Source organism: Chiloscyllium punctatum, chromosome 16, assembly GCF_047496795.1.
Source record: "Chiloscyllium punctatum isolate Juve2018m chromosome 16, sChiPun1.3, whole genome shotgun sequence".
Lineage (NCBI taxonomy): Eukaryota > Metazoa > Chordata > Chondrichthyes > Orectolobiformes > Hemiscylliidae > Chiloscyllium > Chiloscyllium punctatum.
Window position 1 is genome coordinate 32,035,729 of NC_092754.1, and position 72,089 is coordinate 32,107,817.

The 72,089-nt window shown below is 40.3% G+C and overlaps 1 protein-coding gene across 2 annotated transcripts; it reads right to left on the minus strand.

Moving 5' to 3' along the window:
- Positions 1-4,911: 4,911 nt before the first annotated feature.
- Positions 4,912-31,689, minus strand: wnt4 (wingless-type MMTV integration site family, member 4). Of its 2 annotated transcripts, none has more exons than XM_072586683.1 (5): positions 31,103-31,689; positions 28,058-28,293; positions 14,569-14,700; positions 11,464-11,606; positions 4,912-6,469 (listed from the first exon to the last, which is right to left on the minus strand). In XM_072586683.1, exons 1-5 carry the CDS (start codon positions 31,177-31,179, stop codon positions 6,002-6,004), a joined length of 1,056 nt encoding a protein of 351 aa, XP_072442784.1. In that variant the 5' UTR covers positions 31,180-31,689; the 3' UTR covers positions 4,912-6,001. The 2 variants fall into 2 exon arrangements, with proteins under 2 accessions (XP_072442784.1, XP_072442785.1); XM_072586684.1 differs by lacking the exon at positions 31,103-31,689 and adding an exon at positions 29,448-29,516.
- Between the last annotated feature and the right edge of the window lie 40,400 nt (positions 31,690-72,089).

The window sequence follows — 72,089 nt, forward strand, 5'->3', positions numbered from 1 at the left end:
CGGACTGAGATGAGAGCAGGAAATGAAATTGAAATGGAAAGCAACTGGAATGTCAGGATTATTCTTATGGACAGTGTAGAAGTAAGTACTCAATCTTTGGTTTCACCAATCTAGGGGAGACCATATTGTGAATAGAAAATAGAATCAACCTGATTGAAAGAAATATTATAAGTTTCAACTTTACCTGGAACGCATGTTTGGACCTTGAGCAGTGAGGAGTGAGGAAGTAAAGGGGAAAGGGTAAAGGTTTCATCTCCAGCTCTGGCAGAAGGAAGTGTTATTGGGATGAGTTATTGGGGGTGACAGAGGAGTGGGCCTCGGTACCACAATGGAATTGTTCCTCTGAAAGTGCTGACAGGGGAGTGGAAGAGATGTTCTGGTTGTGTCATAATGTTGAATGAAATGGAGGATGATCATAGAATCCCTACAGTGAGAGAGCGGGTCATTTGACCCATCAAGATCACAACAACCTTTCAAAGAGCATTCCACCTTGATACACCCCCATCCCTGTAACCCTACATTTTCTATGGCTAATCCACCTACCCTGCACACTTTAGCATGGCCAATCCACCTGACCTGCACATCCTTGAACTGTGAGAGAAAACCAGAGCACCCAGAGGAAACCTACACACTCCAGACAGACAGTCCCCCGAGGCTGGAATTGAACCTGGGTCCCTGGTGCTGTGCAACAGCAATGCTAACCATTGAGCCACCATGCCATCCCTTTGCATATGAATGTTGATGAAGTGTTTGGTGAGAACAAGGAGGTCCTGATAGGGAAGGATAGCAGTGAGGGCAGAAGTACAAGAAACAGTGTGGGAGAATCCTTAATTGAGGGAAAAAGAAGACATGTTAGAAGCACAGTTCTGGGAAGTAGCATTATTAGAAAACGCCTGACAGAGATAGAGAAACAAAGAAAGTGGAATGGTGTCCTTAAAGAAATGAGGTTGTGAAGAAGTGTAGTTGGATTAGTTGACGAGTGAGTGAGTTTGCACTGACTATTAAGTCGGCAGTCTATTCATGGAAATGGAGAAGTCAAGGAATAGAAAATAAGAGTCAGAGATGGACTAGGTGAAGGCTTCAGAAGGGTGGAAATTGCAACCAACATTGTTAAATGGTTCCAGTTCTGGACAAGAGCAGGAAGCAGCACTTATACAGTTGTTTATGTCCAAGAAAAAAGCTGGAGCTTTTGTTGTGACTTCAAATGTCCTTCATCCTGAAATCTTCCCCTGACCTTCCCTTCAGTTCCATTTACCCCTCACCAGCTTTTTTTCAGAGTATAAAGCCCATGACTTTTCCACTTCTATCTTCAGTTTTGATGAGGAGCCATATTGGTCTCAAAAAACTAACTCTGTGTCTTTATGAATGCTGCCAGAGTGGCTGAGTGTATTCAACACTTTCTGTTTTTATTACCACACAGGATGTTTGGGTTCTGATCTTCCATTGCCAACTGTACAGCTACTTCAAACCCAAAGTGATCCACTTACCTCATTCTGCAAAGTGAGCAGTCAATGATGGGCAAAATGGAATAAATTCACTGGTGTTCTTAATGATTTTGCTAACTCAGTTTGGTTGCGGGTTAAGTCATTAAATGTCCTTCCTTCAGGTGAAGAAAAAATATCCTTTTGAATGTCACAACGTAACTCAGAATGAATTGAGAACTTTTTTTTTACAGACTGGAACAACCGTATACCGGGGTCACTCCGATCCAGTTTACTGCAGGATTCATTATCTCCTTGATTGGTGGAAAGCGAAAGCCTGATTGGGAAGTAGGACTACCTCAGTATCCTCCTCAATGCAGAAACCCTTTCATTAAACTGAAGGGTTCCTGCTTTAGTACAGCAATTTTAAAAGGATGTTTTGCTAAAGCTACAAAGTGCACAGAGAAACAAACCAAAGAATCTATGGGACGCTGGAGATCTGAAACAAAAGCTGAACTGAGTTCTGATGAAGAGTCAGTGGACTTGAAATGTTAACTCTGCTATCTTCTTACAGATGCTGCTGGTCCTGTTGAGTTTTGCCAGCAATTTCTGTTTTTGTTTCAAATACAGGAACAGACTTTTATTCTGAAGAGAAGTCACAGTGGACTCTAAATGTTAACTCCGTTTCTCCTTCCACAGATGTCGCCAGTCCAGCTGAGTTTCTCTGGCATTCTCTGTGTTTGTTTTAGTATGGGATGGATCCATCTCCATTTCATAATATTGCTCACTTTCACTTTCTGACTAGCAACATTGCACCACATGACTCAATCTGCACTTATACTAATTTTATTAGAATGATACAAGGAAGTAACATACCTGAAAATGAAAATATTTGTTTGTTAAACATAAATGCATTTAGTGCTTTGTGTCTGTTCAGCACTGGGACCTCATAATACCAGGAGGTGGTAATACCTTATATTCACTGTGTATAATATAGGTGCATCTGAATAAGGCTGATTTCATTTGGGAGTGCAAACATCATGTTTATTAATTCTGTATTAAGAATATCGTAGACTGAAAATCACATAGAATCTGTCTAAACAAATATATTAGGATTTGTACATTATTTAGATTACACTGGCATTCCTATACAAATCTATTTTACAACTTTTTCCAGTGTTTGATTATTCTATTCTTATTAGAATAGAACTGTTACTACTGCTGTCTCCCCTCAGTTTGCTCTCCAGCCTCCTCATGGGGCTGCTCTTTCTTAAGCTTCCTCTCTTAGTCAGGAAAATGGAAGGATTTTAGTTCTGTTCCAACACTAATGGCATTGCTGCATAGTTAGTCAGCAGAAGGCAGTATTGGTGTTGGATGAGGGAACTGTGTTGTCTTCCTCCTCCATCTTGCTGAAGAGGGTCATTTCTTTCCTCTCCATCCCACCCCACCTCCACTCACAAGCACTACCTCCTCACAACTCTACCGTCAAATCAGTGAACTTGGACAACAGCCACAGCTCAGAGTGAGAATAGCTTCTTTCTCAATCGCCTTACGATCTCTGGTGGAGGTGTTGACTTGTGCTGCAATAGTCACATGGGAGCTAGCTGCCCTCGGAATCCTGACCTCAGTCAGCATTTTCTGTGTTCGAACGACAACAGTAAAGTTTGTGGGTGATTCAATAAGGGTTGACTGTGATCTTGTGTACTCACTGCTACCACACACACATGGTCAACTACATGAAGCAGGAGCTGGAGGGACCTCAAGTTGATTTTGACTCTTCCCTTTTCTATTGAGGCCAATTTTAATGCCCAGCCGAAATCAACTGCCATTTCTTAAGATGGGGTATTTTTTCTTCTGAATTTTGCAACTTGTCACAGCTTAAAATGCACTGTTCGTGAACTTTGAACAGAGGAAAGTGTAAGTTCAAAAGTGAAGAGTCCTAAATCATGCTATGAAAAGTGACAACAAAGTCTTTCTAAAACTGAGATGGCACCTTTGTGGCATCACATCTCATGAGGCCACTATAACCCTTAGCAGCCTGCCACAGCTATAGCATGAGCTCAAAGTCCACAATGTGACTGCAGCTGTCTCATGCAAAACTTCCACATATACTTATGTGACATGAAGCAAGGAACCTGCCAGAGTTGAACCTGCTAAAGACTTAATCATAAGAAAGGGAAGATGGAAGAGAAAACTGATACGTGGGGTGTGGTGAAGGTTGTAAATAATATTTTGAAGAACAGGGAAAAGACCATTAGACTCCACAAAGGACAAGTGAACCATAATCCTTCTAAGACCTATTTGCAACAGCCTTCCCTCATCATTTAATCTACAACTTCATTAGCCTTGTAGTTTTTTTTTTCTTGGCCTTCCTTCTTACCAACAAATTCCTGATTTTAAACTTAAATTCCCCTGTTGTCAGGTTGATATAGAGTTATAGAGTCATATAGCACAGAAACGGGCCCGGCCTCTACCACTATATAGACAAGAATCTGCAGGATAGTTGAGCACTGTGTGAGCCTTGAAACTTTAAAATGAAGGCTCCTTGAAATTTGTTCCTTCTCAGGGAGAACTATAGTCCAGCTTCTTTGGAAATGGCAGGACCTAACCGACTTACAATTATTTGCCATAGCAGTACTCATAACCTAATGCCAATCATTACAGGTGCTGCCATTAAATCTGAATCCACTACTACTGGTATTAAACCACAGTTATTGAAAAGAGTCCCTTCTTTTATTACAATGCTCAGTGTTTTGCATTTGCCTGGATGATCCCACTCTTGTTCACCATTGTTAAATGAAAATGCCTGTTCATTTAAAATACACACACAGAACTACAAATAACTCTAAGGAACATTTCTTATTTTGTTACAAAAAGCATTGGAAATATGAGACAAGCTAATATATGATTAATATTAAAGAGCAGCCTATACTTTATGAAATAACATACTGGAATCTTGAAGTAAAGAAAACCACAGTTCAAGATAGCAGCATTGAAGTCAGCATATCAAAGTTTTTAACTCGCCTGGTCACCTGCTAAGAAACCTGCAAGGTTAGGGACATTTGAATTATCGAGTGTCAGCATCAGCTCTTTCAGGGAATAGCTATGAGATGAGGAGTGAAGCTTCCCACCTGGTCAGACAATCAGGTTTAGTAACAACCTCTGCACCAAGACTTCTTCCTCTTTCTAAATCAACCACCCCGTGGTCCTTCTGTGGAATATTGCCAATTTGATGCAAGCTTGTGCTAAATGGGGGAGTTTAGCGCTGTGGGCCCACACTCACTAGCAACTCGGTTAAGTGCCCAAACACGATGACAGTCAGCAGTTAACTTAGTGAATTTAGACCCAGCTCAAGGTCTAATTCCTTGAGGCACTCAGTCCCTTTTGGTTTAAGTTTCAAATTGGTCTAAAGTGGTGCACATGTATATACAGAAAAAAAGAAGAAAAAAGAGGTAACTCCAGCACAAGAACAACTGCAAAAGATCAAAAGTTAGGATTCTAGATCTTTAAAATCTGTAGCACAAATCTCTGTCCCAATAACATGGTCAACAATACATGAACACTAGGATCATTGAACAGGCTAAACTGTACTGTGCATTACATCGTACTAGAAGCATTGTTTGAGATAGAATCTTCTAGGATTCATTTCATCTTGACATAGTCTCTTTGTAACTGAAATATTCAGAATACTGTTATAATACATTCTGTTAGTCTGTCCAGCGTGCATTTCAGCCCATTAAGGCTGTTTTCTCTGTATTTGGTCTGCTTCTGTTTCACCGACTCTATACATTATGTTACAATTGGTACCATCTAATTTAATTATTGATGGTATAGTGCTGTCTTCTCTGTTACAAAGTAAAATCACACACACGTGCACACACAACTGTGGGGGGGAACCACAATGTGCCAGTCACTGCAAGCTGTCAGGAGCTGTGTGAAGGCTTGTAATGACAGGTTTGGAATGTACACAGTTTGGAAGCATTTGATGTACTGAGTCATCCAGAGACCACTGGAGTTCTGCGAGAGGCATCGCTACGTAATGGGAGACAATCGCAAGGCTAGTGAATGGATGGACAGGCTATGGCATAGCTGGATCACCTGGACTGCATGATCATTGGCAGGGTCTGCTGGCAGCTGGAGGTAACTTTAACATGATCAGAGAACAGCAGGAATTAATGGAGAATTGGAGACATATTGAAGTGAGTTCAAAACCAGATATGTTTGTGAGATAGCAGTGTACAACTGAAGAGGTATCAATTCCAGAATAGGTCTGTGCAACAATACCAGTGTCAAACCAGACCATCTTCTGCCTCCTTGATCCACCCTCTCGTTTCCTTGTTAAGCAGCATCAGTAACAGAGAGGTAAGTTCATCCGGAGCAGTAACAGTCCATGGAGAAGTACCTCCAGATCTTTGTTAGTCAGCAATAAATTAAAAAAATAATAAAACAAGGATCCTTTGGGACATCTTAAATAGTGTTTTCTCTCTATCTGTCTTCTTGGAATTGCTGGAGTGTTCTAGTTCCCCCGTCGTGATGGGGCATGACTTAGGTTTGCCTTGGCTGACCAGCGATGCTTCTCATCACCGGCACGTGTGCATCTCCACCACTTTACGACACTGCTTGCACTTGACGAAGCAGCACCAGTGGAACTTACAACTGCACCTCTCCACAATCTCTACCTCCTCCGTGTTGAAGCTGCGACCACAACACATGAGCTCGCAACCATCAATGGCCTTGGACGTCTTATTGCACTGCCTCCCAGAGGTTCCCAGGACCCCGTTCCTAATGTCATGGTCACAGAAATCCGGGCTCGAGTCCAGGTACACGAGGTCCTCATCTGTGTGGGGCTTGAACTGCGAGTTCTTGGGCACCAAGACTTTTGTGGAACCGACTTTCCTTTGTTCAACTTCCGTGGCACCGTCGAATTTTTCCTTCAGCACGTTGCCGACTTTCCTGAATGGAGGCATGGCCTTCCAGCAGGTTTTTACTTCACACGATCCCGAAACCCCGTGACACTTGCATTCCACTCTCATGTTGTTCAGAATGGCCTGGAAAAAGAATGCACAATCAGACGCGGTGGAAAAAAACCAACGCTGAACTGTTTCCATACTTCATGTGATGCAGCACACAATGCTGTTCATGGGTCACAGTTATGTTGGAGGAGGTCCGGGTCACATTTTGAACTGTGTTTGTTTTATTAGAGCAACTGACTCTGGAAACAGCTGCATCCTCCAAGGGGTGGTGTCGCTTTGATGGGGAATTTACAATGCTGCTGAGTTCCTGGAACATCCTGCTATCGTGGAACATTTACACGATAGCAGATGCCTTGTTTGCTGCCCCTCATGGTGTGTTTTGAAGCTCAGATTTTGTCATATTGAAATTAAACCAACAATGGGTAGCCCAGCGTCTCAGTGTTTAGCACTGCTGCCTCACAGCGCCAGGAACCTGAGTTCAATTCTAACTTCGGGTGACTGTCTGTGTAGAGTTTGCACATTCTCCCCGTGTCTATGTGGGTTTCCTCCAGGTGCTCCAGTTTCCTTCCACAGTCCAAAGATGTGCAGGTTAGGTGAATTGGCCATGCTATATTTCCCATAGTGTTCAGGGATGTGTAGGTTAGGTGCATTAGTCAGGGGGAAATGTAAAGTAATAGGGTAGAGGAATGTGTCTGAGTGGGATACTCTTCGGAGGGTCAGTGTGGACTTGTTGGGCCAAATGGCCTGTTTCCACACTGTTGGGATTCTATGAACAGCGTGGTAAAAGTGGTGCAAAATGCTGCACAGTGTGCCTAGTTACATAGCCACAGGGAGACAGGGAGGATAGGATTTAGGATTAAATCACTGGCTCTTTGAACATGCCCCGCTATTTAATAAGATCATAGCTGCTGTGGTTGTGTTCTCATCATATCTGCATCACATCATCCTTGACTCCTTTGTTTGAACCATTTAATATTTAAATGATGAAGAAACTCAGGCACTGGAAGCAGCTTTAGCACTGACTTGAGGAGTGAGGAAATTTGGTGGAGATTGCTGGTGAAGAAATTGCTGAGTCAGCACAGGTGATAGTGATCATGGTAGAACATAGTGAAATTACCTTGGGTAAATTGGTGTGTGCAGATCTGATTAGATTAGATTACTTACAGTGTGGAAACAGGCCCTTCGGCCCAACAATTCTACACCGACCCGCCGAAGCGCAACCCACACAGACCCATTCCCCTACATTTACCCCTTCACCTAACACTATAGGCAATTTAGCATGGCCAATTCACCTAACCTGCACACTTTTGGACTGTGGGAGGAAACCCATGCAGACACAGGGAGAATGTGCAAACTTCACACAGAGAGTTGCCTAAGGCAGGAATTGAACCCGGGACTCTGGCGCTGTGAGGCAGCAGTGCTAACCACTGTGCCACCTGAGGAAAGCAAAATGGGACAGGGAGAAATGATATAATTGAGAAGGAAAGGGAGAATACTGGAAGAATATTGAGGAAAGGAGAAAAATCTTGCCTCTTATGGTAAGATTTAAAAGGGACCTAAGGGGCAACTTCTTCATGCAGAAGGTGGTGTGCGTTTGGAATGAGCTGCCAGAGGAAGTGGTGGAGGCTGGTACAGGTACAACATTTAAAAGGCATCTGCATAAGTACACGAATTGGAAAGGTTTTGAAGGATATGGTCCAAATGCTGGCAAATGGGACTAGATTAATTCAGGATATCTGGACAGCATGGATGAGTTGGACCAATGGGTCTGTTTCTGTACTGTACAACTCTCTGACTCTATGAAATGTAATGTGTCAGTAGAATTAAGCTGGTGCAATTAGCACATGTGGTGGATATGTTGGAGGATGAGTTGGAAAAACTGGGAAAGAGGTGTAGTGGGAACTTTGAGTATAAAAGTAGCTTTGGAAGACGATGGGGAGTATTCTAGAGAGGAATAAGTATAATCTGTCTAGGATTTACTACCACTGCTTCTACCATTTCCATACAACTTCCAGATGACTGAAACATTACTAATCAAGTGATGTCAATGTGAGACATTCTTAATTGTCATTGATAACTTGACTGGCTTGAGCCATGAGACCTAGAATAAAAGATGGTTTAACAACCTGCTAAAACACCCCTTCCCACACAACACAGTCCAATAAGACAATTGGTTGATACAATGTTAAAGGAGCTGATTTTTTTCATTGTAATCGATTGAAACTTAGTGCTTCATTTGGGGCAAATATAATTGGTAGGGGACACTCGATAGTACAGTGGTAGTGTCCTTGCCTCTGAGCCAGGACGCCTAAGTTCAAGACTCACCTGAACAGGAAGATGCAGGAAAAAACAAATATTATTTGATTTATGCCACTTTTGTAGGTAATGTGGTTCTATAAAGAACGAAATGCCTTCCTTGGAAGGTTGTCGACAAACTGGGGCTTTGAAATTGATCTGAAGTGGTGGCACAAAGCAGGAAGTAATGGATTTGCCTTCAGTTTTGTGCAATGCCTAATTTGATTTCCAGAGTCGTAAGTAGACTTAAATATCATATATTATATTTGACAGACAACTGATCCAAATGGACCCTTTTTGGGCCATGATGTGGTGGTGCTGGTGTTGGACTGGGGTGTACAAAGTTAAAAATCACACAACACCAGGTTATAGTCCAACAGGTTTATTTGGAAGCAATAGCTTTCGGAGCGCTGCTGCTTCGTCAGATGGTTGTGGAATATAAGATTGTAGGATATAGAGTTTATAGCAAAAGTTTAGAGTGTGATGTAACTGAAATTATATATTGAGAAAGACCTGGATTGTTTGTTAAGTCTCTCATCTTTAAAATGGGCATGTTGGTTTTAGTTCTTTCATATGTAAATTCCAGAATTTTGGGCCAGTATTAGAATCAGACTACAATTGAATTAAATTCTACATTTCATTATTCAATGACACATGATGCTAAAAAAAAGGATTTCTTTCCAATCATGGTGTAGGGTAGTGACAAGAAAAAAACATGAAGTTTAGTGATGTCAGAACATAATCATGTCCAGTTAATAACTTAAAAAACAGGGTGTTGTTGGAGTCAAATGTGCAGCAAGTCAATAATGTTCACAAAACAGATGTTTGAAAACTAATCAATAATACAGATGAACAAATTTGCTAATGGGTAACCTGCTTACTCTATTTCCACAGTATTTTGAAATAATGGCAACTGGTCACCAAATTAATCCAGAAATGTTGTTTATGAGCAGATAATGTTAGCTTTTGATGATTCAATTGCTTCTTGCATTAATAATTGCTTTATTAAAGTTATTGGCTAAACCAATTAATAAAGCAACAAAGTAGAAATGTAACACTTAAAGTGAGCAGACAACTTGAATTCTGTGAAATGGAAATAAGAAAAGCAGACTCAATAACATTGCATCTTTCATATATATATATATGTGGATTGGATGTAAAAATCAATTTTTATTTAAAATTCAGATGTACAATCTATCCCAATTAATTATTTCAGAATTGTAACTATACATCTGTGATCATTGGAATTCTTCCACTACTCTTGCTTGACAGATGGGAACTACAGGAAACATACTGTAAAGGATTATTCCTCCAATCATGTCTAAAATGAATGCTCAGCACTAAAACTGAGTGTCCATTAGATCAATGAGAAATGTCTCAATTTCAATCCTCAAGCTGCAGTATTAGCCGGGGTAGTGGTCCAGCTGCTACAGTTGGACTGTGTGGCCTTGGCTGAGAAGGGGAAAAATCAGGCCTGGTCCTTACTATGGATTTTAATTCAGCAATGCCTACTGCGAGGATACATGCATGGGTTTTAAGCTTCACTGTGATACCCTCTGCACACACAGCTTGAAACGCACTGTGGAACAATGTGGACAAACTATGATTGCTTGGTGCCTCTGCAGCTATATTCCATATAAGTTCAAAACAGAAAATGAAGAGCGTTGTTAAGAAAAGTACATACTGAGAAAATGAAATTATAATTAACAGGATATGACCTAGTTGCAAAATGAAGGAGAGAAGATGGCAAAACTGCAGGGAATGATTGCAATCAAGAAAATGGAGGGGAATTCCAGGATAATGGATTCCTATGACGCTGTCTTGATCTGGAGGAAAGCTGAATTATAAGGAATGATTGGAGAAATGTGGCCTTTTTGAGAAATGATGTAATTGCCAGTTGAATTCATGGAAATAAAGCAGATTGTAAATAAGCAACATGGAGAAAGTAGATGCAGATACTATCTCAAGTTACAAAGTTTGGTACAGAGACAGAGGCATACATAAACAATTTAGAACTGATTCTAGGAAGTTCTTCATGCTCAATGTTTTATATGGAGTGGACTGCTAAGCAGAGTAATAGAAGCAAAACCCTGAAACTTGAAATTTTCAATGTTTGGGTGAACTTTAGGATGGATGATCTAATATGGGTCAAATGGCCTTCCACGTTTATAATGGCTTTGTGATTCAACAATACATTTGTCACCAAATGTTAGCAAATTAGTTGCTCCATTAGTTACCAACCTGTCAGTGCTAGTCAGCTTTGCAGACCTGCATTTGATGTAACCTATTGTCCCAAGAATCATAATGTTGAACATGGGAAATTATCAGTAAAGAGCTGGAGCATCAGTACAATAACGGGATGGCACGGTGGCTCACTGTTTAGTGCTGTAGCCGCACAGTGCTAGGGACTGAGGTTCAAATTCAGCACGAGGTGAATGTCTGTTTGGAGTTTGCACATTTTACCTGCATCTCAGCGGATTTCCTTCAGGTGCTTTGGTTTCCTCCCACAATCCAACGATGTGTACAATGGGTGGATTGGCCATGCTAAATTGTACAAGTTAGGTGGGATTAACCATGAGAAATGCAGGGCGATAGGGTGGGATGCTCTTTTGAGGGTCAGTGTTGATTTGATAGGCCAAATGGTCTTCTTCCACACTGCAGGGATTCTATTCTTTAACTGGAGAAGCTTTTTTAACATCTGCTTTGATGTTGTAGAATTTACGAGTGGAAAAACTTAGAATGGAGTTAGAGTTTTAGGATTACAAACCATGTACCTTCCTTCCTGCCTCATTGTTATGCAGATTCATTAGCGGCCTGCTCGAAGAAGCTCCTTTACTTCGTTCCCTTACATCCACAAAAGACTGGGAAAAGGCAACGCCATATGCAATATTATCCGAACAGCCTGACCACTGGAAACCTAAACCCAACAGTAATGAAGAAATATTAATAATTGGAACAAAAAGCCTTTTTAATCCAGAAGTGAACAATCCAGTTATTTCCAAAGTCAAGTCAAGTCTAGGTCAAGCCAGGAACTAAACCCAATTTAAAATCTTGGAATTACAGTATACTGTTTCACATAAATAGTAACCCGATAGGTAATTAATGGTTACATATTACTTACTTTAAAAACAAAATCAATACTTTCCACATTTCCACTCCTAAAAGTATTAATCTTTTTTGGTGTAAAGGTGAACATGCAAAAAGAAATATGAGAAAACACCTGCAAGTTCATCAAGTTCACCCGATCCAATAGACTTTATTCTACATTCATATGTTTTAGTTGGGTGGAGGAAGATTAAAATTGATTGCGCAATTCCTTTGAGTTAACAACATTGTAAAAGATGGCCCATTTAAGAGAGAGATTTGACAGAGTAGCAGGCAGTTATTAAAGCACACATTTAAGGACAGGTTTTCCCCAAGTAATTGGGGGTGGATTACATAGGGGGAAGAACAAATCTGAGTTTTAATTGAGTGAAGAGATATAGATAAACAGTTTTTGGAAGACAATCTGACTTCTGCTTCAGCATATGGAAGGCTAGCAATTCAACATGAGTGTTCCAATATTTAATGATGGATCTTCAATACAGAAAACCACTCCAAGTAGCATTAAGTTTGGATTCTCAAAAGATATTCACTAATTCCAAGCTGCCACAATTATGTCAACTGTTTGTGAAAATGGAAAATGAGGGACACATTCAGTAGTCAGGCAGCATCTGTGGAAAAAGAACAAGAACTAAGAATTAAGGTTGATGGGCTTCCATCAGAACCTGAAAATAATTGCTTCATTCTGATGAAAGGTCATTGACCTATAGCATCAATTCTATGTCTCTATCCACAGATGCAACCAGATATTTGACTATTTTCAGCATTATCCATTTTATATTTTCAGCACTTACAGTATTATGCTTTTGTGTTAACTGTTTCATAGTTACTGAGGTGCACACAGTAAACTGAAAGGGAGGTTTTCTGCCGGTTATGGAGATCACACCTACACTGCATAATGGGATTTGCAGTTTGATTTTCACACCTCCTCTGAGTTTTACTTTCCAGTTTTGAATGTGATGGGCCATCAGATCACTGATCAAATTCAGTGTTCACACACCAACTCCAGCACTTCACCAAGGCAGGTATCACTGCTCTGCAGTTTTGATTTAATTTAATTCTCTTTACTCTAAGTGATGTAGAAAAAATGGTTTTGCTCACTCAGATAATGAGGTAAATGTATACAGACATAAAGTTTATTTCAGCCAGAGGTTTTGTCATGTGGCCTTTTTTTGATGTTCCTCATTTTGGAAGACAGATCTTGATTTAGGTCATGACTGACATAAAGGTTAAACACGCTGCATCCAAGGAGCAGGAGAATCGACGTTTCAGGCATGAGCCCTTCTTCAGGAATCCTGAAGAAGGGCTCATGCCCGAAACGTCGATTCTCCTGCTCCATGGATGCTGCCTGACCTGCTGCGCTTTTCCAGCAACACATTTTCAGCTTGGATCTCTAGCATCTGCAGTCCTCACTTTCTCCATAAAGGTTAAACATTAAAATAACAAACAACAGCAGTAACATTGGCTTTTAGAATATCTCTTAAACATAGTTCACTCTTCAAATACTAGCTAATAATAAACAGTTTATTATTATGCCAAGTTATTATGGAATGCCTTGTTTCTTTTTCTCACTGACTGGGCAAGGTACCTGACCTGACTGTCTCTGTTTGAATTCATTTGGGCAGATTTGAACAAGTGATTGTTTAAAACCATTTTGAAAACCTTGACCACGATCATGTAGATTTAATTTAAATTCAAAACAATTGCCAATTCTCACATTTCCACAAATTTCAAAAATATACATAATTGAACTAAATCACTTACACCTTCAGAGAGGCAGAGAAATCTCGACTTAAGAGTTTGACAATTATTTCCAAGATTTTGTGAGGGAATCTGTTTTTGTTAAACTTTCTTGCGGTTGGAAAGTAGTTCCAGCATGCCAGGAATTAAGAAGAGACAGTTGGGGATTGCCCCTGCCCTTAAAGGTGTCATAAATGTAACAAAATACTCAGACTACTCTGTGGCAAAACACTCCCAGGTAACAGCACTAGATGCAGAGCACTCGACCCCAATAGTGAGTCCCAAACCGAAACCGAGAATGAACCATTTGTAATTTTTGTTCATTTTGAGAACAGCTGTTCTGAACCTGAAATGTTAACTCTGTTATCTCTCCACAGATACTGCCAGAACTAGGTTCACTATGTAGATTCCAGAGTTGACAGGGTCAGCTTATGTGGAGAGATTGAGTAAGACTGGGACTATACTCATTGGAATTTAGGAGATTGAGGGGGGAATCTTGTCGAAGTATATAAAGTTATGAAAGGAACAGATAAGATAGAAGCAGGGAGGTTGTTTCCACTGGTGGGTGAAACTAGAACCGGGGGGCATAGCCTCAAAATAAGGGGGGGAGCAGATTTAGGACTGAGTTGAGGAGGAACTTCTTCACCCAAAGGGTTGTAAATCTGAGGAATTCCCTGCCCATTCGAGGTTACCTTGTTGAATGTTCTAAAGGAAGATAGGTTTTTAGCAGTAAAGGAGTTAAGGGTTATGGTGAGCGGGAGGGTTAATGGAGCTGAGCCCATGAAAAGTTTTGAAAGGCCCGAGCAGGTTCAGTAGGCCAGTTGGCCTACTCCTGCTCCTATTTCTTATGTTCTTATTAACCCTGCTGAGTTTCCCCAGCAATTTCTGCTTTGGTTTCAGATTTCCAACATCCACAGTTCCTTGCTTTGTTATGACTTCCAGCCTGTTGCTCTGTGCTAATTTTGAACATGTATTTCAGAGGAGAACGGGTAATTGCTAATTCTCTTCCCTTGCTGGAGCAACATTTTTAGACTCACCGTCAGGGCTCACTCCATGGACTGTACGGTCGCAGCCACACTTCTCCAGCTCACCACTGCTGCAGGCACGAGTAACAGCAAAGGCCACTCCAGCCGATGAGATTGCATAGACAAAAGCTGCTTCTCGTGTTCCTGCATGTAAAGAAATAAGGAAGTTTACTCAATCACATCAAGGTCAAACTGACATGTAACAACACCTTCACGGAAGGGGATAAGCAGACCTGAGTTATGCTGCCAGTTTCTACGTTGCTTGCCGAGCACTAACCAAGTTCTATGCTTGTACATGTCAACGGGTTAGATTTTAATGTTAAGAGCAAGCTGGTGAGTGTATGGAAAGTGATGTATTAAGAAGACCACCTGGAAGCTATGTTGTAGCAGTTAAATGTTGACAATCTTTTCTGATTTTACTTTCATTCCAATTACTTTTCCTGTATTGTGGCAAAGTAGGAACAGTTACATTTTGGCACAAATGTTAGCACTGTAATTTGGGATACAGAGTGGTGATCGGTTTGTCAACTGCATGAAAGACAGATTCATAAGACCAGCACCATGAACTAGAGTAGAACCACTGAACTTTTAAAGAGTCGTTTCCTCACTCGGATAATTTAAACCTCATTGGCAGATGCACACATGCTAAAATTATTTTGACCAGACAGAAGCTTTTGGTCCAGGCCCCTCCTACTTGCTCTGTGACCATTACCTGGAGTGCAACTAACCCTTAAAATAAAGCCAACTACTCTCTCTGACTGAGCATTAACTGATGGGCCAACAAAGATTAGTGGTGTTTTAGATCATGTTACTTTAATGGCTGGTGAGTAGGAATGTGAAGCTGATTAAGCCATGAGATGATAGCCAAGAACGAAGCACTTCCCTGGTGGTATGGAGAACAGTAATCTTATTAAAACAGAACTGAGGTTTCCTATTACCAACTTTAAGACGGTGTTTCTGCTTTGAGCATTCAAATAGATTTATTTTAATCCCATATTTCCTCCCCTTCTCGGTGAAACGTTTGTTGGGCTAAAGCTCAAACAGCATCTTTTGCCCTGAATGATGAGCACTCTTCATATGTGAAGCTAGAAAGTGATTGAAGAGTAAGGGTATTGTATCATGTGGGTGTTAGAGCTAAGAGCAGCCTGCCCATGTCCAGTATCCACAAATACATTGTTCGCCAAAGCCCACTAAAAAGTGACAAGCTTGCAAAATCCTGTTTGATTTTCCTCTACCTTACTCAAGGTTGCTGAAGACTGTAGCAGTGATACCACCATCAGCGTTAAGAGTAGTGTAAGTAATGTGGACCTGTATCAATAGGTTAGAGTTTTCAATCTTGAAGCTTTATGTAGGTTCCTTATCCTTTCATAATGTGGTGCCCCATTAAAAGTATTTCATACTAATATTGTGTTCTCTGAATTGTGACTTTCTGACAGGAATTAGCACCAATTGGCAGTACCAATTGGATTGCTCCATTTTAATTAAGTATCTGCTAACGCACAATGCTATTATTTGTTGCAAGAGGGAATTTGTCCGTTATTAAAACTAATCCCCAGCCTCACTCAGTCAATACTGGAGTGAATTTTACCATATTAAAAATGCATTTACAAATAAAACTATTTCCTGTTAATAAACCTTGTACTGGACAGCTGACACATATATATACCAATGCTATTAATAATTGTACTATATATTATAGGAATATGATGCAACTTTCCCTTACAATGATGGAGTGTAGCACTCTAGAATGTGCAATTCATCCCCTCGTTACCAATAGTTTTCTCCAGTTTCCTCCTCTTGTTTCCCTTCCTGCCCTGAAGTTGCAGACTGTGGGAATACTACTTTGTTGGGTTCTGACAGTCTTTTATTACCTTGTTTGAGTGTAGCCACTTAGTATTTAGCTGGTCATTTAATAGTGAGGAACATATTCATGGAGCACCTTTCTGCTAACTTAATGTACACCTTTCAATCTGAATCATTGGTTAGTGATCAAGAAGCAGCCCCTCTGATGAGTTTTTTCCCTGCTCTAGCCCTAGGACAGTGAGGCCAATTGCAGGGTCGCAACTGTTGCACTATGTCATTCCTTTGAGAGAAATCTCTCACAATGTCTGTACAAAGGGCGGAGAAACAGCATTCACTCGCACTGCACATGGTCCTTTGGGTGTGCAATCCTGTTGCAGCTGTTCCCTGCTGCACTAACTTGAGCTGCATTTCCTCCATTACAACGGCACCGACAGTAGACCCAACTCTAGCAGAAAATCAATCACATAAAGAGGATGTCTCTGCTACTTCGCAAAGCTCTAAGTCCCACCAAAACAAGCAGCGCTGATGGGCATCTCTGGAGGTAACATTTCCCCAGTGACAATCATAGACTTTGCTTTGAGAGACAGAAGCAATGATGTTGACTTCTCACTCACCCTACCCTTCCTGTAAAGGTAGTTTGTCCTCTCTAACCTGTGTACACTTTCCCTGAATCCTGGACAAACTACAGCAGCCAGAAAGGAAGATAATAACAACTATTTTTTCCGTTTTTCTATCTAACTGTGTTAAATCTGTGCCTGTTTCTGTTTTAGGTGATACTTATGCGGGAATTTCTCGAAGAACCCAGCCATACCAAAGACCTGCATCAGTTCTTCTCTTAGATTTAAAAAAAAAGTTGTGAAATGCTAACAACCCATTTTCATATAAAACTTTACCGAATTGTAATTAAGCTTTTCTTAAACACTTATTTCATTGAGAATATTAATCCTAGTGTCATGGAGATGTACAACACAGAAACAGACTTTTTGGTCCAAATTGTTTATGCTGACAAATATATCCGAAACTAATCTAGTCCCATTTGCCAGCAATTGGTCCCTATCCCTCTAAATCCTTCCTATACATATACCTATCTAGATGCCTTTTAAATGTTGTAATTGTACCAGCTTCCACCACTTCCTCTGCATGCACCTCCTTTTGAGTGAAAACATTGCCCCTTCAGTCACTTTCAATTCTTTCCCCTCACCCGAAATGCATGCCCTCAAGTTCTTGACTCCCCCACTCCAGTGAAAAGGCCTTGTCAATTTACCCTATCTATGCCCCTCATGATTTAATAAAGCCATTAATGTTTGGTGATGAGCTCCTTCCCCATTTGAGGCATTCAGTGTAAACATTAAAAGTTTCAGGCCAGTTGGCTGTATAACAAAATTGCCTCTACGCTATCCTCAATGTTGCTCCATCTCAATGTCAAAGAATCAAACAGTGCGATAATTTGTCATGTCCAACACTCACCCTAATGCTACCTTGAGTAAAATTATAACACTAGATCATTATAATATTAGCAGTGTCAGTATCACAAGGCTTACAACCACAAGGAACTGAAAGTCAAACTGCACAAACTGTTGTTATGTGCAACCGTGACAGATAGACAAAAGCATCAATTTGTCTTCACTACGTATAAATAAATGAAAACCAATTAACCTAAGCCCCAAGGGTAATACTTAAAATATCTTCCTGACAGTAGGTATAAATTTCAAGTGCAAATGTATAAAATGCATTACCATACAAATAAGTTGTTTTATTTTTTAAAATGACAATATGTTTTTCTATTTTATTATAGTTCACAAATTATAATAGTGAATTACAAAGTGTAAAAGAGACCCACTTCTCCAAGTAATTAACAGATCAGCATTTTGAAATTTGAGACAGGGAGCCAGGAATCTGCTTTTTAAGTATGGGGATAACTGCACAACTTGTGTCTATGATTTGTTGTTTAATTACGTTTGATGATAAATCCATCATGAGGTGAAGAATAGACTAAGTATTTCATGTTGAATGTCCAATCTGAGTCAAATTAGTTGAACCAAGACAAGACAACTGCACAGGGGCTACAAATGGCCTCAGCATCCCAGGCAATGGTGGGCTCTCATTCATGGTTACTATTAATGAGCAAAAACCACTGGACTTTGTGGGGGCTGGGACAAGGTGGGGCTCAGCAATGGTGCCTCCTCCACTGTTCAACAATTGATATTTGCTGATACCATAGAACCCCACCCTAAGAAAAGAATCCCACCCTGCAACCGCTGCCTAAGATGAGGAGAAAGAAGAACTGAAGCAAGTAAGGAGAGCAGTCTTACATAAATCACTAGAGTAATAGCATGAACATGTATTTAGTTAAGCTTCTCATCTTGGCAATCGAACAGTGGGAACTGCATGAAAGGAACAACCATACAATAGATATCCAGCATGAATCAATCTAGCTTGTGCCATACAGCCTGCAATCCATTGTGGATGGCTACCTGAAAGCCAAGTCGCAAACTTTTAATTTTGTTTCTCTTTAAGTTAGTACAAAGGCACTTTCCTGACTTTTTCATTATGATTGCACATTTGGAATTTTATTTAGAATCCCTACAGTGTGGAAACAGGCCCTTCAGCCCAACAAGACCACATCGACCCTCCAAAGGGTAACCCACCCAGATCCATTCCCCTCCCCTATTATTCTATATTTACCCCTGACTAATGCACCTAGCCTATACATCCCTGAATATTATGGGAAATTCAGCATGGCCAACACACCTTAATCTACACATCTTTGGATCGTGGGAGGAAACTCACGCAGACACAGGGAGAATGTACAAACTCCACACAGACAGTCGCCCAAGGCTGGAATCAAACCCGGGTGCCTGGTGCTAAGAGGCAGCAGTACTAACCAGTGAGCCATTGTCCTGGCCTGATCCCTGATCAGAAAGGAAAACTAATAAAAATTGGACTGCGATCCTATACTGAAGTGTTTAAAATTGACACCTATCTGCAGTTTAAATACACTGATGGTCCCAATGCTGAGCAGGGCTACCTACAAGCTTTCCCAATTGCTCATGTGATCTATCTGCTCCTGGGGACAAAGAATGAAATCATCTCCTCAACTGTTGGTCCCTGCCTCATTTTTATTCTTCTGAACCACACTGGGATGACTTCATTTTAAGAAAATTACCAAAAAGTAAAATGTTGATGGAATGTCCTACAATGATAAAATGGGGCTCAGTTACATTCTTAAAAGGCAAGTTCACCATTATTTGATGGAAGAAAAATAAAAGGGGAAGGAACAGGAGTTTGGGAATAACTACATCAATCTTTCAGGCTCTAGCATAGTCATGAATGGGGAGTATGTGCACTTCAGTGATCTGATTTTACAAGAGCTAAAATAGAATTGACTCAAGTTGTTTGTGAAACTGGCCAAATTTTTCAATGGACTGTGAGACTCATGTGAGATGACAAGTTTTTTGTTGATTTTGTAATGGATGGATACAGTGTCACACAAGATAACTTAGAGAAAAAAGTGGGAGAAAGTAGTATTTTTGTACCATTCAAAATATAAATACAACCATAAGTAATTTTGATTCAGTATTCAGACTGGTGAGAGTCCAGGGCAAGCACTTTTTAAATTGATATTTAGAATCGTCCAGTATCGGTGTCATCATTGTGATGAGAGACCAAAAACAGTAATGGAAAAAAAAGTTTATCAAAAGAAATGTGCTACCTCTGAACGAATGGTAGTAATGAACTCAAAAGGTTCAGAACTTATTTTGATGTAGCATAAAAGGGTCTGCCTGTTGTCAAAATGACCCATTGCTGAGCTGAACCCCTTCCCTGAAACTGGTGCTCAAATAGTGGAAAAGTGTTGCAACTGAAAGTTTAGAAATGAGTGTGTGAAATTATTGGGTGCTATGTCCATTTGATCTGTGAAAAACAGATTTCATTTATCTCAATTTGATGGGTGGTCTCACCTCTCGGAGCACAATCGACAGTAGTGGTGGATGTGCAGATTTAATTACAGAGTTGAACATGTTAAAAAGGTTTTCCTGGATTGCATGTTTCAATAAATAGATGAACCACGAGTATTGATGTTTTGGAATGTGCTCCCTGAAAGGATGATGAAAGCAGAAAGAATTGTATCTTTCACAAGGCAATTCAATATAAACTTGAAGAGAAACTGTTTACAGGACAATCGCGAATCAGCAGAAGTGGTAACTTATTCAAAAAGCTGGGGACAGTGGGCTGAATGGCCTCATTCTCTGGTGTCTGAGTTATTCATATATGACCTGATCCCTACTTAATGAGCACAAAATCCACCTGATGTGTTATTCACCCAGGCAGGCTGGGAAGATTAATTCCACCCTCAGGCGACTGTCTGCGTGGAGTTTGCACATTCTTCCCTGGTCTGCATTGGTTTCCTCAGGTTGCTCCAGTTTCCTCCCACAGTCCAAAGATGTTATGTGGATTGGCCATGCTAAATTTCGCATAGCGTTGGGGGATGTGCAGGCTAAGTGGATTGGCCATGGGAAATGCAGGGTTACAAGGATAGGGTAAGGGGGTGTGGTCCGGGTGGGGTGCTCTTCAGAGGGTCGGTGTGGACTTGATGGGCTAAGTGGCCTATTTCCACACTGTAGAGATTCAATGATTCCATAAACCTAGTCAGTGTTTGGTTAAGGAACAAGGGTTAAAATTAATTCAATGCTCTCCAGAAGATGTGAAAAATCTGCTCCTAGTGAGCAATGCTCTGAAAACTAGTGCTTCCAAATAAACCTGTCGGATTATAACCTGGTGGTGTGCGATTTTTAACTTTGTGCTCCTCGTGGGGCATCTGCTCAGGGTATCAAGGAAGAAGGTTATAGATCAGCTGTGATTTAAGTGAGATGAATACAGTAGTGGGCTCAAAGGCCTCCTGTTCCTAGGTTCTTCATCAACCCCGCTGGAAAATACTGGCTCAACAGTGATACATTTGGATATTAGATATTTTTTAATCAACTTGTTCATAGATGTTATAACGCACTTCCGGAAAAGGTGGGATTTGAACCTGGACCTCCTGTTGCAGAGGTCGGGACACTACCACAGAACCACAGCAATCCACATTGGGCTCCTACGCTTCTGACCAAAACAGTTGACACCAGTTAATGCTGATGAAGAGTGAGGTCTACTGGAGAGAACAAGACATCTTACGCCATATTGCGTGATTAGCATTCAGCAGAGAACAATGGGAAAAATAAATTATATATTTTTATATACCGGGAAAATTAAATGTACAGAAAACAAGTTTCCCAAATGTATTGGCATCAGGCATAAAATATTAATGGCCATCCACGTTACATGGGGAAACGTCTAATTAGCTCAATATTAGTTTTTCGGTGAGATGAGTGCAAGAGGCGGAAGTATCTCCTCTCCTAAAGAGCGAGCGCCTGTTATCTGTCCGAGCGTTAAACTATTTATTCATCGGGAAAATGACGCTGAGAGAGAGAGAAGCTCGCAGGGATGGGCTTTTCCTTGCTGTCTGCCTGAGCTCATCTTGCAGGGTTACGCAGTGACAGTGGAGGTCGCTCTACTCCATGGAATCCCCTCTTGCACGCACACACACACAAGAAAACACATTCCACTCTTCCCAACATCTGCTTCGAGCTCACCAGCTAGCTTGCACAGTAAACAAAAAAGCTCCATCAACACCGGCTGTGAGGTCCCACACTGTCATTCCCAATTCAGCCGATCAAGATTGACAAGGAACAAAAATTAAAAAGCAATGGGGACCGTTTAGCACAGGTTACCTGAGATTAAAATGCTAAAAGAGGAGGACATTCCTTTAAATAATACCTAATCAATTACGATTTGGGTAATTTCTGGACTTGTTTTGGTGCCAGGCGTGATTGGATTGCATTCAATGACCCCACGTAGAAAAAAAACCTCTTAGAGGGTTTGCACTCTGTAAAAAAGCTATAAAAAGGATTCTTGTTACAGTTCCACCAGCAATGTCCACTGCTTGGCACCTCAGAATCATTCCCTAGGTGAGCTAGTGCCTTGTGAAGTTCGTCTTGTATCACAGGATTTTAAAAAGAGGGTGGTGAAAATATTCAGTAGGCACCTGTGAAGAGAGAAACATGTTTCTGGTCGATAACCTTTCGTGAGAACTTTGGAAAAATCTGGATTTGAGCCTGATTAATTGGACATCTCTGTCCAACCCCAGTACATGTTCACATTCATTTATGCCAAGGACAGATGGAATACTTCAACACTGAATTCAACACTGAACTTAAAGGTTTCCATTTGTATCAATGCAAAGTGGTTTGGGAGTGTAATGTCATCGCACGTGAATTTGAGTTCCCAAAGTAAAAATCTACCGCACAGAAGCTGTCCTTTGAACCTCTCTGCGCCTTGGTCTGTATGTCTCAGTCCTGCACTGATCACTGTTTTCAATATCATAATGGCGAATGAATCGTGAACTATTCCACAGCATCTTTATGTAATTGGGCTGGCTGCCAGTTTAGCTGTTACAGCAGACAGTACTGGCAGATCAGCACATGCACACTTACGTATACGAGAACAATTCCACCCAGCAGGGCCTGAAGCTAATGAAATGTTCCGAGTTCGTAAAGACTGATTGTCCTAAGATAAACTGCACTCATATTAAAAATGTAAAGAAGATGCAGAGAATACCTGGGACTTATTTTAAACTCTGAATGGGCTTAGAGGAGCTATAGTTATAGTATATGTTGAAGGAAGTCCAGGTGGTGAGACACTATCTCCTCAAGTGCATGTCAAAATTCAGATTACTCTGAAGTTGGGATTTCAAACCACAGTTAACCAGTGCTATACATGTCAATGCAGAAACTGAGACCTAAATTGCCTACTACTTAATATCCATAAAGAAACAAATACAAAATCATCACTGCAAATCGTTGCCAATGAAATTTCAACTTACATAATTAAAGTTTTATGTGGTATCAATGTGTGGGTGGGTGGCTTTGGTAGTATTATCCCTGGAGCTAATTCTGCACATTTCTGCTCAGACAAAAGTGAGGACTGCAGATGCTGAAAACCAGGGTTTAGATGAAGGCTTTTGCCCGAAATGTTGATTCTCCTGCTCCTCAGATGCTGCCTGACCTGCTGTGCTTTTCCAGCACCACTCTGATCTAAACTCACATTTCTGCTCAGGCTGAGTCCTTTGCTAACCCTGAACTTCATATAAGATAATATATTGCAGTCCCAGGGCTCAGTGTCCTCTTGCTGCATTGTGTCCTCATGCTCTGAGGGTTGCTAACCACAGCTTAAGTCAAGATATCACAGTAGGGCAAGGTGCAAAGGCAGGCCCCAAGAATTACCTCAGGCAGAACAGGGCTTTCGTTACTGGTCCAATTTGCTTTAGCCATCTCACCAACTGAATTAACCAGCAGTTCTCAGGTCATTGTTTAATTTCCTAAATATGTTACATTCATGACATTCACAATCTAACACCTATATAAGTTGATAATTTACTTGCCCATTTCATATATATCAATGAATATTTCTATTTCTGCAGGGATAGTTAGCTTCCTTAAAATTCAAGATTCTACTGAAAATTTGATTGTAATGTTACTCCAACGTAGTTATCCTTTCCTGAGCATTTCTTTGGATTTCTATAATTTTCTCCAGATCCCAGTTCTTTCAATGGCTTCTGTCATTGGTTTATGGTATATTTTACTTGAGATGCTTTGAGGTCTCTTACTGATTCTTACTTCGACAGATCAATAAATGTGAGTCACCAGCACCTTTTGAACAGCAAATTATGCTGGTTTTGGAAGTGACAGCCACATCCTCACAATGAATAAATTAATATTAATGTAATCTGAATGCAATTTTTCTTTAATTTATGACTGATTTTGAGTTTTGGCCTTGTCCTTGAAATGTCCATAATACTCTGGTAAATCTTTGAAATATTTCTTCGTATAACAGGATCCAGGAGCATGGTGGTCATGCCTCTAAACTAGTAGCCCAAAGTTCTGGACCAATAATTGAGAGATATGAATTTAATTTCCCATGGTTGCTGGCAAACTTACATTCATCTATTAATTAAGCCCGGTGTAGAAACTTAGTATCAGTGATGATGGTCATGAAACTACATAGCTGTAGGTAATCGGTTTATTAATGTCCTTTTGGAAGGGAACTCTGCCATCCTTACCCTGATCGACCCGTGAAACTATAGGACAGATTTCATTCCAAGTGACCATGAAATAATTGATCTCTTAAAGTTCTGCTGAGAAGAAAACCTGTGTTGTGACCCAGACTGGCCGATATATGTCTCCATATCCACTGCAATGTGATAGCTACTTACGAGCCCTCAAGTCAAGCAGTTGTCTTAAAATTGCTACACTGGAGTTCGGTAGCTCAAGAAGGTGGGTAAAAACAATGACTGCAGATGCTGGAAACCAGAGTTTAGATTAGAGTGGTGCTGGAAAAGCACAGCAGTTCAGGCAGCATCTGAGGAGCAGTAAAGTTGATGTTTCGGGCAAAAGCCCTTCATCAGGAATACAGGCAGAGTGCCTGAAGGGTGTATCTCTCCACCCTTAAGGCACTCTGCCTGTATTCCTGACGAAGGGCTTTTGCCTGAAACTTCGATTTTACTGCTCCTCGGATGCTGCCTGAACTGCTGTGCTTTTCCAGCACCACTCTAATCTCAGCTCAAGAAGGTGGCACACGATATGTCTTGATGGATGATAAATGCTGTTTTTTTTTATCCGAGACACTCATACCTTGTGAAAAAACTAAATGAACAACTAAATAAATAGAACTCTGAATGTAATCTTTCTTTAATTTGGACCTGATATCTTGATCTCCTGCCTCTGGTTCCAGTATCATTACCTCATTTTATTAATATTTGATCGACAATATGCAGTCCTGTCATCACATGACTATTTGCAACTTTTCTGACAATGCTGCTAAGTTCTCTGTGCACCTCTGTACTGTGATTGTTGTCACTGTCTGTAACTGTACTGTGTGTGACAACAACTTGCACTTATTTAGTCATTTAGTCCCTCTACTGTAGCAAAACTTCCCAAAATGCTTTGCAGGTGTATAACAGACAAACTTTGACACTGTCAAAGAAGGAGCTATAAGGACAGGTGAGTCATGTTTGTGAGGTAACTCAAAGGGGGCAGAGAAAGGAACTTCAGTTCTTGGGGTCTAAATGGTGGATTGTATATCTGGGATTGTTAAGGATGCAAGAATCTGGAATTGAAGGAATATGGAGTTGTTTGAGAGTTACAGGGCTGCAGAGGATTACAGAAATAGGGATGCTGAGGCCAGGAGTGGGAATGGGAACATTAAAATTGAGATATTGATGGACTCTGTAGCTGCTGTGGATCATCAAGCACAGGGAATGATGGATGAACAGGACTTGGTGTGTGCTCAAATATGGGCATGAGATTATTTGATGAGCTTATGGAAGATGGAAGACATCAAATGTTTAGGTGAAGGTTCTGCAGCACGCAGAGGTAGAGACAAGCAATATTACAGAGGGTGAAGTAGCTGTCTTTATGAGGGAGGATGTCTTTTTGTTTCCAAGAATACAGAATACAGTCATTGCCCTTTGAATGATTGCCCCGGGATTCTGCTCCTACTCGGTATCTGATTGTTTCGAGATTACCATAGCTGTTCAGATATCATCATCACTGATACATTTGTGGCACCACTGGGATTACTGTCTGCTCTGTGTGCATGTTATGTGTAGTCCTATTGGTACATCTCAATTACATTAATCTTGCACATTTTATTTGTCAATGTGTGAATTGATAAAAATAAATACTGAGGAATGTGGATTAAAAACAGAAGATGCTGGAAACATGACAGATGGATGGGATTTTAAATATAAAGATGGGGGAGTGTGGAAGTGCCATGTTTACTTGAAGCAGGGGTGGATAAACCAGTTAGGAGCAGATTATACCTGTTATACAGCATCTGAATATTCATTTCATAAGACTTAATTGGAATGAAAACCATGTGGGCTGGATAATAAATGCCAGTCTGCTTTGGTTTGTTTACACACCCATAGAAGTTGAATATTCAGCCCAGAATTTTGATCTTATTTCTTGCATGACTGATACGTGATTTTCATCTTCTCATCAGCTCCCCTCAATTTGTTGAAAGCTTAGGCCACAAAGACTTTTGATATTCTCTCATCGGTCATCATTGACGTGTATGCTCTTGCCCTTAATGAATGTTCACAGTCTCCAGTGAGGGCTGCTGGAAGTGTTGTGGGAAGTGAACTCTGATCAGTTGTTCTTCCTTGAAATAATGACTGCTGGCCATGAACTGGGATCAAAGCTTAACTCTTCTTCATCTGTAAAGCTCAACTATTCACTGGGTAAACTCATTGAGCCATTAGAGAAGTTCTCTAATTGGTGTTATTCTAGATTATAATCAGTGCCCATATATTGTCATTAGATTGCACACTGGTCAACTCAATCATTTCAGAACCCATCAAACCGAGTGGAAACAAATATGTTTGTGTGTTCTTCAGCCTGAGGGACAGCCTAAGAAGAAGATTGTAATTTCAAAGCAATATTAGTGTATCATGCCACTCTGGATTCTAGTCCTTATCTGACCTTGCTACTCTAGATTCACATTATATCTCCTGATTGCAATTGCTGATCTGCACTTTTAAGTTGTGGATTGAAAACAAAAAGCTTCACTTTGGGTTTTACTATTGGTTATCTCGGTCCTTCAGTGATATATTTCTACTTTATCACAGGACATTGTTTAGTGTTGCATTTCAGGTAAAGGGCAGAGGATCACAGCACAAAACATGCCCCGATGTTGACAAGCATACATGAGAAGACAAGTTGTTTGGAGGAGCAATGATTTGAAGCCTGGGTTTAAAGCCAGAAAGGACAGAGGAGGGGAAATAAGATGTACTATTGTTTAAAAACTCTGGGAAAGAGTGCGTTAGCACAGTGGATAGTGTAATTAATCATGACTTCAACACAGACAGCAGGACACTATATTTGCAGCTCAGTAGCAAGAAGAGAAGAAAGCACTGGGAATGTTGATAAATACAAAAAAAAGGAAAGAGGCCTATCACCGCAGTTAGGTCCTTATTGGTTTTTGAGAAATTAATTCTTTGTTTCCAGGCAGAATATATTAATCCTTCCATTATTCAACCTGAATTTGTTGTCACAACTTTGTATGTGCGACTGTCAGCACAATCTTTGTATCAGTCTATTTACTTTATGAATAATATTTGCTGCTGTTCTCAATTTATTTTGCATTCTTGTGTGCTGCACTATAATTGTTGATCTGTGTATATGAAATCCCAAGACTGCAATGACAGATGTATGTTAGGTGTAAGAGTTCTTCTGCACGCAAACCCTTTTCTTTCTTATCTATGCCTTGTGTATCTTCAGCTCACTTGGTAACAATCCTTCAATCCTCCAGCCACATTCCTGGATTTATGACAATGTAATTTTTAAAAAAAGATCATTAAAGACAGCAAGCCTTTTCCTCTCTGTCTAACCCCTGCTTCCCCCACTTCTTGATACAATTATCTGTCTCTCCTTCCAGATATGCAATTGTTTCTTGAATCCCAAGCTGTGTGAAGCGTGATGTAGCCTCCTCTGACACTGTTGCAATGATGAACTGCCCCTTCTTGCCCAGGGGTTGTTACCTCTGAGCTGTCTACCTCGCACGAAATAACCCGGGATTTTTTTTTCTCTCTCTCTCTGTGTACCTTGTGTGACCACTTTGCCGAAAACAGGCAGCGTGTCCACAGTGGAGCAGTTCCAGCGTCGGTTTCTGAACTGATGCTGACACTCTTCAATCGCTAGCTCCGCTCCCCTCCGCACCGAGTCCATCACCTCCACGTTCCGCTTGCAGATCTGGATCTGTCGGTTTATCAACCCCTTCAGCCTCTCGCAGGTCTCCTCATCCTGAATGCTGGCGATCGACGACAGCTTCGCCAGATACCTGTTGGAACACCCAGAAGGCAAACGGGCAAATTAGCAGAATCCGTCAGTTGTGCTGCTGCCAATGGGGAAAGGTGGGTGCTGTAGGCAGTTCAAAATAAACTGGATACCTCGCCACAAAAAAGTGCAACAAAGCGGATCACAGCCACTTTGCAAAACAGGGTGGGTGTGTACCGGGATAGGAAACAAGAATTCGACCGCAGTGTAAAATGTATTGTAACGCAACCCAGATATCAGAAAGCCATTTGCTGTGACCGTGTCTTAAAAATAAATAGCTCAGCTGTGTGTTTTGTCTGACTTCACTCCATGTTTAATGTTTTGTTCTCGAATGTTTGTAATCACACAAGGAGATGGAGATTCGATTATTTTTTTAAAAAAAATAAGCACGTGAGACGAAAGTTGTTTGCAAACCCCAACTTTCCAAATTCGCTCCTTACTCCAGTAAAATTGGAGTTAAATAATCAGAGCGAGCTGGAGATAAAAGTCATGACAATTGCTCCAGGAAGAAGCCCGGGGGGAGGAAGGCATATTAAACAGATTCGGCAACTAGTTAGACTGAAAGATCTGGCTTTTAAAAAAAACATCATCCTTTAATTATATTTGTAATATTTTATTAATTAATCGGTAATATTTGATGCAAATATTTGTTAAGAGGAGCGTTTGAACTCAGTATTGAGCAGTTTACAGCATTCCCTTCAGTGTATTTAAAACGGATGCATTCAAAATTGTACGTGTGTTTGGGGGAGGAGTGTAGGAACAATTATGCTTTTTACGTTGGGGGCAAAATATTTTCTGAAAAAAAAAGTTATGAGAACTTGGATTTTGTGAATCCTGTTGGTCACATCTTGTATATTTCGCACAACTCCAAAAGATGAAATGTTATTTGTTTCCGAACGGGTTCCTCCCTCGCATTTATGTATATTAATAAATAAGCCTCAACATTTTAGCTGCTCTTGTTAAGTACTTACACTTCAAACCAAATTCTTAAAATATTCTTCACAAGACAGATCTTCAGCCCGAAAATTTGAATCCATTAAACAAAAAACAGTTGTAAGCAAATCATATACTTCCTGTGCATTTGTAGTTTATGGAGAATTATCTCTCTAAATTCCACTTTAGAAAAAAAATGACCTGTGATGAATTAGGGACACCCACCACTTGCCCTGCGGTTAATGAGTTCTCTCTCCATATACCGGCGTGAAGCCTGCTCGATCAGACAACATACTTCTGGTCATAGTAACAATGCAGATTCCTGTAAACTACAGCACTCAGTGTTTCACAGGTTCCTCAAATTCTAAAAAAAAAGTTATTGGAAATTAACGCATTTCCTTACCCGAGCAACAAATATTCACGTACTTTTCAGAATTAAAGGGTTAAGGGGGTTCGGATTTTCCGTTCTGTATTTGGTGTACCTTAATTTAACCTTACAACCCTCCCCCCTCTCTCTCACACACACACCCCTCGAATAATTTGATCAATTGTAAACTGTCCTGCCTACTCTCAGTTAGGTTAGGGTGTTTCCACTAAGTACAATCAGATTGGCGAGGTATCTGATGTTTAGGCGGTTCACAGCCCTGTGACAGTGTACGAGACTTGTTGTGCAAAGTTGACCTTCAGCTCCCCTAAGCAGCTCCCCCTTCTCCGATTTGCCCAGCGTCGTTTGGAAAACAAATACTTTCTTTAATCAGACATGGGAAATTGAGGAGTCCACTTCTCTCACACTCCAATCTCTGTTTCACTAGTTCTCACATTTTCTCGCTCATGGTTTTGGAACTGAAGATATACATTTTTCAGCAACAGATAATGATGGAATAATTGTCGTAATTCTGTCCGATAGCATGAAATGCTAACTGTATAGAACAAGTCTTCCACTTCAGTGTATATATATATATATATAAATTCTCCATATGCTAACAATTTCAATGCACGGTAATTTTGCGTGCATTTTTTTTAACTTTGCAAACAATTCAGAATCCTTGCCTTACCTCTGTTATACTGTACGTGGTCTGCTTATAAACCTTTTTTTTTATTGACGAGCAGTCAATAATTGGACAATGACTGACATTCCAGACTGAACATCATCACAATACAGGGAGAGGCTACAGACCAGATACCGTCAAGCTTTTAACCATCAATTTAATCAACATATTTTGACTCGTCTCTTTCTTACAAAATAAAACCACCAGAATAAAGCAGCCCACAGTTTAAACAACACGCCTGTCATGTGCCGGTACCTTTGCTCACATTATGAATGAAAAATGAGGATTAATTGAAAGCACGTATCTACTGTAGTCTGGAGCAGGTCTGCACAAGTCGACACTTCTCTTAGCCTCACCCTCTTGGACCACCCCACCTAACTAATCAAAAATAATAAATTGAGATAAATAAATAAAGTTGCTACCCTTCGCCCACGGTGATGCAAGTTTTTAAGAAAAAAAACACGTGATAAGTTACATTTATACTTAACAATAAAATTACATAACAAAAGGTCAGTTAAAATTGTCAAATGTATTTAATGATAATAGAAGATGACACTGTTTAGTTGGGAAATCTTTCAACGCTGAATGACAGGATAGGACGAGAGTCCGGGGTCAGAAAATGCTGATCCGATTGCATCTGAAAGTCTTTTAAAAAAAAACATAGAAAAAAATGTGACCTCTTTGGGGGAAGAGGAATTAAACTTGAACGCACCCCTCACCTCATGCATTCAGCCTGTGGCACCAGCTCACCCTCAGAGGAGAGAATGAGAACGTTCCCTCTTCTTTGCAATAATGTTACAACTATAATAAGTCATAATTATCGACACTTACAGCCAGTTACTAGCGGTCGCCGAAAACAGAGCCAATATCAGGACGAGAAGCGAACGCAGGAAGGAGACCGGAGTCATCACGAAGGCAACTTCAGCAACCTAGAATCCCCTTAATTGCAGATGATGTTTTCTTTCGAGAGAAATTAGCGTTTCAGAATTTTTCCCTCACAAAAAAAATCACATAAAGTGCAACAAGTCTTTTTTTTCTTTAGTTTTCCAAGCGATCTGTTACAGGTTAAAACAGTCTTCGTCCAGAGGAAGTTCCACTCAATTAGAAAATAAGTTATAGATGGTGGATGTTGCCAATATATATTGATGTAAATATATACGGGCAGTCTTTAAGTGCTGTTAGAATGTGGTTATAAGTGATTTCTGGTGAAATTGTACAAGTCTTTCGCGGATGTGATGTGAGTTTAGCGGAGGTTCGGCGGAGCGTTAGCCGGGTCCAGGCGAGGTCTCCTTGGGGCTGCACAAGCTCTGCGAGTCCCCGGTGCGGTGTCGGAGGCTTGTCTTGGTGGGATGTTGCGCCGAGGCTGGGTGAGCAGGAGAATGCGAGGAGCCGAGGCGAGCCCCTGCTCGGATCCCCGACCAGGCAGAGATTCCCCCCCCCCCCCCCCCCCACTCCAACCACCCTCCGGAGGGGGTGGGGGAAGGTAGCTCAGGGTTGGACCGGCCGCCGTGTCAATCAAGCCCAAAACGCAGTTTCCATTCGCCGTTGTGTGTGGTGTACAGAGAGGCGCTGATGAGTCACTGATATACTGACAGGAGCACCATCTCAAAGTTGAGCACACTCGAGTTGGACAGGAAAGCTCCAAAAACAACCGGCAGAGGGAGAGAAGCAAAAGGGAGCGTCAGCCACCAAATGTCTCACCCCAATTGCCAGCAAGTCCTTCCCTTTTTCATTCTGATCAAAACGACGTGCCCTCCTTGTGTATTTAGTTTTGTTTTTTTCGCCCTGCCAGTCTCTCTACCAGCATCTCTCCGGTACATCAACCAATCAAGCCACGCACTTCACGGGCAGGGTTAGAAAGTTCAGTGTTGGGCAGGCTGTTGTACAAGCGCATCCGAAGCCAAGTCCCTAAGCTGTTCTCACACCACGCTCGCCCTTGGCAGAATGGGCCATATAGCAGCGAGAAGGCCAGTCTCCCAATTCTTGGGGACACTCAGGTCATTTGTCACAGTTAGTCCTGGAGATGCACAGCACGGAAACAGACCTTTCGGCCCAACTCGTCCATGCCGACCGGATACCCTAACTCAATTTGGTCCCATTTGCCAGCATTTGGCCCATATCCCTCTAAACCTTTCCTATTCATATACCCATCCAGATGCCTTTTTAATGTTGTAATTGTACCAACCTCCACCACTTTCTCTGGCAGCTCATTCCATACATGTATCATCCTCTGTGTGAAGAAGTTGCCCCTTAGGTCCCTTTTAAATGTATCCCCTCTCACCTTACACCTATGCCCTCTAGTTCTGGACTCCCCTACACCAGGGAAAAAATCTTGTCTATTCACCCTATTCCATGCCCCTGATAATTTATCAACTCCTGTAAAGTCACCCCTCAGCCTCCAACGTTCCAGAGAAAATAGCCTCAGCCTATTCAGCCTTTTCCTGTAGCTCAAACTCTCCAACCCTGGCAACATTCTTGTAAATCCTTTCTGAACCCCTTCAAGTTTCACAACATCCTTTCCTATAGGAGGGAGACCTGAATAGAACGCAGGATTCCAATATTGGCATAACCAGTACCTGAAACAAGCAAAAAAAAAAAACCCCACAACTTTTCAAACCGAAAGTATATCCCCAGTTCGGATTTACAGGGACAGCAGATTGTAAATGTTAGCTTCATTTATGGAAGTTGTTCTTTTTAATCCTTTAAAGACAAGCAGACGGAATGGTCACGGTGCAACCCATACCTGGACAAAATCATGCTCTTTCCGATCAGGTCTGTGATTTAATTACAAATGGTGGAGGAATCTTCTCCCAAGTTTAGTGTTGATAATAATGCTGAGAATAGGCTGAGGAAGGAATCATAGATCACTGTGATCCATCAGGATGCCTTACAGTGGATAAGTGATCCTTTGCACAGAGACTTAGGCACACACACTCTGAAAAAGGCTCACTGGTCTGGAAGAGTTAACCCGTTTCTCTCTCCACCGATGCTGCCAGACCTGTTGAGTTTCTCTCGCACTTTCTGTATGTTTTTGGTCCAGACTGGACTGCCCACTAGGGTCAATAAAAAAAAAATGCTCTCATCTCTGACATAAAAGGATCGATCAAAACAGAATACAAAGGCAGCAGATCCCCGAAGCTTTGAAAAGACAGTTCATGGGGGCAGGTGGACTGAGAGAAAGGAAGAGCTTTTCCCATTTGCAAGACAACTCGCTTTTCATTGTTTGTAAACATTGTGGGTGACAAATAAATTACATAGCGATGCCATGTCATCACAATCAGTGTGCCAGATCCATTTGCGCTTGGTTTTTGACATTTAAACTATTAAAGGAACTCCACTAGAGGACCGTCGTTTCACCTCTGACATTGTGTTCCAATCCAACCCAGACACGGAGCTGGCCAAATCTCCATTCATTAACAATGTTTAAGAACTTCGCATGAAAGAAATGTAATGCTTTCGCACGTCTTGAGGATGTGTAAGGTGCTATACTAATTAAGTTCTTTTTAATGTTTACGTGTACGGCACCCATCCTTCAACACACATTTTCATTAAGTTAATGATATAAGGATAGTTGCCATGGTAATATCACACTGATTCAATAGAGGATGCTCTCCTGAAATTGCATTTAAGGTGCATTAGATTCCTGCAATGGAGATAGTTTTACTGTAAATCTAACACACCCTTAAATCTGACCTAAATAGGCTCATGGAAGTTAATGATGGCCAATTTGGGCAAATATTCCATTCTCTTACTTGAAATGAACTGCTGAAGATTTTTGACAAAATCATACCGCTATACCTAGACCTGGAAGCTTTACCTCTGCAATGATTGTTTCACAGAGCAGTCTATGGCTGGAACTGAGCTCTGTCTGTAAAACATCTGAAAGTGAATGATTGAACTCTGTTAAGAGACAGTTCCTGTTTGGCCTTAAATGTAGGTGTGCCTCCTTTTTTTATGAACATTTGATGGGTTCAAGTTGAAAACACTCTGTTGGATGTAGTATTACTGTCGTGTTAATTGGTACTTTGGAAATATTGAACTGACGCTATCAGGCTATATTGGACTGGATTCAAGCACTGATACCTGAGAATAAATAGAAGGCATGTGACCTCAAGGAGCAGATTATTCAATGGAATAGTGTTTGGACCTTTTGAAAACTGGAGCTATTTAATATATGAATCAAAAACAACAAAATGGGCCCATAGTCAAATCAAGCCCAAATTGATAAGCCAGTTAAAAGTTGTTGCTTTTGTCCGTTGGCCTTTAAGAAGCAATGCGAAAAGAGCTTGTGTAAGGATTATTTCATATCCCAGTCTCTCCATTGATCTAATGTCTTAAGGTAGGTCTTAATCAAGTCTCACACATAATCTTCTTGAACTACTTACTAGGGAGGAATAGCTGAAGAGATTTGTTGTTGCCTTCCTTATGTTTCTTTTCCACCTTTGGACATTCTCTTGCTTATTAACCAAGACATTTTAATATTGGGGCTGGGACAGCTGCATCTCTCAGATACAAGTACCCACGTTGTATGTCAACCAGGTATTCAGAACTGCTGCTTGCAGTTTCTGGGGTGTGGTTTAAACCAACCCCATTTTGACTCAGAACAGTACCACTGAGTCAAAGACTCGATCCCATATTGTGGTCCACATTTGACAACTTTTTTGGGAAACTCACTGAGAGACGTAACAGGATGGCTAGTTTGGGAAAAGCAACATTTCACACAACAGTGCTACAACACACACTTCTGTTGTTCAGATTGAGAATGGTGGGAATTTTACTCTGCAACTAACTGTGCTACAACAGAAAATACTGTAACACATCCAGGGAGCTTCACAAAAGTATTACCAACTTGACATCAAATCACAGTTATAACATCACGTAATGTCTAAAGTAAAAGCATAACATGCTGGAAATACTCAGTAGGTCAGGTAGCAACTGTAGAAAGAGAAACAAAGTTAATATTTAAGGTAGATGACCTTTTGGCAGAACTGGAAAAAGATAGGGATGTAACAGCTTTTAATCAAGTATGGAGAAAGGGGAAGTTGGGGAAGTGGAGGATAGAATAAAAGAGACAGTCTGTGAAAAGATGGAAAGCAATTAATTGATGAACTGGATGATAATGCGAGGTGTCAGAAGGTAATAATGAGACAGTTAAAGAAATATTTTGCTCCAACCTATCATGCATTACTTGAACTTGCAGTGCCTGAAGTTAGAATACGTTCTATTTTCTGCAGTAACATTTTTCAACAATGAAAAAGGATCATCACAACTAACTTTACAGTGAGATGAATCTTGAGTTGTCAGGATCAGATGAATTCTGGGCAAAGAGCATTGTAAGTTGTGGGAGCAATGGGAAGTAATGTGGGAGAATTTATGACAATGAAAAAGGTGATGCAACTTCAAAAATAGTAAAAATACTCAAGATAAAGAAAGGTCACAAGAATGGATTGTATGGGAGATGAAACTCTTAAGCTGCTTTAATATGGAAAAGCCAATGGGGTGAGATGTAGTGGGGGTTAATATATCCTGCTGTTACATGTTTAGCTACTTTAACAACAACTTAAGCCTGTTTATTTTCAATAGGTTTAGAACTGCATTAAAATAGCGCAGACAGGAATTCCATACAAATGCATTAATCATTATGCTAAAAATAAACAGCATGCAGAAAATTAAACTTACTGTCATATTTTTGATATTGGTCTAATGACATTGCTGACATTGAGCCATATTCGGGAAGCAGTTTGCAATGAGGACATGGTTATTTAAAATTGAATTTTCTTGCTATTCTTTGTCATATGTAGCAGAACTGATTGCAATGCTTTGTAAATAGCATTTTTGATAATTTTATCTCTGTCTTAATCACTGGTTTAAATGTTGAAAGGTTATTTCAAGGGATTAGAGATATTCCTTTATACATTAATTAATCTGCTGTGCATTTGCAGAATTTTCTCTTTAACTTTTACAACATTTGAAGTTCTACTTTGTGAACAGAATTTGTCATTTGTTGTTTGCTAACCCTTATGGTGTTACTCTTCCCCTCAACAAGCTAGCAAAGAAAACAAAACAGGCAAAGGAAAGGTGGGAAATATCAATGCCATAATGTTGTCAAGGAATTAAGCACAGGCATTGCCTCATCTGTTATTATGGAATGACTTTGTAAAATATTCCTCTGCTTGCTTGCATGATGTCAACATACCATGTAGTGTGCTAGTTTTTACACACTGTTATAATGGAGACATTAATCTACCAAAAATAAATTATTCTTTTCATTAAAACAGAGGGGTGATGATGCAATGTGGCATGGTTTGCAAGCTAATACACAGCCTTTTCTTTCTTATTTTAGCTGCCTTGGAAATCAATAGAGATAGATGTTATAGAGCAATAAGCCTGACTTTTAAAAAAAAATCTGAGTACTTGTACAAATGATAATGTTACATATCTCATGGCTACCTTTACCTTGTTTTGTTTTGGGCTCAAGGTTGGAGTATAGACAAGTTATGACCTTTTGGGTTTAGTAAGACATGACACATTTCCTAGGAGAAACTGGTTGGCTCTTTACGAGAAACCACTTTCCAAGTTTCATTTGTCTTAATCTTTTGTGCTGTCCTTTCCCACTCCTCAATCTGAGGAAGTGCAGGGCTCCTGTTATCACTTTATAAAGCATGGGCTTGGCACCCCTATTAATCAAATCCACAGACACTGAAAAGCGACTGATTTACTACTAAGCACTGGGCCACTTGCCAAGCACAACGTGGTAAAGAGGGAAAATATTTTAAACAGTCAAATTAACAATAAAGTAGATTAGCTCCATTTCACAAAGTTCTATTTAACTCTGCTTTTCTAGGGAATTCAGCATTGATGATTGTTCCAAATAGGAAGGTTTCATATTTAATGACGTGTAAGTTCATTATAGGAAAAGGATATTTGTACTCCTGGAAGATAGTGTTTGAAAATATTACAGTGAAATTTTATTGGATGCAAGGATATTCATAACATCAAAACACCTCAAAACTGGAATGCCAGATAGCTCTGTTGTATGGCTAATATATTGAGTGACTGAGTCACAAGGACCAAATAATTTGTAAATTGTTTAGGAGGTCAGTGCAAGGATAAGAGCTGCCTCAATTAAGCCTATGCTCCATGTCAAATAGGTAAAAATTGACTAAAATTCCTGCTGCTGACTACTGGAGGCGTTGGATAGGACAAGATCAAACCTTGTTGCGTCGCCTCTCATGTCAATGAAAACCACTGTGGTATTCAACAACATCTCCTTAGGCAGCCTTCAGGATCAAAAGTGATTTGCTTCCACTCTGGTTTGATGAACTCTGAAATGGCTTTTAGGTCCAATTCATGAACTGCAGAATCTGACATGTATGGGGTAAGTGGTCCTTGAAGGCTTGGGGTTTTGGGTCGATCAAGAGGAATTGACTTCTATGTCGCTAGCTCCTGTCAGGTCGAATCAGAGGATACTTGCAATATCAAGAAATTTGTGACTTCTGCATGCACCCAGTCTTAATTGTTTTCTTGGGACCTAACATATCAAAATGATAGGCACTGTCATTTACTGTCTCAGCCTAACTATAAAAAAATGCCTCTTCAATACTGTCATTATTTGGAGATCCCGGTGTTGGAATGGGGTGTACAAAGTTAAAAATCACACAACACCCGGTTATAGTCCAACAGGTTTAACTGGAAGCACTAGCTTTCGTAGCGCTGCTTTTCCATCAGGTGGTTGTGGAGTACACGATCTTGTACTCCACAACCACCTGATGAAGGAGCAGTACTCCGAAAGCAAGTGCTTCCAATTAAACCTGTTGGACTATAACCTGGTGTTGTGTGATTTTTAACTCAATAAGGTCAGTAAGTCATTTGGCACTTTTGGAATCATACATAGCAAGCATCATCACCTTCACAGAGATGAGGTGGAAGGATTAAGAGAATCCCTGTATTTTGCCAGATTAATATTTAACCGGGAAAAGTATGAGTTTAGAAAGTGTTGAAGATTATTTTTAGTTGATGGTGGAGGACACAGATTGCAGCAAAGTTACAAATAAGGGAGTCAACCATGTAGAAGCTATTGATTAGATTTCAATACCCATTTTCAAGAGGAACAGAAGATTAAGGAAATTTCAATAGTATAAACGATAGAATAGTTAGAGCTTTGAAAGCAAATTAGGAAAGCTGAGTGCCACAATAACCTTTCACATTTGAAGTAGTGGTGAATTACTTGAAGCCTTTTGAGAATATTTGAGTAAAAGGCATTAAATCCGAAAGTGTGAGTATGCAGATTCTGTATTGATTATAAATAGCCTTTCAATAATGATATCCATTTTCTGAACTCTGTAGTACTTCAAAAACTTATTTGTCAGATCTTCTTGTTCACCTTCATCCCTGGTGCAAGAAACTTCATTCCATATTTCAGTAGCTCACCTTAAACTCTAGAGACAAGACCCAACAACTTGCCAAATTCATGTTAGAGCTTGACATATTTTCATTTGAACAAAACTCAAAATGTCTGTGCCAGCTAAATTCACATATAAATATGAACCTTTGACAAATGACTTCAAACAGGATGTCTAAGAAACAGGAGAAATCAATGGCTGGCAAGTAATTTTTAACTTATTCTTGGCTTCCTGATTGGGATTTTCTTCATGCTTATTGTTATTTCCCAGGTGGATTCACGGTGACGTACCTGGGCTGTGGTGTTGTTGAATCCCTTCCCTGAAATAATGTATTGAGGCTTTTTGTTGAAAGCTGAGAGGTGTGTTCAAAATCATGAGGGGCCTGAACAAACAGATAAGGAGAAACTGTTCCCACTGATAGAAGGCTTAAGAACAAGTGGACACTGAAATAAAATGATTAGCAAATGAAACACGAGGCACAATCCTTTTCCACAACGAGTGGTCGAGATCTAACAACACATCACAGTTATTTTAATGGACTTGTTCAGACATGTTATGATGCACTTCAGGCAGGTAGGACTTGAGCCAGGCCCTTTGGCTCAGAGGTAAGGACCTATCATTGCAATGCAAGACTCAAGAATACTTATCATACAATGAGTTTGAATGGCTGCCTTCATTATTACAAGCATTTGATAATTTCATTCTATAAGACAAGAATGTGAAAATTTGCTATATAGAGGTCAGATTCAGACATAGCTTCAGTCCATGTTAAATGTTAAATCTCCTTCCTTCACTGTTCATGGCCCATCTCTTGAAATGAGTGCTGCCAAAGAAGAGGCAGCTGGTATTGTGAAGTAGTTGCCACCTTAAGAAACTGGAGCTAATGGCTTCCTTCTGAGGACAGGGAGTTTGCTGCTGAAGGCTATTGTTGTGGTACTGCCTTGCCATCTAATCTTTGCAAGGTGAAAAATTCTTGATGAAGGGCTTTTGCTCGATTGTGGATTCTCCTGCTCCTCAGGAACTGCCTGACCTGCTGTGCTTTTCCAGCACCACAGTCTTGAATCTTATCTTTGCTGATCATTTCAGCATTGTTCTAGTTATTATGATTTTTTTAACTCAATCCATTCACTAGATGAAGTGTAATGATTGTCCCATATGTTTTTCACAATATTAAGGCATAGAGGAGGAGCAACATAAGGAGCTGCATAAGGATTCCAGTTAATTAAGCATCATTGGCCTCTGGATATGCAAATTTCAAACTTCCCATTGATCTAGAATACTGTGCTTCCACTGTTTGGCAATACCAAAGTCCTGCTGTTTGTCTCTCTCATGGAGGCACAGCAGTACTTGTGCTTTTTAAACATTTTTCATCATTGGACTGTAGACATCGCTGATTTTGCAAGCATTTATTGCCTATTCCGAAATTCCCTTAGAATATTGTAGTGAGCTGCCTGGGGTACAGGTATACCTACACTGCTGTTCGGAAGGGAGTTTGAGGATCTTTGTCATCACAGTCAAGAAGCAGAAAACAGAAGTCAGTCTGGTGTATGCACTGGACAAGAGCTTCCAGGTGATGATGTTCTTATGTATCTGTTGTCCTTGGTTGATGGTAGAAGATTCTGTTGAAGGAGCCTTAATGAAGTTGTACAGTGCATAGTGTAGATAACATACACTGCTGCCACTGTACATTATTGTTGGAGGACGTGAATACTTAGGGTGCTGGATGGGGTGCCAATAAAGTAGGCTGCTTTGTTGTGGATGGTATAGAGCTTCTTGAGTTTTGTTCGAGCTGAACTCATCCGGGAAAGTAGGAAGTATTCCATTGTTTTCCTGATGTGTGTGTTGTTGATTGTAGACCAGCTGTGGAAATTAAGGAGCTGAGTTACTCACCACAATATTTCCAGTCTCTGCAGCCATGGTGCAGTTCAGCTTCTGGTCAATAGTAAACTCTAGGATGCTGATAGTGAGGGATTCAGTAATGACCATTGAGTGACAAGAGGAAATGATTAGGTTATCTCTTGCAAGAGGTGATCATTGCCTGGTACTTGTATGGCATGAATGCACCCTTCAAATTCAGAATGGCATTGAAATTCTACACTATTGGCTGCTTTCAGCTTCATTCAAGGACACATGTGATATCAAGCTGTTCCAGTACAGTTACAACACTGGCATGCACATGATTATGTGGAGAATTGCCCAGGTATGTTCTGTACAAAAAGAGGACAAAGCTAATCCAGCCAATGACTACCCCAACAGTCTCCTCTCGATCATCAGTGAAGTGATGTAAGATGTCAGTGGTATCAGGCAGCACCTGCGAAGCAGGAACCTGTTCATTGATGCCCAGTTTATGTTCTGCCAGGGCACTTAACTCCTGACCTCATCACAGCCTTGTTGCAAACTTGGACAAAAGAGCTGAACTCCAGAGGTGAGTTAAAAGTGACAGCCCTTGATCTTAAGGCAGCATTTGATGGGATGTGGAATCAAGGAGCCCAGGCAAAACTGGAATAAATGGGAATCACTCTCCACTATTTGGAGTCATACATGGCACATAGGAAATGGCTTCTGTTTGAGGTCAGTCTTCTCAGCTCCAGGAAGTTCTCAGGCTGACCTCTCTGCAGGAGGTTCTCAGGCTGACCTGTTTCGATCAACCTGGTCCGCCATGCCTGGGACAAGTGGGACTTGAACCTAGTCCTTTGGGCTCTGAGGTAGGGACCACAGTCCGGGCTCCTGAGGGTATTGTCTATGACCCAAAAATCTTGTGATGCTTCATCATTGACCTCCCCTTCATTATAATATCAGACATGAAATGTTCACTGATGATTAGACAATATTCATCACTGTTTATGACTCCGCAGATACTGAAGCTGTCCATGTCCAAATAGAGTGAGACCTGAACAATATCTAAGCTAGGCCTGAAAAACGGCAAGTTACATTCACACCATACAAACAACAGGGAATGACTACCTCCAATAAGAGACAAATATTCATTCCCTCCACCACTGACACTCAGTAGCAGCAGTGTGTTCCATCTACAAGATGCTCTGCAGAAATTCACCAAAGTTACTGGAACATTACCTTCCAAACCCACAACCAATACTATCTAGAAGGACAAAAACACAAGATACATGGGAACACCACTCCTGCAGTCTACCCTCCAAGCTACTCACTATTCTGACTTGAAACTGTATCATCATTCCCCCTTTATCGCTGGGTCAAAACTTTGGAATTCCCTTCCTTATAGGATTGTGGGTCAACCCACAGCAGGTGGACTGCAAAAGTTCAAGAAGGCAGCTCACCATCATCCTCTCAAGGGCAACTCAGGATGGGCAATAAATTTGGACCAGTCAGCAATGTCGATTCTACCGGAAACAAATAGCCAACAATTTGTTTTGGTGAGCTGGCCAGTTTATATCATTTACTTTGAGCCTAGCATGACAATGTAATTGCGCTGTTAACATTTATGGTCGGGTAGGATATTTATAACTGCAAGGTGTAATCAAATGCACCCACGTCATCAAAATTGTCATAACAAATCTGTCGGGCAATGCTTCAGTACACTGCCATCAAGGTGTTTTACTCTGTGCGGTTTGCTATGTCTTCCATGCACATAGTTTTGGATTCACAAAGGATCTCAATGAATGTCCTGGAGGTGGTGGAATAAAGTGAACAAAGCCAATGGAGACCAGGCAAAGTAGATTGTGCTGGATGAAGAAACATGCAAGGGAGGAACCTTTGCCATCCCTGAGACATTTATGAATCGAGCTGATAACAGACAACTTCGATTGTGTCCCAGGCAAATCTGTTCTGGCATTAAATCCACTTTCTGCACGTACTTCTAACATCTTTTGTGTGCTGACGTTTCACTGTCCTAGACTACAAATGCTCCCGTTTCAGATCTTCCTGCAATTGATTTACCCAGGCATTACTTCACTTTATCATGAATCAATCTGTATGTTCCATCAGTAGAATTGCCCATCTGTACGAAATATGCTCATCATTTGACCACCTGTGTTCACCTTTTTTTCCTCTCAGCACTTGAAACCATGGGGTTCTTTAATAGGCTTTAATCACGCAATTGACTTACACTTTGCCTGGCTTTACTTTTCACTGAAGCTATCGGAAGGCAAGAAAAGCCCTCTGTTCGATTGTACAAAGTGTGACGGATGAAAATGAAACACTGCAAAGCATTTCAACCATGCCTTCCAACAAACTCAGGGAAATACGATGGTTTAAAGATCCCACCAGCATTATAAATCTGGCTCTGATTCATTTTCAGTTGTAAACCAAATTAGCTGAGGATAATGCCTTCCTTACTAACCACCAGAAGTAGTATCAGACTTGGTTCTCATCAAAACCAGTCTGCAGCTAACAAAAGCAAGCTTGCAAATTTAATAGATGCCTCAGCATTCTTCAGTTTCCATATGACAGGGGCTAATTACGTATGGGACGAGACACTGAAGCACAGAAAAGTATCAAACGTCATGACTTCCATATTGTAATAAGAACAGAATACCTTGGAATTAAACAGAGGGTGGTGAGAGAAACAGAGTTAACATTTGTTGGGACAGAGACTCTAAGACACTTCTACTAACATGCATGGAAGGTCCAGATGTTCCAGCTCTCTCTTTAATCAAGTAAAGAATTGTCTGTTATGAATAATACAGTATATTCACAATTCCATTTTGATTCTTTAGAAATTGCGAAATGTAAATAAAGACCAAGAGTTCAGAATCTAAATTCATTTGGAATAGAATAGAATAGGATAGAATAGAATAGACTGTAGTAGCAAAATGGTGTAGTGGCTTCATCTGCCTGTCCTGGGGGAAGGCAATGTCCTTCTGCACTACCCCACCCACCTCTGAGTGCCTGTCTACAACATGGAGTGCCAATTTCCCCTTCTCTGCCATGGTCAGGGCACAGGCCACAAATCACACAGGGCAGCTTCGGGTTATTAGTTATTGACAGGGAACACAATGGTCTTCTAAACTTAGCTTTGGCACCAGGAACCCAGGATGTCCCAGCAGAGGTGAGTGTCCCAGCCTGCAGAGAGTGGGAGAATCAGGCTAGCACTGGATGGGAGGGGCACCATGGGACGTGGGTGGTAGTTAATAAGGTGAGTTTGCAACAATAGCACAAGAAAACCTGCTCAGCTTCACCGAGAGAAACTCCATAAAACTCGACAAAAAGAACACAGAGCCAAAATATGGGAGATGCAGCTTACTGGAAGTAAATGTTTGGCAGTTTCCTGGTCAAACTGTCCTGCTGCCTATTAGAGATGTACTTACAGAACTTTGGTTGTGTGATGTTTATTTGCATACATTTCACTCTCTACACTGGACTATGTTAACAAATTGGTCCATTTCTTTTCAGCATTTTTAAGGAAGTATACAGCAATATTTCATCTTGATGGTCATTTTCTCAAACTCCCTGATCTTTGAAGGGAACATTTGGATTTCAAGCAGTTTAACTGTCCATGTTCCTTTGACGTGTAAAAATGAATGCCATCATTATTGAATGACAATTAGAGGACAAAAAACTTTATAAATATATTAAAAGGCCAGTTGGACATAGAAATTATAATCTGAGATTTAAAACTGCAGTGATACAACTAGTGTCCTGTCTTAATTCTGGAGGGGAACCATCATTGAACAATAAGTTTCTGAACACACTAATGTGCTCTGGAACATATTCCTGTCTCTTGACTGTCCTTGACTGCATGCTTTCTTCACCAAAGGTTCTACGATGTTAACTTTAGTGCCACTAGTGCCATTCTAGTAAGACACGCCAGGAGGAAAGTTCCTTTTTATACTGAAAAGAACAAATACTGGAGATCACAACAGGTTAGGCAGATTACACTTACATTTTGATGCACTGGGGAATTCTAAGAGACAGTTACAGGCTGCTGTCTCAATGCATGTTTCTTTTTAAGTAAAATGCCCATTTAGAGTTCTGTTACTTGAAAGTTGTTTTATAAAGGCAAGTTGTTGTTTCAAGTTCTCTCTTCTAAACAGATGCAGTGAGATATTTCAAAGACCGAAAAAAGAATTCTGAACGTATCTGTGTTATTAGAATTATTGTAGTTTATTAAAATACAGGATTTTATTTCTCTGAAGCAACTTCAACTTTCACAAGCAGATACAATGAACTGATTGACAAGAGAACTTTCCAGTTTTGATTTTACAAACTGAAACAGCAAAAGTGAAGGATACAAGACCGCAACAGTAAGCAATGTGTACAGAAATGCTAAATTGTTAAATGATGCAAAGAGGCATTGACAAGAATCCTTCAACACTTTATCTGTAATACCAAGGAGCAGAACACAGCTTCCAAGAGAAGCTCAATGTAAAACAAAAGTATCATGCAGCACGTAGGAGCAAGAACATTTCTGGAATGTTAGACAGAGAACTCAAATACTAATTGCAATGATTTTTAGGCATATAACCTCTAATGACATCTTATTCTCCAATAGGTCACATTTAATCTCTTTGCTTTTGTCATTATGGGATGAATTTTATGCTCTTTTTGGTGAAGTCTGAGTTTTCTTGAGTTTTTTGAGGGATTTGTGCCATGGGCCCCAATGAGATTTCTTGTTAGAATCTTTAAGAACTGCAGATGACGTAAATCAGAAACGGAAACTGAAATTGCTGCAAAAGCTCAGCAGGTCTGACTGCATCCGTGGAGAAGGATCAGAATTAATGTTTTGGGTCGAGTGAAATTTCTCGTTGCATTTTACTAAAACACTTCATTGAAATCTAATTTGCCCACAAGGTGTCCCTCATTTCCAATTCTATCCCTATCTTGCCCCGTGCCATTCCAGGAACAACTCACCACTCATTGGATATCTACTGAAAGACTGGCATGCCTTGGGCCAATGCCATCTTTAAAAGGCTGATGTGCACCATGACAAGCGTTGGCAGACTGGTATTGCTCCTCACCAGCAACATTCATTTTCAATGGTCAGCAAGGCATGCTACTCTTGGCACAAAGCCGGTATGGCTTACCCTCCTTCGCATCATGCAATTGCAATCTCTCACTATCATCGTAGTTAAGCCACCAGACCACACAGTTAACCTGACCTTGGCTTCCTTGTCTGAAGATCCTCTGTGTTACCACTAATCTGGCCTCAGTGGAGACCTACATCTTGTCATTGTCCAGGGGGATCCTCCCATAAGGATAGAGAGATAATAGTCTAATGTTATAATTGCTAGACTATTAATTCAGAGACTCAGATAATGATCTGGGGATCTGGGTTTGAAACTGCCATGGCAGATCGTGGAATTTGAACTCAATTAAAAAATGAGTATCTAATGATGACCATGAAACATTTGCCAATCATTGGTAAAGACCCAACTGGCTCAATAATGTCCTTTAGGAAAGGAAACTGCCATCCTTACCCGGTCTGGCTTATTTGTGACTCCAGACCCATAGCAATGTGGTTAACTCTTTCTGCCCTCTGCGAATTAGGGATGGACAATATATGCTGGCCCATCCTGTGAATGAATAATTTAAAAAAAGACAAGAAATTGGATAATTTGAAATGTGAGCTTTCATTGACAGCCACCAGAACTGAACATCAATCGAAGAAGCATCCCCTTAGCATGACTGAGCAGACCACTGACTGCTGTCTTTGCAGCTTCCAACCTCACCATGTATGATTCCCCTGATGGCTGGTGCTGGCCTTACATAATGGAGAATTGCCAAATCCCCTGGACTGCAGTCAGACAGATTCCCCCGATCTTGGATGTGCCAAACTGACAGCTGACTGTGTCCAAACCCCTGGATTACATGTGGACTCTGCCCCTGGTTGACAGTACCAGAAACTCCTTAACTGTCAATTCCACCATGCCCCCAACTTGATTGGATTAAGGACTAGCCCCACCCACTCTCCAACATGGCCGTTTGTTTGAATGAATGTGCAGTGTGTTTACTACGTGGGCTGCTGCCACATGATGATGGTGTTAGGTTGACATCTTGGGTGCACGATATGGCCAGACATCCCACCCTCTGCCTGGATAAACCTCCATTGACAAGCAGCTTTCAAGTGTGTCTATATGAAAGACATTAATTCAATTTTCTTCTGGCTGAAGTACCATTGTGCTAACAGACTTGACAAGGCAAGGCAAGGCAAGACAGAGATGCTGCAACTATGCAGCTAAGCGAGCTGGGTGCCTGTGTCCATTCCTACTCCGGCCTTTCAATCCTAGTTACTGATGCATCCTGTAAAGCAAGCCTGTGCTTCCTCAGTGGTCTGCAAGTGGACCAGGGCGGTGCCATGCCTGTTCTGAGGTGAGTATTGGGTGCCAATGTCTGTGGATGATGAGTTTGTGGGGCCACTGAGGCCTGAGATGCTGTTTGGCACTAAGCAATGCCAGCCAGTGATGAGCTGAAGTTACCAGATATCTGCTCTGACAACCATGCCATGAATTGCCAACAACAAAATCAAAAATTGCGAGAAAAACTCAGCAGGTCTTGCAGCCTCTGAGGAGATAAAACCAAGTTAACTTTTCAGGTCCGGTGACCCCCTTCAGGGCATTTTCTTTTCACGAGTGTGGGTTGCTCAATGCATTTGGTAGGATACAAAGTTGAATATGAATGAGATAAGTTGTGGTATTAATTGTTTGACGACTAATGATTCTCCCTAACTGGCAACTTTCTGCTGCCTCCTGAGAAAGTCACCTTTCCAAACAGTGAATGTCTAAAAGATGCAGGAACTTGTCGCCTGATTCTGCTATAAATTTTGCCCTAACCCATATCACTTAGAACCTATAAGACTGCACCCTCTATCTCTCTTTGATCTTGTTCTACCTTATGCACCAGCCGATTTTGAAACAGTCTCTACCTTACTGTTGTTAGAATACTGAATGGACTCACAAACTCTTAACATTCGCCTGTACCTGTGTTTTTGTTTTTGCCGATGTTTACCTATTATTTACTAGCTATGCTACTTAACTCTGTGGTTTGCCTGTATTTCTCGCAAGACAAAGCTTTTCACTGTGCCTCGGTATACGTGACGATAAATTCAATTCAATTCATGTTTGCAGATTCCTCCAGTCTGATGAGCTCTTCCTGTGCCCTTTAAATTCCCTTGAGCAAATTAGTTCTCCTCTTCTATAACCCTGTCTTTGTTGGTTGAATGTCCAATTGCATGAGTCCTGCTCACCTTGGATGTCTCTACCATTTACCTTGCCATCCTTTAAACACCTTTTCAAAATCACCACTTCAAATCAACATTCAGTCACAACTCTTAACTGTGCTCTCCCAAGCTCATGATTTAGTTTCAATGGCAATTTGCTTAATGCTGCTTTTTAAATTCAGTGCAGAGGTGCAACAACAGAATTGGCTCCTGTGAAAGGCAAAACCCCCTCCAACTGTTTCAACGCATTATAATTTGGATTCTTTCAGTTTAGCAAGATTACCAACATAGTTTCAATAAATATATCAGCATAGGAAATACATAAAGCAAATATAATTGTTTGGTCCTGCTTACTTGCATTTTCAGACACTGTTTAGACTCACTGAAGTTAAAATCATATAGTCATTACAAATGCATTAATAGGTTTCTCTAACTTTGTCTATTTAAATAAAGTTTTTTAATTAAATTAATTTTTAAAATTAATTTTTTAATTAAAATAATGGAAAACCAATTCATACAAGCATAGTAATATATGTTACTAATATTTCATGTAAATCTTTTGAAAACTGTTAGAAAGAAAGAGAAAGTAAGTATTCTTCTAATTTCTATGGGTATAATTTCCATAATGAACTTTTGGGGAAATTGTAATATTTTGGTCCTTTAAAATGAAATGACCATAAATATCAGTTGATGCTTGTGTTGCTCCTATGTGCGGAATGTATAAGATAACTCATTCTTCAGATGTAAATCTGATTTCCAAATATGGGGAAAAACACCATATGCAAACACAATTTAATTTTGAAATTGTTGTATTGCATGCAGACTAACACTCAGAGATGAATAACATATGAAACAAAATGTTGTGAACTTTCTAGTTCTGTTGTCCCTAAACTCAGTGTAACACACTGTAAACACTCTGCAGGTTTGGCAGAGTTTGTAGAGAGGGAAAAAGAGTTAACATTTCAGGCCGATAACCTTGTTCAATACCAACCTGCAGTACATGTGAAATAACAATAGACTTTGAATATTGTCAAAACGTATTGAAACTACATGGAGCTTTTGGTCAGATCACACTTTCAGAACTGAATTCCATTCTGGACAAAGAGAACCATCTGACCATGCAGAAAATGTCCGTCTCAAAGCTGAGAAATTTTTTTTTCGCCTGACTTTGGATATGAACACTGTTGCAAATGGAAACCATCCTGATGAAACCAATGATCAAGAGAACCATGTGTAACGTGCTTCCCTTGCATCAGTAGGACAGAACAAGCATATTGTGGATGTGAGGTGGCAGTGATTGTCTGAAAGACCAGGTACTGAAGCATGAGTAATTAATCTTTTGTGGGAAAGGAAGTGGAGAGGAGGTAAGTAATGGCTAGTTGTGACTTCTGTTCACACTTCTAGGCAGTTAAAACATTTGTTACTTACCACTTTGTTGGCAACGTCCAGTGATTACTTAAGGAATACTGATTTGACTCATCAATGCCCAAGAGTGCATTAATCTCAGCACCAATTATGTTCGAGTATGATACCTTCCCAGATAACCATTGCTAGTACCTTGTGGTATATGCCACCTCTCCTAATGTATAGTTCTGAGATGTTTGAGGTAGTTTACCACCAGCAATCTTCCTTTGCCCTTACTTTGTCTTGGATCTATCTGGTGATGACTAGTCAAGGATACCTACCATTGTGTACCTACAGAAGAGATATAGTTCTTAGTTAACAGGAAGATCTATTGCACAATTGTAATAAGTACAACTGCATTTGGTTAAGCATAATTACCAGGACCTTAGGGAACAGGTACAGATACATCTGCCCCCTCTAAATGTTGGAGAAGAACCTCCTATCTCCATCCACAGACTACATGATATATCAGTAGAATGGGTAGACCCAAAGTAACATTAGCATTAACCCTTTTTGAACCATTTTCTTACACAACAAGTATATTTTTAGGATTTGTCTTAAGCCAGTAGCTTGCTTAAGCAAGCCACTTCAGAAAGTAGAAGTGCATTACCTATTGCATATCTCCCAGATCAAACTGGCATACAGCACATACCCAGTCTGCAATGTGGGCTATGCTGCTTTGAGACCTCAGTGCCTCCTATCACCCTCAAAAACAGGACTGCAACATTTAGTCTCTCAGGTTGAGTGTGAGCACTGAGAAATGAGTCAAGTTTAGAATAATTCAGATCCCTTTATTGAGAATAGTGATAAATAATAGAGTTATGTGAGATAATATCCAGAATGCAAGTTAATTCCAAGTACTAGTTGGGGTTAAACCATAGTTGAAGGAAATGTGCTCAGGTCCTAAACAATGTCTAGAAGCACATCTTCATGCAAAAAGCAGTCCCTACTAGGAAAGTTATTTTAAGTAGGTTAGTGAAGGAAAGCTCTTCATTAACTGAAGGTTGTTAGATGGTGTGTTGAGATGGAATAAGTTTTTAAGGAAGGATAAACAAGGCATGATGAATGGCTACCTCAGGTAATCATTATAACGTAGGTATGATGATTTGCCTGACAATATAAAAAATGTAAATCTCTTTAGTCATTGTGAAACATGAGTGAAAAGCCAATATCCAGAATTCAGGATTGTGAAATGAAGATGGGTTTGTTGACTTTTTATGCCTCAGAGATATGCAGAGATAATACACCAGCTTCTATGTGCATAACATGAATTTTACTCAATGCTTTAAAATGTCCGCTCTGACATCTTATATCAGCTTGTCTCAGGCTCATTCACAATAAATAGTAACAGCCATGGATAATCAAACAGAAAAAATTCAATGCTAGGGAGATAAGTCAAAATTGGATTTTAAAAGCCTGCATGTTATAAAAGAAGATGAAAATAAAGAAATAATAAAAGCAACAGTGAATTGAATACTTGGGGGTAATTTAGTCACACATTTCTTGGGAATTGCACATGTAAATGAAAACCAGAAGATTTCAAAATATGGAACTGAATTGACATCATCTAATTTACACTGTCTCCCAATGTTGACATTTCCTCTTTTGAGTTTCTAGGTCCACTGAAGTTTCAGAAAACTGTCTTTTACTCCAGGACCTGATTGGGATCTAGCTCAAATCTAATGTGGGTCTGCTTATGGATGATTTGAGCCTCTTTATGAAAATTATTTTCAATTCATATTGCAACTGTTTTGAATCCACCAGCCATAATTCAGGACTTATTCATGAGTTCACTCTCAAAAATATTAAGAATTGGCGATGGAATTAGAAAATGCTTTTCTGAGAATATTGCATAATCATAAGAAAAGTGGGCTGAACTCTATTTTCATCGAACACAGAATGACCTGGGCGCATTAAAATGAAAGGACACCAAAAGAATTAATTTAGTCTCAGTAAAGCCTCTGCAGTCGACTGCTGTGACTTTGATAAGCACAAAGGGCAATCTCATTCTTTGCTCAAGATGACTTTAATAACTCAATGTCCGACTCTCCTTTCCTGAAAATGCAATTCTTGTTTGAGTGTAGTTTCATTTTCTCTGTCCTCCCAGGAACTCATCCAATTAAGTATTTTCTGGATTGTGTTGAAAAGTGTGGTGATGGAAAAGCACAGCAGGTCAGGCAACATTCGAGAAGCAGGAGAGTTAATATTTTGGGCATAAACCTTTCATCATGAATTGCACAATACTGATGAAGGGCTTATGCCAGAAATGTCGACTCTTCTGCTCCTCGGATACTGCCTGACCTGCTGCGCTTTTCCAGCGCCACACTTTTCGACACTGATCTCCAGTATCTACGGTCCTCACTTTCTGGTTAGTGAGCGTTGGCCAGCCATTAGCTGCGGAGTCTTTTTGAGACATGTAGAAGTTGTGTAATGTGCTACATAAAGATAAGTCTTTCTTTCTATTATATATACAGGGAAGTTTTACAGCAGAGCTACCTCCTGCTCACATTTAAGGTTCTCACATATACACTTCGGCTGGGGCTCTGCTTGACAAACAACTGTAACTATCCTAACTGAATCCCCATCTTCACTGCCAATCCTAGCCCTGCGTAAATGAGGCCAACTGTAGTACTCTTACCTCTGCCCTGGCTGAGAGCAGCTAATTTATCAAAGCAGAGGTTCCATGTGAGACATGTTAATCTGAAAGGCTGAGTTGTGCATCATGTAGTGTATAGTACTCCATTATCAGTGCCTATGTTTTCAGTAGTGGGAGGTTAACATGCATTAATTGTACATTTTATCTGAACAGTTCTAATTCAGTGTTAGCATGTGGATACGTTAATAACTCTAGCTGATTCCTGGTTGCTTATCTAGATTCATCATGCAGCTTTATGTTGTGGCAGTGCTTATACCTTGTTCAAAGTGAAAGATGTTCTCTGCATTTTAAAACAGCTTTTGGATTTTTATCTGTCTCAGTTGAAAGAGTAGCAAAAGCAGAGGGATACTGGGTACAGTGTGAGTTATATACTTGACAAAAAGAACATATTTCTTCACTTTTAAAAGCCCCTGACATATGGCACTGTGTACAAAGCCACATTCAGTTCCTCAATGGTCTCCAATCCTGGACCATGGCAACATACACTAATAAATTAATCTTGCAACAATAGAAATCTAATGGCTTTGAAACTTAACTAGCTCTTTTATTTGCGTATGGTAGGAAATAGCAACTCTACAAAGCTACAGTAAATGCTCTATCTGTGAGCCATTCAACAAAGGACATCTACATATTCTTTAAACAACTTGCCTGGGTACAAGAAGGCTCAGCTGACTTTAGGTTGGCTCTTTGCCTCTCTGTGCCTCTTGATGCCTCTTCCTTAAATCTACATCTGACTAAGCTTTTAGTCACTTACTCTAATCTCTTTGTGTGCGCAGAGTCAGTTCTTGCCTGCTAAACTCCCTATTAAGATCCATGATAATTTTCTGAATATAAAAGATGCTACATGAAAACAGGTCTTTCTGGTCTTGTATCTGAATCATTGATAGCAGTCAGGTTGTGGTGCGGGCTCCAATATCTCACTTCGAGCCTTGGCTCTGACTAATGAGGTAAAAAGTATCTAATATTTAGTAGTAAGTACTATTTACAAAAGGAAATTAGACAGGCTAAACACGTGTTTTAGATTATCATCCCATATCAAAAAAACAATAATTGAGTTATGCAGAGGCGACAACACCAGGACATTAGTGCATGCTTTTCTGAGTTTGAAGCTGTTATTCATTCTTGGGACAGATTTGTTTGATCTTAAGTTTAAATCCCTGAGTTATTACCTGGGCACACTTTCTAAATGATACATTAAAATGTTCCATTCCTGAAATCTAAGATCCTCAATTTAATGAGCAAGAAAATTGTGACAGATAGGTTGTTTTAAATACATTGCACGTGCTTTGGTTGGAATATTATTTGCAATGGAATCACAATATTAGTGTGTACTCACGCATCTGCGCCAAATGAAGTCATTTAATTCCTTTAAATACTGAGCAGGAAACCCTTACATAGCACAGCACATGTGGTTAGGGAATTGCAAAGTTTATTTTCTTTTATTAGTTTTTCCATTACTTGGTTGCTGTCCAGAAATTACTGTACAAATATTGATTTCTGGTAAGGTGAAAATGAGGTGAAACTGTGACTATATCATTTCAGCTGGTAAATGTTACTTTCCTATGGAGTTAGATTTTACTGTATTGATTTTCTCTCTCTGCAACGTGTTTGGAATATTGTTGCACAGCTACTGGTAACTTCCAAAATGGCTGTTCTACAGGTCTGAGCTTAGGCTTACTAAATGTTAACGAGTCGCCCCATCAAAAAAGCCAACCCCTTTCTCTCCTCCACCTGATCTCTGCTCATTTCCAATGTGAGGTCAAAGGGTCATGGCCTAATGATCAGCGATGAGGAACCTGTTTGATTATCCGTCTCCTAATGGAGGCCAATTGCAAGGCCCTAATTGAAACTCGTTTCCAGGTATACAAATGTCACCATCAGTGCTGTAAATACCCTTTTCCTACAGCTGGCAATTCCTTCAGCTATAGGGAGCAATATTGGAGTAGAGAAGGCAGTATTAATCTTTCCAATGGGTCCATCATTGTGAATCATTTAATAGATATAAGTTACTCTATTTTCTGCATGAGTTTTACATTGCTGAGATAATGGGGAAATCCAAAAAATAAAAGTCGCCATCTCATAGAGAGCAAGACAATTTTGAAGATAAATTGAGACGGAATTTAGCATGCAGCCCATAATTATTATATTCCATATTGTGCAATTATCATTTAACATTGGCACCAAGTCATATAGTTAACTTTGATCAACTTGTTCTGACATGTCATGACACACCTCTGGAGCAGGTAGGACTTGAACCCATGGTGCCATAAGAGTTCACACCAAGTCTTATATAAAATAAAGGATTAATGATTAAGCAGGCACAGGAAACGTAATGCAAATATGTTAGGTGATTGTTCAGTATTCCATGGCACCTTGCAGGTTTCCAGTAGCTGTTGAGCTGCAGTACATTCGAGTGTATGAAGAATCACATTGCTAACAAAAAGATAAAATTGTTACATTGAGTTTTTATCTCGCTAGGAAAGCAATATTTCAGAAGGTCTGAAAGATTAGAAGAATGTTGAGACATGAACAGTCAAGGACATGCATTTTTATGGCAGCTTTTCACTCACTAGGGATGTTCCTTTGTATTTTCTCCCCAGTGGATTTTGTTTGAAGAGTGATCACCGTAATTATTTAGACAAGCATGGCAGTCAATTTTCACCCAGAAAATGAATTGCTTCTAGGTGAAAGAAAGATGGTTAGGGTACTAGGAAAATTCTTTGACCGATAGCTCCATAGGAATTTAACATACACTCCTGTGCAGATATATGATGATGTACATTTAATGTTTAACATGCAGATATGTATTTAGCATTTTGAAAAATGGCATTTCTGACAACAAAGCAATCTCTTGATTCAATACTGAAGTATTGCTCTAAGTGCACGAGTCTTGAAACAGGCTTAATCCCTGCTTGTCCTCTAACTCAGCAACAACGTTGCAACAGTCTGAACTGAGTTGACACGTACAGCCCAATTTTGAACCTGTATAAGTGAATGAGCTTTGAACTGTGCCAAAATTGTGACCATAGATATTAAAATCGTCATTCATAAAAAGATGATCGTCAACTCATCGAAATAATCTGTGCTGATGCGTATTTCATAACCTAATGTTCCTAGCTTGGCTCAGTTTTATAACTGTTGGGTTAATTTAGAACCTATATTCACTGATGCTAGTTATGTGAGTAACGGGATTTGCCCAGGGAAATTCATGCTCATAGATTGCCATTGCACTTTGAGAGCAGATGGTCGGGCACTACATGGAGATTCCACTAGGAGGTGTTAATAATATCTAAAATTCTGTAAATGTTAAATATTGCAATCATAAAAAATGCGTAAAAAGTCAATGACTTCACAATAAGAGTATTTGATCCATTATTTTTGCAAAGCGACAATGAATATTTAATGGATGTATTTCTTTAATTGTAAAAATGTAAATGAGGCATTGAATTGGACATTGTCATGAAAGTGGAATGGAGCTAATATACGCTTCTCCTACACCCCTGGGTCCAAAGAACATGTTTATGTGAGAGTAACAGTTACCTTCTGAAATAGGAGGGACTGCACAGACAGGTAACACAATTGAAATTTTTTTCATTTTCTATAAGAAAACAATAATGATATTTTTCAAATAAGTTAGTAGATAATAAACAGTGCTATGGAAAAACAATGTAACTACAATGTGAAATAACTATCATTTTCTCTCTTTCATTTATTTTCTACTTCCTTTCTTCCTAATTTCACCTCCCATTCCTCGTTTACAGTTTGTCACTCACTTTTTATTGATTTTTTACTTTATTCCATGTATTTTTTCTTTTCCTTGCATATTGTTCCCTTTTACTTGTCATTTCTACCTTGTATATCTTTCTCACTGTTGCTTCTATCTATGCTCTTTCTTTTCTGTTTTTATTTTTCTTTTAGATTATTTCTCTTTTTCCCCCCTGGCTATTCAACTGTCTCTACGACGTACAACAATTTTATTCCATAATGTAACTGGAAAGTACAAATGCCTCCAATTAATCATGTTTGGTATTCTGCCTCACACCCCATGTTAGTGCCAGTTACTCAGTAACTCATGATGATGGTCATACTACATCTACATAACTAGGCTCCAGTTCTGACCCTGAGATGCCCATTTTGGATGCAAACAGACTGAGTTCCTAAATATGTGCAACAAAATGATTTGTATTGACCCTGGTCTTGAGGAGTGTGTGTGTGCGTGTTTGTGTGTGTGAGCGTGTGTGTGTCTGTCTGTCTGCCAGTCTTGAGGTGTGTGTGTCTGTCTGTCTGTCTTGGTGATAATCTTTCCACACTATGAATATTTAAGTTTCAGTGATAATATGCAGTCTGAGTGTGCACTCAGTATTTGTGCATGCAACAGTTATGCTATTCATATCATTGCTGGAAAGTATATGTAATTTCTTAATTTATAAGTTGTCTGATCATCTCCCCATTTCTCCCAAAGGTGCTGACTTGTGGTGGGGTACTGATTTTGAGTGCTGTCCAGTATGCTGTCTGAGTAACCATTCTTCATAACTGGGACTGGACAGTGGATGTTGGCAAGCAGATTGACAGTGAAGTGCTTCAGGGCCAAGTCTGAGATCCCGTTCTCAGCCAGGACAGCAGTTGGAGTGAAACAACTGGCTTTAGCTCCACTGAACTGGGTGTGAGAGAAAAAAAATGATTGCTATCCATTGCGTTCTTCTGTAAAGTGAGAATAGGATTACTCCTGACTTCTGTAAACCTCCAAAAATAATTGATCTGCTAACACGTATTGTCGTGGTGAGAGATACAGAACATTATAATTCACTATAGGTATTTTCCTCAATGATGTTGAACATATATCTTCAAAGTATTTTTGTAGAGAGCTAGTATGTAAACACACATAAGTCTGCATCTTTTATAGTGCAGTCTTTTGACATGAAAGGTTGCATGCATAGCTTTATGCTGAATCACATCCTACATAGCCTTTTGACTGTAAAAAAATTAAATTGTCAGGTCTATAAGGTATGTGAAGCCTTATTATTCTGCTGATTAATGACCATGCTCATCTTGCAGGAGGAGAAATAGCACAATTTGAAGGTTTTCCACAAAACTTTACCTATTTCAGTTGAGACTCTGAAATGTGCCTGCAGCCACTATTTTAGTTTTACTTCATCATCCTAATCATTAAGAATATTCATTTTGGCTGTGACATTTTTATTTTTAAAACTACACTTCAACCATTTGATGAGAATGCATCAATCTTTTTTGTAGGGACCATTTGAGTTGATCAACATTTTCCAATGAATAGGATGCTAATCTTGAAAGGTTAGAACTTTTAACAACAATTAACAGAAAGGTGGATCGATAGTGTAATATTTTGACTGGCGCAAGAGGCTGAGGAAACAGTGACATCCTTTTTGGGACCTTCAAGCTGACCCTCCTTTCTGAATCAATCTACCCAAGCTCCATCCTCATATTTACCAGTTGCTGAAATGCCTTTCAAATCAATATTGCTTATTTCGGTGGCTTTTTCAAGGAAATTGTCCAACAATTTCCTTTGCATTCAAATTCCTTATTTTTTTAAAAAAATACTTGTGAACCGGGATTTAAACTATTCTGCTATGAAAATAATTAAAGAAATTGCATTCATTCATGACCTTATCAAGTGTCTGAAATGTTTCATACTTATCAACATTTATTTTGCATTAATTTGTTATGGAGGCAAACAGCAGCACATTTTCGGAGACTGTGGAGTTGGCCAAATGCAAATAACTTTTTTGTTTCTATTGAAAGATTTTTAACAGTAGAGGCACTGCCTGTATACTTTGAGTGTCAAGATAAAAGGAACATTGACATCAATACCATATCTGTGATGTTGATCTCGTAACACTGATCCCAGTCCAATTCCTGTTAAATACAGACTGCTATTCTGCTAATTATAAACCCCAATCCAGTTTCTCTTATATAAAGACCTCCATTCTTTTAATTATATTACTAACCTCAGTTTAGATTTTGTTATATGCAGATCCTCATTCTGTTAATTACATTACTGACCCCAATCCAGATCCTGTTATACACAGATCCCCATTCTGTTAATCTAATATTGAGTCTAGTCTAGTTTCTGTGACATGTAGATCCATACTGTGCCAGATATATTATTGACTACAGCCCAATTTCCATCGTATGGATTGATGTCAAATGAGGATTAATTTTTTCCATTTTCAGTTAAAATGTTTGATTGAGTGAGATACAAGGTGCCCACTCTGCCATCACGTAATCATTCACTCTACATATCATTAATTATGCCGCTGAGGTCTTGTGTGACCAACTTGGGGTATTGCGAGACAGGAGAGATGGAAACACTCACCACTGCTGGGACCTTCTTCCATTCCCACCACTGGCACCATTTTCAAAGCATGGTTCTGCACCAGTTCAGATGCAGCGAGTCAGGAACTGCACCTCACAGGATGATGCTGAACAGTAATCACTGACGGCATGGCCCAGAAAGGAAAGCTCTCTCCCCACTTCACAGACAGGGTCCTGGAGCTGCTAGTGGTTGGGATGCTGGTAGCAGGGCAATGCTTTCTCCTGCTGCCTGCCAAAGGAGGCCATGCTGCCAAACACCACCAGCTCAGATGCCCCACATAGCAGCCCAGGTAAGTGCTGCTGTGCTTAGGTTAAAAGGAATTCCTAGCAGTATGGGAAATGGTTCATGATTATCTGTGCACTTCACTCTGCCACCTCACACTCCCTGGGCTGTCACTCATTCAAACTCTGCTGCTGTTAACTCACCTCACCAAGCCTCCATGATCTCAACTCTCAGTATTGCTCATGTCATATCCACACACTGGCTCTCATCCTCCCAAACTCTTCTTGCTCTGTGTGCTTCCTACTCACTTACTGGAGACACCTTCCCACTTCTTCTATCCTACATCACCACTATCTCCTTTTCCATTCACTTCCAGCAAACCCAATCTCTCTGTTTGTCGCATTACAATTAGCCCACTCTCCAGACCGATGATACCACAATACCCTGATTCACCTACCTGTAATCCTAAGATTAAAAATGCTTAACCTGCAGAACTGGCCATGACCCAGTCCCAACACTTCAAAAACACAGATTCCTGGATTTTGGAAAAATCTAGTGGCTGACTGAGTGTGGCCAACTCCTGGACTGGAATTGGACTGCCTGTGACAGTGCCCGCCAACATTTTGCCTTCCCCTTTGACCCCATTAATGATTTCTCCTGTTTGACTTTTGGACTTTGCCAGTTGCTTAAAGTTTAGAGTGGCACAGAGACATGAGAATCCCCTTGATGTTTACTGGTCCCAAACATCACAAGCCCCCGTCCCTCCCTTTGTACTATGAAATGATATAGCCACAGAGGCTGGATGCATCTAAATGAGTGAGCACTAAAATAGCAAGCTAAGAGCCATCAGATGCATTGTCTTTGGATGCCCACAATACATATGTGTGCCTGGTATGCAAAATGCCCTGGCAGAAGTATGTGAGTCATAGGTGTCCCTGAGCTCCACAGCAAAGTTTTGAAGTGATGTGTGAGTTTATGCAGGAGCAAGCATGATGAAATAGGGAAGCTGGTGAGTTTCTGATGCTGACTGGTTCAGATGAAGTGTCAAAGAGAATAGTGGCCATAGAGTATGTAGGATTATTGCAGTGAACAGTGCCGCAATGGATATGTCACTAGACTATTAATCCAATAACCCGGGATAATGTTGTGGGGAGATGGGTTTGAATGGACTGGAATCTAGAATTTAAAATGAGCTGAATGTCAATTGTCAGGAAAATCCCATCTGGCTCATCATTGTCTTTAAGGAAGGATCCTGGCCTGCACATGACTAAAGACCCACAGCAATCTGGTTGACTCTTAACGGTTCTTAGAATCAAGCTGCTTGATTAATTTGGGCACAATTAGGAATGGGCAACAATTGTTAGTCCATGGAGTAATGCCCATATCCAATGAATGAACCGAAAAATGGACGCTGTGGGTTGAAAGCCAGTTGGCAAGCTAAAGCCACCAGATACCTACTTGGACTTTCATATTGGGTATTTGCTCTATTTCATTTCTTGGAAGGGGAGAAGATTGGACATAGTATAAAGTAAGTCAAGTTGGGTTAATAATGAGATAAAAATGCAAGGAAATAAGGTAGTCACTGCTTTATAGTGAGACTCGAATGTCACAATTAAGAGCTTAAGGGAAAAATCGGGAACTTCTTCAACATTGTGATTCTGAATTCTTTTCATTCTCGCCTTGCAATCCAACCTTTCCTCCCATTGGCCGCACTACAGCAGGAAAGGCAAATTTCTGCTCATTTTATCCAATTGCTAACGCCGGGGTGGTGCTCATGATGCTGGCCCCAGAGACATTTCTACACTATTTGTTAATGAGGTTCACTTCTTAAAATACTGGCATAGTGCCAGAATTATCCCAGTACCAGGGGTGTCTGTACAATGTCTACCCCAGCATATTATCGATATCATCCATAATGTTATTTAAGTTCATGTTCTATGGACTTGTGTGGAAGCAGTATTCCAATGGTGCCCATAACGCAAAATATCTTTCAAGTTGCTGCATGAGCAAGACTGAGATACTTGTGCAATTGTCACCATGAGAGATTTAAAATGTGGATATTTTCTAATTAACCTTTTCAGAGATGCTATTACACATTTCTGGAGCAGGTAGTGCTTGAACCCAGCTACTGACACTACCATACTGCCACAAGAATTTGAAATGTGGATGGTGATGTTCTCTAAAATGTACCATACTGACCACTATCATTGTTACTTCTTTCATTTCTTCAAACAAAATCTGAATCCATTATTTAAATGAAGAATGAAAGGGAAAGTTGCTCAACCACCCTTAACTGATTTCTGTAGCTCATTGGCATGAAATGTAAAATCTTATTGCACAACTTCCTTGAACTTTGTCCATTCAGTCCTACATGTTGAAAAGGTCATTGGAAAATCTTTTAATATGATTCTATGACATATTGCTAATCAAAATTTTAATGCAAATATTAACCCATTATTTTAATAAGTTAATATCTCTATTAGAAAAGTGAATGCTAATTGTACATATTGAAAATTTTACTGTTAATGTTACTAACAGTAATTTCTCAGCTTGTGCTTTTTGTAATAATAATGGTCACAATTGTACTCAATACTCCAATCGGGCCAATATCACAATCCCACACCACCTTTCTGCTGAGCATCCCACTCAACCCCTGTAACCCTGCATTTCCCATGGCCAATTCACCTAATTATCTTTGGACTGTGGGGGAAATTTGGGCACCCAGAGGAAACCCATACAGACACAGGGAGAATGTGCAAACTCCACACAGATGGTCACCCAAGGATGCAATCGAACTCAGGTCCCATGAGGGAGCAGTGCTAACCACTGAGCCACTAGTTATATTATATTATCTGACAAAGGAGACAAAAGTTTCTCAACAGATTTGTCACTAATTATAAACAATGAATATAAAGTAGCAATCCACATGGTTAACAGGATGTTGAAATATTTAATCACCAACTTAAATTCTAAGTCTGAGTAAATCGTACCCAAGTTGTATGGTGATCATGGTCACCAGACCGAAACAAGACATTCATATGTCAAAGTCAGTGCAGAGAAAAGCCATATTGTCTATCAAGAGAACAGTTATAATATTTCAGAAGTGTCTCATCATAAAATATTTTGGGACACTTTGAGGTTGTGAAAGGAGTATTATAAATGCAAATCTTCTTTTCTTCTAATAAAGAAAGCTTGCAGGAAGTTAAAGTGTTTTGTCCTGTAGAAGACTTGTGTGAGATTTCATTTTCTAAAGTTTTATGAAATAGGTAAAAGAATAAGAAAGGTCAAACTAGAATATTTCTTAATGCCAAATAGTGGGCGTAGTAAACCTACATTTAGGACTCATGCCAGGAAATGTTTCTTTGTACAAGAGTGGTTAGTAAACTTTCTGCAAGAGTATGGATATGTGAAAATCTGAATCATTGTTCAGAAACAATTGCATTCTGAAATGAAGGAACTTTAAACATTTTCTGACTACATGAATAAAGATGGGCTGAATAGTCTTCCTCATTTGTGACTTTCTTGTGATTTTATGATACAGCAAGTGAACTATAATAGCAGTTAATTATTTCTAATATACATAACATTATCCCTGTACGTTACCTTTATACCTTTACATTACTTTTGATGCCAGTATTTTTCCTCTAAAGCAAGTATGTTTTCAGTGATATCCCAACATACTAAATATTAAATCTAATAGGAATGCATTAACATATATTTTATTCAGTAACATTTTGATTGTGATCTACACATTTAACATATCTTCATGGTGTATTTACCCCTTGTGTAGTGATTCTGGATGTAGCGAGCACTAGAAATATCAGTGCAACTCAATTAGAGAACATCGATCCAAATGAAAGAAATACTGTCCTAAAATAAATTATGTTTGAACTATCTTTCCTCACAATGTCTGCATTGGCTCAGCCATATGTTCATTACTGTATGATGGCTGTACACTCCAGGAATGGTTGTATGCTGAAAAGGCCAGAAAGTTACAGTCCACAGGACATCTACAGCTCTGCTGTAAGGACACTTGCGCACAAAGTATGAAGATTGTTCACATTGAAGCAAATGATGGATGGCAGCTGCTGACAACCACAACAGCTAGATGCGGCCTGTTTTTGCAGGGCTATTGGAAGAGGCAGGGTGAAATGGAAAGCTCAGCTGGCTAACAGAAGGAAGCAGAGAAAACTTCATCTTTTCAGCTCGCTCTCTGTCTTCCTACGCAGCTAAAGGCTGTAGGCTGGAGGAGAACCCCTGAGCCATATTGTGTAATGTTTAATGCAGAGTTGCCCACCATCATCATACAAAACAGGAGGATTCCTTAGGAATAGTTGGGAATATTATTGGACATGCTTCTCGGCATTAGGTATGTATAAGGATTTTTTGGCATGTGGCTGGGTGAATTGGATGCTTTGTCTGCGAAGTGATGGCTGGGCTGGCTAAGGTGAGTGCCGGATTGCAAGGTTGAGGGGGGGAGCTGATGGTTTAGTGGTATTACCACTGGGCTGTTACCCAGTGATTCTAGGTGACATTCTGGGGACCCGGGTTCGAATCCCCACCACGGCAGATGGTGGGATTTGAATTCAATAAAAATCTGGAACTAAGAGTCTAATGATGACCATGAATCCATTGTTAGGAGAACCCATCTGCTTCAGTAATATTCTTTAGGGAAGGAAATCTGCCAATTGTACCTTGTCTGGACTACATTTGACTCAAGACCCAAACCAATGTGGTCAACTCTTAACTGCCCTTTGGGCAATTAGGGATGGACAATGAACGTTGATCTAGCCAGTGACACCCTCATCCCATGAATGAATAAAGAAAGGTGGATACTAGCAAGATGACTTCCATGGTCTTTCTCACCCATGTTTTGTTCTGATGTTATTTCTTATAAGAATGATTCTCAGAAATTTAAAAATACATGTCACAAAGTACTGTATATGTAAAATACAAACACTGAAGAGAATAAAGATATATCCTTTCCAAGAAAGGCCTTATGAGAGATCCAAGAGTAAAATGGAGCTCAGTAATAAAATTGCCGTGAAAGAACTGGAGTACTTGAATATTCATAAGACAACAGGAGCAAATGGAATGCATCCAAAATTACTTGTCGAGGTGGAGAAGCTGTGACTGAAATTTCTTAAAGCTCATTAAGCAACGGGGTAGAACGAAATGATTATAAAATGCTTAATGTTGTTCTAATTCGTTTGAAAAGGTCAAAAGCATGATTCCTGAGAACAAGCTTTTAAATGTGTTTAAATGGAGAAATTTAGATGAGAGGACAAGTTCCATAACACAGGACACCATCAAGGTTAAAACAAGAAGGAAAAAAGATGAGGTAAATCTTATAATGGTTAGGGAATGCAAAAATTGGTTTTATAAGACTGTAGATTATCTAAAAGAAGGGAACATTTAATGAACAATATAAAAATAAGAAAATATGAGCTGTGTACTATAGACAGAGCTAGTTCATCCCACAATCGGCAGATCAGCTTAAAGCTCTGCAGTCCTGCCGCATCTAGTCCTGAATGATAGCAGACCAATACTAAATGAAGGCTCTAAGAACATTCCTATCCTCAATGATGGCTGAGTCCAGTACATCAAGGTAAAAAGTCAAGGTGTTTACAATCATCTCCAGCACTATAGATGCAGACTGCAACCCACTTGCTTCAATCCTAGTGACATCAAGTAAGGACTGAAATCACTAGATGCTGCAAAGTCTAGAGGCTGTGACAGAATCCTCGTGGAATGCTGAAGGTTTATGCTGTAGATTTGTGCCAGCACCATTTGCTGAGCTGTTTCAGTACAAATGTAACAAATACCATACAAAGTGCTCAGTTATGTCCTGACCACAAAAGCAGGACAAACTCAAATATGGACAGATATTGTTTTATTAGTCTACTCTTAATCATCATAGTGTTTTGGACCAGACCAAACCACCTCAAACATATCAAGGAGATAGTGTAGACCCTAACTTATTTAAAGGCAAGTGTAAGGTGCTGTGTCCCAGATGTAATTTGATTGGTCAAACTATTAGGCTTTAAGCAAAACACACTTTATTCTTACATCACAATTAAAATACAAACAAAAAGAAACAAGAATTGGTGTAACTTTAACTCTTTTGAAGTATTTAACAAAATAATATACTGTTTAAATATTATTCATTAATTGTTCCAATATAGCAGCATCCCATAAGCACACCCTTGGCAAAGACAAATTCAGCAAAACAGATTTACCTCACTTGCTATCTCCTCCAGTCCAGGAGAAGGAACATCAACAGAAGGAATCTAGCAGCAGAGACAGAACTTAGGTTTCTGCAGCAGCAGAGAGAGAGAGCTGTATCAAACAGCTTCAACTCCAAAAAGCCCGACTTCAATAACTGAAAGCAAAAACCCTGGGTCTGTGTGAGCCTGACTCCTCTTACTCATGCTACTTTTATCTAATTTTAAACAAAACCCAAAGCGATTTACTCTGCTTTCCATGGAACAGACACCTTGGCAGCAGGTTTATAACACCTCTCTGCTGCACGGTGGCTCAATGGTTAGCAGTGCTGCCTCACAGCGCCAAGGACACAAGTGTGATTCCTGTCTCGGGCCACTATCTGTGTGGAGTTTGCACGTTCTTCCTGTTTCCTCCGGGTGCTCCGGTTTCCTCCCACAGTCCAAAGATGTGCAGGTCGGGTGAATTGGCTATGTTAAATTGCCCATAGTGTTAGGTACATTTGTCAGGAGTAAAGATACGGTAGGGGAATGGGGCTGAGTGGGTTTTCCTTTGGAGGGTCAGTGTGGACTTATTGGGCCAAATGGCCTGTTACGTCACTGTAGGTAATCTAACTGAGAAACAGGACAGAAAGACACAGTCCATTACAGCAGCTACTGAGAATACAATGTAGCACTATTTTAGACAGCAGTGATCTGCTCACTAATACTCAGTTTGGATGTGATCAGGCAACTTCACTCCAGACATTGAGAAATGAATTGACATCCAGGCATGAAGTAGAAGGGACTGCCGATGACAACACAATAGCATTTGATAGAGTGTGGCATCAAAGATTCTTCGTAAGACTGCTGTCAGTGGAAACTGGTTAGTAATCTGTTAATCGCTGGAGTTTTACTTAACAGAATGGAAGATAATTCTGGTTCAAGTTCAGGAAATGCTCATGAAACTCAGTTGGTCTGCCAGCATCTGTGGTAAAAAATAGATTTGATGTTTTGAGTTGACACTTTCCATAGATGCTGCCAGACCTGTGGAGTTATTCCAGTAATTTCTGTTTTTGCTTCAGACCTCCAGCATATGCAGCTCTTTGTTTTGTTTAAGATAATTATGGTTATTGGATCATCTCCATTGTAGGACATCCTGCAAATGTTCCTCGGGGTGGTATCCTAGGTCCAACCATCTACAGTAGTTTCATTAATGACCCTCTCTCTATCATGAGTTCAGCAGATGGATGTGCACAGATCATTGTACATTGTCCACTTACAGCTACTCAGATACTGAACCTGTATGCAATCGATGAAACAAGTTCTTGACACCATTCAGGTTTTGGATCAGTAGCAAGTAGCAATTAAGCGATCAAAAGTGTCAGGCATTAATCATGTCCAACAAGAAAGAATTCACCTTGACATTCAGTGGTATTATTGTAGTTGAATCCATCACTATTGGTTCTTGGGTGTGATCATGGGCTAGAAACTTATCAAGATTAGCCACATAAACATTTGGGGGACAAAAGCGTAGAATTCTGTGGTGAGCAACTCATCTTCTGACTCCCCAGATCCTGTGCATCATCTATGAGGCAGAAGTTGGAAGTGTATTAGAATATTCCCTACTTGTGATTCAGAAAAGGTTTACATGGATGTTGTCAGGGTTGGAGGATTTGAGCTATAGGGAGAGAATTAAGAGAATCATAGAATCCCTACAGTGTGGAAACAGGCTCTTCAGCCCAACAAGTCCATACCGACGCTCCAAAGAGTAACCCACCCAGACCCACTCCCTCTGACTAATGCACCTAACCTACACATCCCTGAACACAATTGGCAATTTAGCGTGGCCAGTTCACCTAACCTGCACATCCTTGGACTGTAGGAGGAACCGGAGCACCCAGAGGAAACCCATGCAGACACAGCGAGAATGCGCAAACTCCACAGAGGCAGACGCCCGAGGTTGGGATTGAACCTGAGTTCCTGGTGCTGTAAGTCAGCAGTGCTAACCACTGAGCCACCATGCTGCCTAGGGCTGTTTTCCCTGGAGTGTCAGAGGCTGAGGGGTGACCTTATAGTGGTTGATAAAATAATGAGGGGCATGGACAGGATAAATAGACAAAGTCTTTTACCTGGGGTGGGTGAGTCCAGAACTACAGGGCATAGGTTTAGGGTGAGAGGGGAAAAATATAAAAGAGACCTAAGGGGCAACATTTTCATACACAGGATGGTACAGGTATGGAATGAGCTGCCAGAGGAAGTGGTGGAGGGTAGTACGATTGCAACATTTAAAAGGCATTTGGATGGGTATATGAATAGGAAGGGTTTGGAGGGATTTGGACCAGGTGCTGGCTGATGGGAATAGATTTGGATAGGATATCTGGTTGGCATGAAAGAGTTGGCCTGAAGGGTCTGTTTCCATGCTGTACACCTCTATGACTCTATGGCTTGAACAACAAGTCTAAGTATAGCTTGAGCAACAAGTCAGAAACTCACTGCCATTTAGGGAAAAAAACCAACATTCTTGATTGGTACCACTTCAACTTTTATTCATCAGCTTAAACCGGCAATAGTGTGCAACCTCTATAAGGCATCCTGTAGTAATTCTCTAAGGCACCTTTCTAACCCACAACTTCCTGGAGAAAAACTGAGGCAGTAGCAACATGAAAACACCACCATCTAAGTTCCCATCTAAGCTATATGCCATCCTGTCTTGGAACAATATTACTGCCACTGCATCATCACCAAGTCAAACTCCTGGAGCTTTCTTTCTGACAATATTACACCAGCATCACATGGAACTTCAGCAATTCAATGAAGGGCCACATCATCGCCACCATCTCAAGGGCCGGGCAATAAATCCAGACCTTGGGAATAGTGCCCATGGCAAATAAACTGATGAAAAATATACTGCTTTGTGACAGGATTGAGATGTTTGGGTTAGCATACCTCATCTGGTTTTCTATCCATTAAGTATTATTGATGAAAATGTATGTTCAACTACTTTTATGGATTGTTTCTTGAAATGTTGGGCAGAATTTTCTGTTTTTGCTGATCTTGTTGAAATGTATAAAGTTCAGTGGGGATTCTCTCTGGAGAATGTTTCTACTAGTGGGAGAGACTAAAACCAGGAACCCAGCTTAAAAATAACAGTCTTCCTTTTCAGGTGGAGGAACAGATACATATTTCCCTGTCAGAGGGTCATTATTTTGTTGATTTTTCTCCCCCAGTAGAAATTAGGCCATTGGATTTATTCAAGCCTGAGTTATAGATTTTTGATAGACGAGAGACAAGGGTATAGGAGGCAGAGAAGACGTGGCATTGAGTGCTCATTCAGATCAGTCACAATCTTATTGACTGGTAGAACAGAGTCATGGGGTGGTAGGGTGGCTCAGAGGTTGGCACTGCCGCATCAGGGACCCAGATTTGATTCCACCCATGGGTGACTGTCTGTGTGGAATTTGCACATTCTCCCTGAGTCTGTGCGTGTTTCCTCTGGGTGCTCTGGTTTCCTTCCACAGTCCACTCTATGTGCAGGGTTGGTGGATTGGCCACGCTAAATTGTCATAGTGTCTGGGTATGTGCAGGCTAGGTGAATTAACGATGGGAAATGCAAAGTTATATGGGTAGAGGGGTGGGTCTGGGTGGAATGCTGTTTGTGGGGTTGGAATGTACTTGTTGGGATGAATGGCCTACTTCGACAGTGTAGGGATTCTACTCTAAAGGAGGTGATGTCAGACTGTGCTGCCAGTGTCATAGCTCCATGAGTTTAAAAATAAATCATCATGTTAGTACTGTATTGCCTGTCATACCAGTCTGGGACACAATCCAACCTTTTGCCCATTAAATATCTGTAATCTCACCCTTTTATCCATGACAATGGCTCATTTCCTTTAATATGAGCCAAAACAATTTCTATGATTCCTCTAATTTTCTGAAAGTTCCTTCTCTTTGCTCAATGCAGGCTTCTACATGAAGTAATTTTGGTTCATCATCTCAGTGGGCATGGCCACTTCGAGATATTTTTAATCAAACTGTTCGGAAATGATATAACACACATATGAGGCAACTGGAACTTGGACACATGTCTTCTAGAGAAAGGGACACTACCACTACACCACAAGATCCTAAAATGCATATCAGATACTTTTAATCAATCCGTTCAGATATGTTACGACACACGTCTGAAGAGATGGGTTTTGAACTCAGGCCTTCTAGATAAGAGGTAAGGACACCACCACTCTGGCACAAATGCCATTCATGACAGCTTCTAACCTGAAATTAATTGACACTAGTTTGACAATTTTACTTTTGACACTCTTGAGAAGGCTGACTAATCTTTGTCACAAATGGAACTGTTGGGGGTGATCTTCTGAGTGATGATGTATGCAAATGGTTGAGGCAGACCCGAAGGGGAATTGCTTCATGTTAGGTTCTGTTGTAGTTGGAAAAGCACAGCATCTGATGAACAGGAAATTCAAGCATTTGATTGATTCCTGATGAAGAGCTTTTGCCTGAAATGTCGATTTTCCTGCTCCTCGGATGCTGCCTGACCTGCTGTGCTTTTCCAGCGCTACTCTAATATTGACTTTGATCTCCAGCATCTGCAGTCCTCACTTTCACTCTGTTATAGTTGGCCAGGAATGCTGAATGAAGCTAAACTGGCTACAAAAAAGTAAAATGCTCCTTTCCCTGTTCCTTGGCCACAAAAAGATTGGATGTGTAAAATAAAACCCATCCTAATGAATAAAAGCATAATCTGTATAACTATTTCAATACCTTCAATGCCAGTCCAGTATTTGGGATGTCAATCACTCATGTATGTTGGGTTTAATAATTGGTATTCCATTACTTTATAATACCAGTAGAAGGATCTTTATTGCTGTGAAACAGCTATGATAGATTAATCCCAGAGCTTGGCTGTAATTTACCATAAACCTCTACTAAGAGCAGTCCCACGCCCCAACTGCACCTTTTTGAAGCAGAAGTTTATCAAGTTCTCTTTTGAAAGATTCCAGAATCATTGCTCATTGCACTAGGTGGCAGCTTATTCCACAAGTTAAAACCTCTGGAGAAATTTCTTCTAAACTCTCAGCTAGCTATTGACAAGTTCAAGAGTAAGCTCATTTCCCAATTCAATTTAAAGACTTCTATCAGCTTCCATTTTACCCAGACCTCGCACTGTTTTTTTTTTAGCAACCTGACCTACATTTCCAGTCCTTTGCACTTTGTAAAAACAGCAATATTTGTTTCTTTTGTAGTAGCTTATTGATCGACAGGTGTCTTCACTCAAACATAGGTCCTGATAAAAGTTCAATAACTGAAATAAATGAAGAGGTGCTGCATCTGTGACAAACGCAGGCAGGAAAGTTCAGAGGAAGAGTCATACCAGACTCAAAACATTAGCTCAGTTTTTCTCTCCACAGCTGCTGCCAGACCTGCTGAGTTTCTCCAGGAATTCTCTGTATTTGAATCAGATTTCCAGGATCTGCAGTATTTTGCCTTTATTCGGTGCTGCAGTTGATGTTGGACACTACTACAGGAGAACTTTTTCAATGATCTTCCTGAGCTAACAGCGCAGGCCAGCAATTTATCTTTTCAAGCACGAGGTGGCATGGAATTTCCACAGACAGATATTAAAGGCAGGATTGAATCAATAGAAGTGGTGTTACTATTGATGATACTGGAGTCGCAAAGTGGGAACCAGACAGTTGTGGTGAGTTGAAGAATATAAATGTCAATGTGTAATGATTGGGAATAGGTGGAACTCATTGACTGTGAAATCCTTGTTGTTAACCTGGGCCAATCAGGGAGCCCTGGCTGACCAATATAACCAGGAGATTCCCTTCACTGTTTTGATCACACAGCATTGCCCTTTGATGTGAAGGGCAGTGCTTGTCACTGGCCACTCGGGTGTCTTTCCTATCTTCCTGGTGGTGGAAATTGAATAAAGATTCGTGCACTTTGTGTCTTTCACTGTGTCTCACACCTGCACACACACACACCATGGGTGCTGGGGAAAAAGAAAAAAAACCAGGAGATTAGCCAATTGCCTGCCCCTCTTCTGTGGCTACGTGAGAGCCTGGGTGTCCTTGGAGAATGAACATGGGGTATCCATCAATACCCTGGAACTGTTCAGGGAGAAGTGGGCACCACAGGGAGTGGAGTGCATTATTTTCCCATCCAACTCTATTTTGAGTGGGAATTGAATAAGGATTGATGCATCTTGTGTCTTTCACTGTGTCTCACACCTGCACACACACAACATGGGTGCTGGGGAGAAATAAGCACTACAGCAGTTAGGCAGTTGTGTGAGAGTTAAAAAAAAAGAAAAAGGGACAGGAGTGTCTGACGTCCAGTTAACTCTAAAATCTGGCTCTGAGAGAGCTGGATCAGTAAAAAGAAAAAAAAAGAAAACAAAGAAAAAAAAAGAAAAAATTTAACCAGGAGATTGGCTGACTGCCTGCCCCTCTTCCGTGGCTAAGTTAGAGCCCGGGTGTCCTTGGAGAAGGAGCACATAGTATCCACCAATACCCTGGAATTGTTCAGGGAGAGGTGGGCACCTCAGAGAGTGGAGTGCATTATTTCCCCCTCCAACTCTATTTTGATTTAATCCCTGCCCTCCCCTTCACTGTTTGGTCACACAGCATTGCCCTTTGATGTGAAGGGCAGTGCTTGGCACTGGCCACTTGCGTGTTTTCTTTTTTCTTGGTGGTGGAAATTGAATAAAGATTTGTACATCTGTTGTCTTTCACTGTGTCTCACACCTGCACACACACAACATGGGTGCTGGGGAAAATATAAACACTACCACAGTTAGGCTGTAGTGTGGGGGAAAAATTGAAAGAAATATATATAACCCGGAGATTTAGACTCTCCTCAGTTTAGGGGACTGATTCTGTGCTGGCTAGGCTACAGTCAGTGTGTTACTGCTGCTGTTGGTTTCTCCTTTATTTTGGGGAAACCTGACTCCTGAACTGGCTGAACTATATCGCCAGTTTGTTAAGTTTTTTTTATTGAGGACTAATTTTTGAACTGCCTAATCTACACAGTCAATGTGTTATGGGTATAACCCAGTTCTCATGAGGGAACTGTTGTTTCACGGGCTGGTTACAGCCTGTGTGTTACTCTTTTCTCTTTTATTTTGAGAAAAGGACTAGGCTGATTTTGTAGCAGGGCTTAGCCCTTGCACTCTGGCTTTCTTTGTTTTTTTGTATGTGTTTTCACTTTTTTGGTGTTTGGACTGAGCTCTTGTGAGAAAATACATCTTTCCAGATGAGCTGTTTCCATGGGTAGGCCAGGCCTTTGTTGGTGGACTAGGTCTTTGTAAAGACTGAACACTGTTGCATGTGTACTGGGAGATGAGCATTTGCTGTGTCTGGGGGTTCAGGAGTGGACTCTGCCTTTGGGAGTGGACCCAAACCTTGTGAATTAACTGCACCTTTGCAATGT

Coding starts and splice junctions, on each gene's coding strand:
- wnt4 (XM_072586683.1), bottom strand. CDS start 31,179: ATGACTCCGGTCTCCTTCCTGCGTTCGCTTCTCGTCCTGATATTGGCT. Junction 28,294..31,102: donor GCGACCGCTAGTAACTGGCT/GTAAGTGTCGAT, acceptor GTGTTCCAACAG/GTATCTGGCGAAGCTGTCGT. Junction 6,470..11,463: donor ACAATGAGGCAGGAAGGAAG/GTACATGGTTTG, acceptor TTCTTTTTCCAG/GCCATTCTGAACAACATGAG.